Genomic DNA, 72,089 nt, shown 5'->3' with positions numbered 1-72,089 from the left:
CCGGTCTTTCTTTCTGTGAATTGACACAGAGTGTGATTTGCTAATTTATTGGCGACTTTTCACTATTATGGAAATCAACGGATTGGGATTCTTCCCCATCTTCTTGGCCTTTTGGTGTGTGGCCTGGCTCTCTGGTGGCTACACCCTGACTGTGATCAAGGACCATGCCCCCCCACTGATGTACATCAGGTAAGATGGAGAATTACACGACTCTTATTTTATAGTTTGGGAATGTATAAGGTAATTACTTAAATATGGAGGAAATATCTAAATAAGAAAATGGCTTCCATTACGCAGAGGGGCTGCAAGAGGACAGAGAAACGCATTCCCTCATCCCTATAGATTATTATCAGACTGCTGATTATTAAGATTAAACAATTATGAAAAAATGTCGATATTATTTAACATTGACTTTTTTTTTTTCGTTTCACAGTGAAACGGGAAATTTCTTTCCCGAAAATATCCTGTTTAGAATAGGATTCGTAGGAATGGCCATTGCCTGTAAGTAAATATCACAGAAGTGATTATAATATGTTCTTACTTCTGGGGGATGGCGGGTTATTATAAAATGTCTTATATCTGATTATATTACTCTGGGGTCAAACCTACATTTATTTTTATAAAAATGTGATTACTACGTCAGTGAGAGACGCAGGCCGGTTGCTAGGGACACATTGCTGGACAAGACTGTGGTTGTTAGGTAGTGTATCCCTAGCAACCAGACTGTCAGACATGACTCAGACTTGGCATCAGTCCCGCCCTGCCCCCATCTCAGCCTGCAGCAGTAATCAGATTATTCTAAATAATAAATAAAGTTTTGTTAATCTCAATTGATAATAATAGTCCGGATCAGACGATGCAGATAAATGTTCCCGTCCATTATTGTAGGTTTCTTGTTGGGTTTAGCGCTTGGTCCGCGCTTCATAGATGTTATTAGGTTGTTTTACACATGGTACAGGATTTATTTGGCTCATTTTCTCTTTTTCAGCTCTGGGTCTGACGTTTCTACATTACAAGTTCATCATGCTCCATGCTGAAGCCTTTGGGCCTCGTCAGACCTTGGTTCAAAAGATCCTCCTGGCAATTGGATGGTCATCATGCGTTGGGACGGCCATGATGGCTATGTTTTCGGTAAGTTAATAAATGTTTTATGTTAATAGGGTTGTCCCATCTGCCCTAAATAGGGACCCGCTGGCAATCAGCTGATCACTGTGTTTCCGGCAGCTGAACCCCTGGTGATCATGATCAGCGGTTATCACCGTGTGGCCACACATTAAAGTGGTATTACATGGCTTATACCAATGAATGGACGACCATGTAGTAGATGTGTGTCTGCTCCATCTAACAGAGAGGAGTCCCAAGCAGGAGACCAACCTCTATATCCATAATGTCTCTGTGGTTATTATATCAGAACACGTTATTTAGGATTTATTGGGAAGTTCTGAGGGTAAGTTAGTGATTAGTTCCATAAGATTTGCTGTAACCTCTGTCTTCTTGGTTTCTAGACCTACCGTTATCCAATGACTCACCGGATTTGCGCTTTCGTTGCATTCGGGTTTGGCAGCCTTTACAACCTTTGGCAGTCCATACTCCTCTACAAAGTGCCCGAAAGCCGAAGAGTCATCAGCCATTTCAGACTGGCGTCCTGTATAATGGCCGTGACCTTAGTGGTTTTCTGTATCCTTTCTTAAATAATATTTGAATGGAATCCAACCGTACTTGTCTTTAGGTTCACATGTAGGGAACATCAGATCCTGAGGTGATCATTTCCCTTTATTCTCTGATCTCCGCCGTCAGATGGCGACATGCTGGTGTAACACAGCGCCATCTGGTAACATTGTTCAGCTTCAGGAAGATACTGAATAGAAAGCAGCGGTACTGTCCTTGCTATACTGTATATTTATTATATTAACATTTATCTTACATAAAAGTGTAGTAAATTGTATAGGACACTTACTAAACATAATAAACGTTATTTTCCTATATAATAACCCACCAGTTATTGGAAGTAGGGTATCCGTATACACCTACCTGTGCGCTGGAGATCAATGTGTAAAGGTATGTACAGTATATCTCATACATAAGTTATTGACATGCTGAGCCGCTGGTACAAACCAGTGAACGTAAAATTCCTTTAATCCGCCACTAATGAGATTATCAATAATTCTGGATCATTGTATAGATTTTATTTGCACCCCTAGAAGCCGTTCTATAGGAAAACAATTGGACCTATAATCTTTGTGCTTATTCTCAGCATCATGGTAGTCGTGACGTCCGCAATGTAATGGATGTGGTGTCACATGACAATGGGTCAGGTCCGTTTTGGCATCGCCGTCAGTCACATGACTCCATGCAATAAACATGAATGCAGCAAAACCTCGGCCCGGGTGGAAAGTTCTTGTTTTGTGCAACTTTTAATGTATTCATTTTGATATTTTTTCACAGATCATTGAAATGACAGCAAAGATCATAGAGTGGTCGACGTTGGTCCTCATGCTGGTGAATGTATTGAGCTACTATCAGAATATGCAGGTCAGTAGACATCACCTCATTATCACTTCGTATACCAGACCTCGTAATAACATTATTATTCATCTCTACAATCATGGGGTTTATAATGTGGATATGTGTTTCTTTTCTTAGAGTTTATCTATAACAATTACCCAAAAAAGCTTCACCATCTCCAAGAGGGAGAAGAACCAGGACTCTGGAGTATAAAGAGGATCATCGTGGACGGTGACGTGAGACTGTTTCATCAGACCACACAGATGCCTGTCTGTTTTAAAGAAACACTATGGGCCGGTCACTAACGGGTTAAAAGGGGATCCCGCCCCATAAATGTGAGGAAATAACCAGTCCACTACCCACCCTCTGCCCCCTTGGACCTTGCCCAGACAATGATGACTACTACCACTGGGTTCAGCTGTTATGGTCACTACTGTCTCCATTATCATCTAATAATGTTTTAGAAATATTAGAAGATTTGTCCATATAGTTACAGGTTTACTTTCTCTTATTTCCAGTTTTATACAATGATGTGGAATGGCGCGCCACAGCCAAGCAGTTATCACATCCCAAACTGCAGAAGATCTGGAGATGGCGACCAAGTGCCAAGATATCCACCATCTCCGACCTATCTCCCAAATATCATCTTACATCAGGGAGGACGAACTACAAGAACCGTTTATAAACAGTGGACACTAGAGGTGGAATGGCACGTCACAGCCGAGCAGTAACTTCTCTGGGAACATCCTAAACTGATGTACTCCAGAGATGGCAACCAAGTGCCAAGACGTCCATCAGCTCCAACCTTTCTCAAAAAAAAAATCTTACAAATGGGGAGAAAGAACTACAAGAACCGTTTATGACCAGCGGACTCTACAGCAAGGTGGAATGGCACGTCACAGCCGAGCAGGAACATCTCAAACTGCAGAGGCTCCAGAAATACAACCAAGTGCCGAGACATCCACCACCTCCAACCTTCCTCCCAAATATCATCTTACCACAAGGAGAAAGAAGCAGCGGACTGTTTACTATCCTCATGGTCCTTGTTTGTTGGCTTATAAAACGGTTTAGTAAAGTCATTTTCTACCACCTGAAACCTGTTTTTGTCTTCATTACTGTCAATAATAATAATCCTGAGTCTTCCAGAGATCTGTCCTCATGAACCTGGAGGAATAAGAACGTCTCAATGTTATTGTAGCAAAATTCTGATTTATGAAAAAAATAAATATATATTTTTTACACTATAAGGCTATGTTCACACGGAGTATTTTGCAGGAGGAATATCTGCCTCAAAATTCAGTTTGGAAGTTTGAGGCAGATTTTCCTCTCCCTGCACGCCGATTTCCGCTGAGTTTCTCGCTGCGTTTTTCACCCGCGGCCATTGAGCGCCGCGGGCATAAAACACAGCGGAATACGCTTTCTCTGCCTCCCATTGAAGTCAATGGGAGGTCAGAGGCGGAAGCGCCCGAAGATAGGGCATGCCGCTTCTTTTTCCCGCGAGGCAGTTTTACTGCTCGCGGGAAAAAGAAGCCGACGCCTCCCACTGTCGGGCATAAACGTGCGCAGGGGTCTGGAGGAGTAGGGGGGTCCAAGCTGAATTCTTGTACCAGGGAACATGAGCCTTAGCTACGCCCCTGGGTGAGGTTATTAATGGGTGAGGGTCCTGAAGGGCATCCAGTGCACACTGACTGTTAGGGGAGAAAGGTTTAAATGCGGTTTTAATTTATGGGCAGGTTGTGAAGGGGTTAATAAAGTTTTCTCCTCTTCCATTATCTCTAATTAGCATATGGGTGCAACATATAAAGAGGCTTACCCTTCTATGCTGTCTGAGGGTACTGGACACACTCATGGGCCAATAGAGAGAGGTTTTGTACTGGACTTTGCCCACAAGCAAAGGGCTTAAATTGTCTTCTTTATAGTGCGCCTTCCTCTTTCCACTGGGATCCTGGAGGCGAGTTTTGAGGTACCGCTGCCCTGTCCAGAACAGAGTGCCATGGCTGCTGCTGATGGTGATTTAATGACAGCCTTTAGGGCTCGTATCCTAACAGAAGGGGAAGGTTGGCTCAGCCACTTCCTTGATCAGACGGCTTCCCCACCCACTTCTATTGATTTTCCACACACTTTCTATTACCGCTGCGGTGATGCAGCAGAATGCTCAGGCACCGATCATACCGATGACGACTCCGGTGGTCCCCTTACCATCCCCATCCACTTCAACTGGTACTGGTGAGTTCCCATACACTGGGGCCTGGGGTGCGTGGGGTTAATGACTCTGAGGTATTATCCACCTTAAAAGCTGTCGTTCACATATGTCCGGTGTCAGCTTCAGTTTACCACCCGGTGTGTTGAAGAAAAGCAGGAGGCAAACGGATGCCATAGCTTTCTATGGGATCTGTTCTGGCACAGGGCATATCAGTTTTGGCGCCGTACGGTGCCGGACCTCCCTGGGAGCTGGATCCCATGGAGGTCCGGCGCCGTATCCTATCTATTTTAATTGTGGTCGGATGAACGCCAGGTGCTGCCGCATCCACCTTTCGGCAGCACCCGGCGGGAAGGTGGTCGTGAGCTAGGAGCGGAATCCTCTGTCATAGTATTGCTGGGGATTCCGCTCCAGGTGGAACCCCTGACGACTACCCTCCCCCCGTCCCGGATTCAACGGGACAGTTCCGGATTCCGGGCGGTGTGCCCGCTGCTCTGTGCGCCTGGGGGTATGTCTAGCTGTCAACTGTGATCAGGTCCCTGCTTGAGAATTAGTTCAGAGTGGAGGAGCAGAGGGAGCTCCTCCGCTCGCCGAGAATTCCCCTGGGCACAGCGCTACTTTAACTCTTTCATGCCAACAATCTGTATAGCCACGTCCTTTTCGTACATACCCTGTGCAGCCAGGGCGTGAATATACAGATCACTGTTCCAGCCGGCATAGCGCTGTGAAAAGCGCTGGGACGCCGGCTGTGTCAGTGTCTGCGGCTCCGTGCAGCGCCGACGTGAATTTACAGTGGGTGTTAAAAGCGCGATCCGTGTGTCTCAGAGTAGTGCTGACACCCGGATTGCGCTGTTATCCCCTGCCTCTGGTCCCGGAGACATGACCGGAACCTGATTGGTTCAGGTCCCGATCATGTGATCGCAGGGAAAGTTTGTTGTAGCAACAAACTGGAAAGTTTGTTGCTACAACAAACTTTCCCGAGGACCGATTGCGGGTGCTGCCGTCAGTTGCATGGCAAAACCGGAGGCCATACAACAGTCTGCCATTCTACGGACCAGCTGATCCTCATAGGCTTCCTGTCAGTGTGACTGTCAGCGTCACACTGACAGTTTATAATACGTTACACTACCTATGTAGTGTAATGTATTATAGCAGCCATCAGTGCTGCAGGTCTTCAAGTAAAAAAAAAAAAAGTAATAAAAATGTTTTATACAAGTGTAAAAACAAGTTATAAGCTACAAAAAAAGCTTTTTTTCCTATAATAAGTCTCTTATTATAGGAAAAAAAATAAACCGTTAAAACAGTACACATATTTGGTATCACCGCATTCGTAACGCCCCCAACTATAAAACAATGATATTATTTTTCCCGCACGGTGAACACCGCAAAAAATAATTAAAAAACAATACTAGCATCACTTTTTTTTTGTCAATCACCCCTCCCAAAATATAGAATAAAAAGTGATCAAAAATTCGCATGCACCCCAAAATAATACCAATAAAAACTACAACCCGTCCCGCAAAAAACAAGCCCTTACACAGCTTTTTTGGACTGAAAAATAAAAAAATTACGGCTCTCAGAATATGGTGCCACAAAAAATATATAATTTTATAGAAAAGTGATTTTATTGCGCAAACGCCACAAAACGTAAAAAAACTATATCGCCGTAATTGTACCGACATGCAGAATAAAGTAAAATGTCATTTATAGCGCACAGTGATTACTGTAAAAAAAAAGGACAAAAACATTGTCAAAATGTATGTTTTTTTTTGTCACTGCTTGCCAAAAAAATCAAATAAAAAGTGATCAAAAAATCACATGTACCCTAAAATGGTACCAATGAAAACTACAGATTGTAACGTAACAAATAAGCCCTCACACGGCTCCGGTGGAAAAAAAAAACAAACAAGTTCTGGCGCTCAGAATATAGCGACAGAAATTGTGCAGAGTGTCCAAAAGCGGATAAGATCGGGCACCATTTATCAGTGCGACACCGGCCACAAATCTATGAGTTTTTTATTTACCCCCTTATTATGCCCTGATGTACTCTGCCCAGCTTACATATACCCCCACATTATAAACTGAAATACCAGCAAAACCCCAAACAGAACTATTACCAAGCAAAATCTGCGCTCCAAAAGCCAAATCCCTTTCTGAGCTCTGCCATGGGTCCAAACTGCAGTGTATTACCACATATGGGGTATTGCCGTAATCGGGAGAAATAGCTTGACAAGTTTTGGGGTGCTTTTTATTCTTTATTCCTTGTAAAAATTACATTATATTTTTTCAGAAAAAAAGTAGATTTTAATTTTCACAGACATATTCCAATAAATATAGCAAAAGACCTGTCTGGTCAAGATGCTAACTATACCCCTAGATAAATTCCTTGAGGTGTGTAGTTTCCCAAACCACTTTTGGGGAGATTCCACTGTTTTGGCACCACAAGACCTCTTCAAACCTGACATGGTGCCTAAAATATATTCTAAAAAAAGGAGGCCCCAAAATCCACTGGGTGCTCCTTTGATTCTGAGGCCGGTGCTTCAGTCCATTATCATACTAGAGCCACATGTGGGATATTTCTAAAAACTGCAGAATCTGGGCAATAAATATTGAGTTGCATTTCTCGGGTAAAACCTTCTGTGTTACAGAAAAAAAGGTATTACACATTAATTTCGCCCAAAAAAATTAAATTTGTAAATTTCACCTCTACTTTGCTTTAATTCCTGTGAAACGCCTAAAGGGTTAATAAACTTTCTGAATGCTGTTTTGAATACTTTGAGGGGTGCAGTTTTTAAAATGTGGTGATTTATGGGGTCTATCTAGTACATAAGGCCCCAAAGCCACTTCAGAACTGAACTGGTCCTTGACAAAATATTCTTTTGAAATTTTCTTGAAAATGTAAGAAATTGCTGCTAAAGTTCTAAGCCTTGTAACGTCCTAGAAAAATAAAATAATGTTCAAAAAACAATGCAAATATAAAGTAGACATATGGGGGATGTCAATTAACAACCATTTTATGTGATATTACTATCTATTTTACAATGGAGATTACATTTAAAATTAGAAAAATTATAATTTTTGCAAATTTTCTTTACATTTTGGCGTTTTTCACAAATAAGCTACGAATTTATTGACCAAATTTTTCCACTAACATAAAGTACAATATATCACGAGAAAACAATCTCTGAATCGCTTGGATAGGCAAAAGCATTCCAGAGTTATTACCACATAAAATGACACATGTCAGATTTGAAAAAATGGGGCTGGTCATTGAGGCATCGAGGACCCTTGGTCCTGAAAGGGTTAAGTGCTGTGCTCGGGGGAGCCCTTGACATCATTGTCCATATATGGACAGTGATGTCAGTGGCTACTGATTGAGCGGAATCCCCGTTGCCAATGATCTGGTCGGGGATTCCGCTCCTAGGGGAAACCCCTGAGGTTACTGTCTATATATGGACATTGATGTAAGGGGCTCCTCCTGGAGTAGCCGTCAGCGATGCTTTGGCCGGGGATTCCATTTAGGGAGTAACTCCTGACATCACTGTCCATATATGGACAGTGGCGTCAGGGGGTCCTCTGAGAGGGAATCCCCGGCCACAGCGTTGGCGATGCTCTGGCCGGGGATTCCTCTGCTGGAGGGAGCTTCAGTGGTGCTATCTACAGGGGAAGGGGGATAGCACTATATACAGTGGGGGTGGCGCTATCTACAGGGGGACGCTATGTTGCACAATCTACATGGGGCGCTATGTGGCACAATCTACATGGGGCGCTGTGTGGCGCCATCTACAGGGGGCTGTGTGACATCATATACAGGGGGTACTGTGGCATTGTATATAATGACACAGTACCCCCTGTATATATTGGCGCAGTACCCCCTGTATATAGAGGGCATTGCGGCATTATCTACAGGTGCATGTGTGGCACTATATACAGGGGCATGTGGGGCACTATATAAAGGGGGGTGTGGCACTATATTAAGAAGTCACTGTGGCATTATCTACAGGGGTGTGTGGCACTATATACAGAGGGCACTGTGGGTATCTGTAAAGGTGCCAAAAACAATCTACTCCTTGAAGATATAGTGAGTGTTTGGCGTCTTTTCAGGCTCCCATGGCTGCTTCGTAGACCTGATCTGAGGTCAGTGGACGGCAGTTGCCTTCTGGGCTCTCTTTTGGCGCCGGCCTTAGCGCTGCACTGAATATGACACACGTGATATTACAATGTGTGTGTCAGACTTCAGTGTAGCGCCAAGGCCGGAGCAGAGAAGGAGAGCCCTGACATGGAACACAAGAAGTATCTAATCTATCATGTATCTAATCTATCACAAACTATGGCACATTTTCAGACCCTGGACCACCTTTTTGGTGAACCATTGTGGTAAAAACGGATGTTAAATACTGATGGTAAGAAACTGATGACAACTGACGCTTTTGTAGTAAAAATTGTGAAAAAGCCTGATGGCGACTCATACGTTTTTGCATCAGTTGTAATCACTTGAGAGACAAAAAAAACTGATGCTGATGCAACTGATACATATGAACGCAGCCTTAGAGAAGCTCTCCACCCCTAACGCAGTCTCTGCTAGTAAAGCGGCTCCGCCGGTAATGGCAGGGTACATATGCTGGAATATTACAACATCTGCAGCTGAATGCTGGAGGAACTATCTCTCACTGACAGTAGATGGCGCTGTGGTAACTATTAGTTGTTATCCCTGTGCAGCTCCTCTGGTGATGATGTGTTATCTCTGGTATTCTCCATCTTGATGTTGTTACTGATGTCGGTTGCTGTCTGTCCCAGTCTTATTCTCCCACAATGTCTGACTGCTGCTGAAAGCTGCAAATACTGCAACAGGTTCTGGGCCCAGACGAGGAGCAGAACAGCTCAGTGACCCGACTGATAGCAGGAATCACCCCGAGGTCTCACCTCCTGAATACAGGAGACATATAAAGGAAGATGGCGGCAGCTCAGAGCTGACACTGACAGCGGCCCAACTGAGCCCTGACAATCACCAGCAATGGAAGGTTAAAGTGGAAATGTCACTATCCAGAGAGGACGTGTGGGGGCCATTACTGCAGGGACCAGAGAGCAATTATCAGGACTGGGACCAGATAAATAGACAGGGACCACCATAAAGTTATTATACTGTATACCCCTAGATTGCCCACTGCCCGAGATCCTGGTTAGGTAGCAATGACACCTCTCATTTAGAATTTGGTAGGTAGGTAGGGTATCCCCACTTTTAAATACAGCAGGGTCACTGGTGGACGCTCCGCTCCTATTGTTCAGTTGAAATATAAAAAAAAACAACTACGGTCATCAGACCTGTCATCGCCTGTCATCAGACCTGTCATCGCCTGTCATTGCCTGTCATCAGATCTCTCATCGGCTGTCATCATCTGTCATCAGACCTGTCATCGCCTGTCATCAGACCTGTCATCAGACCTGTCATCGCCTGTCATCAGACCTGTCCATCGCCTGTCATCTGACCTGTCATCAGACCTGTCATCGCCTGTCATCAGACCTGTCATCGCCTGTCATCAGACCTGTCATCAGACCTGTCATCGCCTGCCATCAGACCTGTCATCATCTGTCATCAAACCTGTCATCGCCTGTCATCAAACCCGTCATCAGACCTATCATCAGACCTGTCATCGCCTGTTATCTGACCTGTCATCAGACTTGTCATCGCCTGTCATCTGACCTGTCATCAGACCTGTCATCGCCTGTCATCTGACCTGTCATCGCCTGTCATCAGACCTGTCATCAGACCTGTCATCGCCTGTCATCAGACCTGTCATCAGACCTGTCATCAGACTGTCATCAGACCTGTCATCGCCTGTCATCAGACCTGTCATCGCCTGTCAGAAACTGACTCTGAACCCCCCGTCAGCGCGGATGAGTCGCAGGTCCTGCTATGCCCGGATTATCACGGGTAGCTGCAGATAATTATAGCCCCAAGTGCCTGATTTTACAGCCTCCTCAGGTATCAATTTGATGCTACAGGTTCGAGGCCATTGATTCGAGCAACGTATCCACATCAGACATGACAGCGCTGCAAAAGCTGCACGACAGCTCCAGTCTGAACAGCAGCTTATTTCTGCTGAGGAAACGGTATAAAATGAGACCCAACATAGAGAAAGATATAAATGCAGCGCTGTAGGCGGCAGAACATGAATAGAACGTTACATTATAGGTATCGCCGCGTTCACAACGGCCTGAACTATGAAAATATTGCATTATTTACCGCACGGTGAACACCGTAAAAAAATAAATAAAACACAATGACAGCATTTTATTTTTTTGTCGTCTTGTCTCAAAAAAAATTTAATAAAAAGTGATGAATAAGTCGCGAGTAACGCAGAATTGCACCAATAGAAACGACAGTTCATCACGCATAAAACAAGTCCTCCCGCAGCGATATCAACCGGAAAATAAAAAAGTTACGGCTGTCAGAAAATGGCGACACCAGAACAGGATTTTTATTGTGGGAAAATAGTGAAACGTAAAAAAACGATATAAATTTGGTGTCGCTGTAATCGTATCGCCCCGCAGAATAAAGGTCACATGTTGTTTATACCGCACGGTGAACGCTGTAAAAAAGAAGAAACAAAACCGCGCTAGAATTGCTGTTTTTTGGTTTCCTCATCTCCCAAAAAATATAATAAATAGCGATAAAAAAAGCGCATTTACCCCAAAATGGAACCAATAAAAATGACAGCTCGTTCCCCAACAACCGATCCCTCGCACAGCGCCGTCACCGGAAAATAGCACGTTATGTCTCTAAGAACGCAATCACGCTGAATGACGGCCCAGACTCATATTTTAGGTCCAGTCGTTTTTCACTAAATACCCCACATCATCATTTACTGGACCCCACAGGTGACCCCGTAGATGCAGCGGAGATGAGGAAACTTTAGGGCCTTGTGCGGCTTATAGGACTAATGAAGAAGTCACATATAAGGCGATACTGGAGCGCAGATATTCTGTATAATCCCCAATAATCCCGGCCTGTGCATGAAGTGACCCCACCAATCCATGGATATTCACCCCATTATTACATCATCCTATTATACCCTGATGTACTCCGCCCAGCTTACATATACCCTGATGTACTCCACCCAGCTTACATATACCCTGATGTACTCCTCCCAGCTTACATATACCCTGATGTACTCCGCCCAGCTTACATATACCCTGATGTACTCCACTCAGCTTACATATACCCTGATGTACTCCACCCAGCTTACATATACCCTGATGTACTGCCCAGCTTACATATACCCTGATGTACTCCGCCCAGCTTACATATACCCTGATGTACTCCGCCCAGAATACATATACCCTGATATACTCCACCCAGCTTACATATACCCTGATGTACTCCGCCCAGATTACATATACCCTGATGTACTCCACCCAGATTACATATACCCTGATGTACTCCTCCCAGCTTACATATACCCTGATGTACTCCACCCAGCTTACATATACCCTGATGTACTCCTCACAGTTTACATATACCCTGATGTACTCCGCCCAGTTTACATATACCCTGATGTACTCCACCCTGCTTACATATACCCTGATGTACTCCACCCAGCTTACATATACCCTGATGTACTGCCCAGCTTACATATACCCTGATGTACTGCCCAGCTTACATATACCCTGATGTACTGCCCAGCTTACATATACCCTGATGTACTCCGCCCAGATTACATATACCCTGATGTACTCCGCCCAGCTTACATATACCCTGATGTACTCCGCACAGCTTACATATACCCTGATGTACCCCGCACAGCTTACATATACCCTGATGTACTCCTCACAGCTTACATATACCCTGATGTACTGCTCACAGTTTACATATATCCTGATGTACTCCGCCCAGATTACATATACCCTGATGTACTCCGCACAGCTTACATATACCCTGATGTACTCCGCCCAGCTTACATATACCCTGATGTACTCCGCACAGCTTACATATACCCTGATGTACCCCGCACAGCTTACATATACCCTGATGTACTCCTCACAGCTTACATATACCCTGATGTACTGCTCACAGTTTACATATATCCTGATGTACTCCGCCCAGATTACATATACCCTGATGTACTCCGCACAGCTTACATATACCCTGATGTACTCCTCACAGCTTACATATACCCTGATGTACTCCGCACAGCTTACATATACCCTGATGTACTCCGCCCAGCTTACATATACCCTGATGTACTCCACACTGTTTACATATACCCTGATGTACTCCTCACAGCTTACATATACCCTGATGTACTCCGCACAGCTTACATATACCCTGATGTACTCCGCCCAGCTTACATATACCCTGATGTACTCCACACAGTTTACATATACCCTGATGTACTCCGCACAGCTTACATATACCCTGATGTACTCCGCACAGCTTACATATACCCTGATGTACTCCACCCAGTTTACATATACCCTGATGTACTCCTCACAGCTTACATATACCCTGATGTACTCCTCACAGCTTACATATACCCTGAGGTACTCCGCCCAGCTTACATATACCCTGATGTACTCCGCACAGCTTACATATACCCTGATGTACTCCGCCCAGATTACATATACCCTGATGTACTCCGCCCAGCTTACATATACCTTGATGTACTCCGCCCAGCTTACATATACCCTGATGTACTCCTCACAGCTTATTTATACCCTGATGTACTCCGCCCAGGTTACATATACCCTGATGTACTCCTCACAGCTTACATATACCCTGATGTACTCCGCCCAGCTTACATATACCCTGATGTACTCCACCCAGTTTACATATACCCTGATGTACTCCGCACAGTTTACATATACCCTGATGTACTCCGCACAGCTTACATATACCCTGATGTACTCCGCACAGTTTACATATACCCTGATGTACTCCGCACAGTTTACATGTACCCTGATGTACTCCGCACAGTTTACATATACCCTGATGTACTCCGCCCAGTTTACATATACCCTGATGTACTCCGCCCAGTTTACATATACCCTGATGTACTCCGCCCAGCTTACATATACCCTGATGTACTCCGCACTGTTTACATATACCCTGATGTACTCCGCACAGTTTTACATATACCCTGATGTACTCCGCACAGTTTACATATACCCTGATGTACTCCGCACAGTTTACATATACCCTGATGTACTCCGCACAGTTTACATATACCCTGATGTACTCCGCCCAGCTTACATATACCCTGATGTACTCCGCACAGCTTACATATACCCTGATGTACTCCGCACAGCTTACATATACCCTGATGTACTCCGCACAGCTTACATATACCCTGATGTACTCCGCACAGTTTACATATACCCTGATGTACTCCGCCCAGTTTACATATACCCTGATGTACTCCGCACAGCTTACATATACCCTGATGTACTTTGCCCAGCTTACATATACCCTGATGTACTCCGCACAGTTTACATATACCCTGATGTACTCCACCCAGCTTACATATACCCTGATGTACTCCACCCAGATTACATATACCCTGATGTACTCCGCACAGTTTACATATACCCTGATGTACTCCACCCAGATTACATATACCCTGATGTACTCCACCCAGATTACATATACCCTGATGTACTCCTCCCAGCTTACATATACCCTGATGTACTCCGCCCAGCTTACATATACCCTGATGTATTCCGCACAGTTTACATGTACCCTGATGTACTCCGCACAGTTTACATATACCCTGATGTACTCCGCCCAGTTTACATATACCCTGATGTACTCCGCCCAGTTTACATATACCCTGATGTACTCCGCCCAGCTTACATATACCCTGATGTACTCCGCACTGTTTACATATACCCTGATGTACTCCGCACAGTTTTACATATACCCTGATGTACTCCGCACAGTTTACATATACCCTGATGTACTCCGCACAGTTTACATATACCCTGATGTACTCCGCACAGTTTACATATACCCTGATGTACTCCGCCCAGCTTACATATACCCTGATGTACTCCGCACAGCTTACATATACCCTGAGGATATCACCTTACTCCTTACCAAACCCAGGACTTTCCACAACTGGACTTCCTTTTAGCATCTTGCCAATAAACTTGGAAAAGAAAATCCATTTTAAATATTGATTCAGCGCTGGATCCTACTCCTTCCCCTTTGTCTATCTGCCGTGTGCCGACACGAGGATCCGTGTGCCGTCCACAACACACCGGAGTGTGTTAGGTGAGCTGGAGGTCTCCTCCCCTCTTTACATTTTACATATACCCTGATGTACTCCGCACAGCTTACATATACCCTGATGTACTTTGCCCAGCTTATATATACCCTGATGTACTCCACCCAGCTTACATATACCCTGATGTACTCCGCACAGTTTACATATACCCTGATGTACTCCACCCAGCTTACATATACCCTGATGTATTCCGCACAGTTTACATATACCCTGATGTACTCCGCCCAGCTTACATATACCCTGATGTATTCCGCACAGCTTACATTTACCCTGATTTACTCCGCACAGCTTACATATACCCTGATGTTCTCCGCCCAGCTTACATATGTCAATGCCTATACCAGACTGTGAAGACTACTAGTAAATCCAAAAAATGAGCGACACATAGCACAAATTATGTACCATGACAGTATAAAACAAACTTTATTGAAATGCAAATAACACATTGGCCATGAAGAGATAAAAACAGTATTGCACACAATTTAAAAAGGAGAGTGTGGAGGAACTGCGTAAATAATCCAAGTTATAAGCTAACACAATATAAACATCCTGTGATGTGGTAAAGTGCAGAGGTCTACATCCAAAGAGGATGTGTAATGAGTCAATTTGTTAAACTGCTGAAGAGGCTATAGATATACTATGCACCTAACCAAAGAGCACAACATTGTGCATACGTGTGAAAATACACGGCTACGACTGCACAATTGCACCCAAAAATTGCCCTACTTCATAAGTTAAGAAGACTGCACAAACCCGTGGATTGCATGATGGATCTCACACAAGATAACTCCACACTGACCGCCCCCGACGCGCGTTTCGCCGTCAGCTTTCTCAAGGGGTATTGACTGATGGGATAATGGTCACTTTAAGTATGAGATACAAAGGGAGGGGATTATGTCAATGTCCAATAGACACAAAGTGTGCACAGCATATGGGCATTATAATCACAGGCAAGGTTACACCTACCATGCTGCAGAGATCAGAGATGTGGACAGATGAAAGGAGCTGCACTCGTGTTTGCGGACGCCATTATGCCTCCGTTGCGCATGCGCACCGGCGTTCATCCGAGCGCCGGAAGTCATGACCATAGACATCAGCCTCATAAGAGTACGCACTGCGCGTGCGCGCCGCAAAAGAACTAAAGGAAGGGACTGGCGTGGCCATACTTGTTATGTAGGGAGAGGTCAGTGGCCATCTTAGAGCCTGGCAAATATGCCAGAAGCCCAAACAAGGGACAATAGACGTATGCAAGCTAGGGATGCCGTATACATCGCTGAGACAGTTCACCCCGAAGGAGTAGAGACCATGTCTCAGCGATGAAACACAGCTGGCAAAGTTTAAAATAATCCCGAATACCAGGGTATATCCCAAGGCAGTTCATACATACTTTCTAGACGCCTATAGCACGTACATAAACATCACATATGAATATACATAAATACATATATGTGCATACACCAACACAAATATAAGAATCTATACTTTACAGGCATATATATATATATCAATATAAAGAGTACCATACACTTTAAAAATTCACTTTCATTTACAATAAAAAACCATAATGGTAAAGATATATATTCGTGTATGCATAAGTATTGAAAATAAAAGAATAAATAAATAAAGTGAGGATAATAGACAGAGAGCGAATACAGGTGAGTGAACACGCGTGCTCGTGACAGTGATAAAAAGAGAAAAATACAAAAGAAATAAAATATGTGAGAAGAGATGAGGACGGCACCTGAAAAACATAAAACCGCTGTTACTCATACACAAGTCTTACACACATTTTTTATGTGGATCATTGTATAATGTGCTGTATAAATCGACAAAAATAGGGACCTATATGAAAGTGTCAAAATACAGATCGTTGTAAAATGTGTTATATAAAAGGAGAAAAAATATACTTATCTGTGTACAGATATAAAAACAATATATGAAATAATAAATATGTAGTAACCTGAAATCCATCAATGTAGATGGTCTAATACATAATAATATATCCAACAATAAACATGGATTGACCTAAAATCCATATGTGTAAAAAAATATACTACATCATTACATATCCAATAATAAATATTTTGTGGAATAAAGTGCATATGTGTAAATATGATGTCATAATGAATTTGTTTCATAAAACATAAAACAAGTGAATTTGTGCATATTCAATATATATATAATATGCTATAGGGCATAAACATGAGCATGTAAATATATGAATTAGTGCACCCATAGTTACATGTAATACTAAAAATATAAATAAGGTCGGTACACAAAGAAATATAGTATATACATGAAATAGATATGATATCGTGCAGAAATACAGACATACCAATATATAAATGAATATACCAATAGGCATATATAAGAATAAAAATAGAGCCGGTACGCATAAAAGTACCAATACCTACCCCTTGAGAAAGCTGAAGACATACCGAGACGCCAAATCCATATATAGAAAAGAAAAACAAGTATATAAATGCGTATACATAAGGTAACACTCCCATGCATACAGAGGGCCCGCATGTGGTAATAACCAACAGGAGAAAGGGGGAACAAGCCCACAATTTCCAAAGTTGAACATCATAGACAACCTCCACTATAGAACTGGACGAATGGACCATAGGTATCCATAACACCTGTAGAAAGATTAAGAATTTATTGGAAGATGGTATCAGATAATCAAAATATTCCAACCTGAGTGTACATGTTACACCAACAAAAAATTGCCTTACATATACCCTGATGTACTCCACCCAGCTTACATATACCCTGATGTACTCCACACAGCTTACATATACCCTGATGTACTCCGCACATATTACATATACCCTGATGTACTCCACCCAGCTTACATATATCCTGATGTACTCCACCCAGCTTACATATACCCTGATGTACTCCGCACAGTTTACATATACCCTGATGTACTCCGCACATATTACATATACCCTGATGTACTCCACCCAGCTTACATATACCCTGATGTACTCCGCACAGATTACATATACCCTGATGTACTCCACCCAGCTTACATATACCCTGATGTACTCCACCCAGTTTACATATACTCTGATGTACTCCTCACAGCTTACATATACCCTGATGTTCTCCGCCCAGCTTACATATACTCTGATGTACTCCTCACAGCTTACATATACCCTGATGTTCTCCGCCCAGCTTACATATACTCTGATGTACTCCTCACAGCTTACATATATCCTGATGTACTCCGCACAGCTTACATATACCCTGATGTACTATGCCCAGCTTACATGTACCCTGATGTACTCCGCACAGTTTACATATACCCTGATGTACTCCGCCCAGCTTACATATACCCTGATGTACTCCGCACAGCTTACATATACCCTGATGTACTCCGCACAGTTTACATATACCCTGATGTACTCCGCACAGCTTACATATACCCTGATGTACTATGCCCAGCTTACATGTACCCTGATGTACTCCGCACAGTTTACATATACCCTGATGTACTCCGCCCAGAATACATATACCCTGATGTACTCCGCACAGTTTACATATACCCTGATGTACTCCGCACAGCTTACATATACCCTGATGTACTCCGCCCAGCTTACATATGTCCCCACATTATAAATTGAAATAACAGTAAAACCAAGCAAAATCTGCGCTTCAAAAGCCAAATGGTGGTCCAACTGAACCTGGCAGCGTGCCCAAACGGCAATTTATGACCACATATGGGGTATTACTGTATTCTGGAGAACCTGCTTAAATATTTATGGGGTGTTCGTCTACGATGGTACAAGCTGGGCACAACACATTGGGCACTGAAGTGGCATATCTGTGGAAAAGGGCAATATTCAATCTGCAACATCTATTGTGTACTAATTTTTGCAAAACACTTGTGGGGTCAAAATGCTCACTACCTTCTAGATGAATTCCTTGAGGGATGTAGTTTCCAAAATGGGGTAAGTTTTTTGGGGTTCCACTGTACTGATACTATAGCTCAATGCAACATGGTGTCAAAAAACGAATCTTGTAAAATCTCCACTCCAATTACTAAATGGCGCTCCCTCCCTTTAGAGCCATTGCCTTACCCTGGAGAGAATGCTTTACAAACGTTGAGGTGCTTTTCTCCTCTAGTCCTTGTGAAAATGCAAAATTTTGGGCTAGAACTACAACTTTTCTAAAAAAAAAATGACAATTTTTTTATTTTCACATCCCAATTCTAATAAATTCAGCAAAAACCTGTGTGGTCAAAATGCTCACTGCACCCCTAGATGAATTCCTCAATGGGTGTAGTTTCCAAAATGGGGTCTTTTTTGGGGTGTTTCCTTTGTTTTGGCACCACAAGACCTCTTCTAACCTGACATGGTGCCTGAAATATAATTTAAGAAAAGGAAGGCCCTAAAATCCACTGGGTGCTCCTTTTCTGCTGAGGCCGGTGTTTCAGTCCAGTACCCCACTAGGGCCACATGTGGGATGTTTCTAAAAACTGCAGAATCAGGGCAATAAATATTCCGTTGTGTTTCTCTGGTAAAAACCTTCAGTCTTACAGGAAAAATGGATTAAAATGGCATTTCTGCCCAAAGAAAATGGAATTTGCAAATTTCCCTTCCACATTGCTTTAATTCCTGTGAAACGCATAAAGGGTTAAGAAACTTTCTAAATACTGTTTTGAATACTTTAAGGGGTGCAGTTTTTAAAATGGGGTGATTTGTAGGGGTTCATAATATATAAGGCCCTCAAAGCCACTTCAGATCCGTTCTGTTCCCTAAAAAAATAGGCTTTTGACATATTCTTGAAAATGTGAGAAATTGCTGCTAAATTTATAAGCCTTGTAATGTCCCAGAAAAATAAAGGGATGTTTAAAAAATGATGCAAACATAAAGTAGACATATGGGAAATGTTTAGCCAACTGAGCAATAAACCCAAATATATCAGTGGTCCTAGTGACTAATAACTTAGACCAAAAAAGAAAAGAACAGTCACGACCAAATAATTGAAGAAATACAAAAAATCCTTTATTAAACTCAAATAGACAAATGCAAGCAGACAATATAGAACATATTAAAATAGCGTAACCCTCGCAAAATCAAAGATGGAATCAGAACACTAGCGCAGCAGGACAACCAAATAGTAATCCGGAAAAATGATCCCCCAAAAATGCTAAAGTGTCTAAGTAGTTTTCAAGCAGGCAATAAGTATAAAACTTTTGCACAGATAGGCATATACCAAAAAATAAATGTGAATACAATCAAGATAATGACATATGAACAGCAATATACATACACCTGCAGAGTACGGGAATAGCCGGGACATCAAAGACCGGGGGTCCACTGCTGAACCCAACGCGCGTTTCGCAAATGCTTCGTCATGGGAAATATGGGAAATGTTGACTAATGACTATTTTGTGTGGTATTACTATCTGTCTTACCAGCAGATACATTTGACTTTAGAAAAATGACAATTTTTGCAATTTTTCTCTAAATTTTTGTGTTTTTCACAAAAACATTTAATTTTTTCACTAACATAAAGTACAATATGTCACGAGAAAACAATCTCAGAATCGCTTGGATAGGTAAAAGCATTCCGGAGTTATTACCACATAAAGTGACACGTCAGATTTTAAAAATGAGGCTCTGTCATTTGGTCCAAAACTGGCTGTGGCGGGAAGGGGTTAAAGCTACAGAGACAAAATATCAAAATAAGGAAAGAAGAGAATGTTTCAGGTGCAACAAACAGGGACACCTAAAGAAGGACTGTACAATATGGAAAGCAGAACAGCAGAAACCATTTCCAAAAGGGACTAAACAAAAGGTCAAAACCACAATCTCTGATCCACGTGCAGATAATTGGAACGGCAGATTTAAAGGGACAAATGGGGGCAGCAGAAAGGAAGAACAGAACTCTGATGGAAATGATCAGATGCATGCTGACAGATCCTGGATTACCTGAAAAATATTTTTCCCTAGTACATTTTATGGGTAGGCTAAAATTCCGCCAATACCTACCCAGTAAGAGGGCAAGGTATGGGATAAAAATGTACAAACTGAGCTAGAGCAGCTCAGGTTTTGGGTTTATGAAGGGAAGGACTTCAGGATTTAACCCCAGAATCCCCCCCCCCCCTCTTGGAGCTCCAACATTACGTGAATAACTTCTACATCAGCATCCCACTATTTAAATGCCTCTCCACCAGAAATACTGCAGCCTGCGGCACGGTGCGCAATAACCAGAGAGGCCTCTCTAAAACTCTGATTGGGCAACATGTCAAAAGGGGTGCATTATGCAGCGAGAAAGTGTTGTTCGTCAAGTATAAGGACAAGCGGGATGTCCTTCTCTTGACCACAATACATGGAAACGGCAGAACCCCTGTCCCTGTACGAGGTGCCACCACGGTGACCCACAAGCCAGATTGCATCGTGGGCTATATATAATAAATACTTGGGAGGGGTTGATCTCTCAGATCAAGTGCTGAAGCCGTATAGTGCAATGCGGAAGACAAGGGTGTGGTACAAAAAGGTGGCCGTGCCATTAGTACAGATGGCATTGTATCACACTTACGTGCTATGCAAATGTAAAGGCCGGACAGAGTCATTCCTTAATTTTCAGGAGGAGATTATCAAGGTGCTTGTGTTTGAAAACCAGGTTGGGGAGGGCCCAAACACATCTGCTGAAAGTGAGGGCGCCCGTATTGTACCAGGGCAACACTTTACCGGCATCGTTCCCCAAACTGCAAAGAAGGGGAGATACCAAAAGAGGTGCAGAGTGTGTAGCAAAAGTGGCATAAGAAGGGTCACCACTTATCAGTGCAAAACCTCCCCCCTGAAAAAACGGGTCTGTGCATAAAGGTGTTTCCACTGTTTTGGGCCCTCGGGGGCTTTCCAAATGTGACAGGGTGCCGCAAACCAATCTAGCAAAATCTGAATGCTAAATAGAGCTCCTTCCCTTCTAATCCCTGCCGTGTGTCCAAATAGTAGTTTATAACCACATATGGGGTATTGCTGTGCTCAAGAGGATTTTCTTTATAAATGTTGGGGTGCCTTTTCTCCTTTAGTCCTTGTGGAAATGAAAATTTTTTAGGCTTAGCTAAATTTAATCGTAAAAAAATGTAGATTTTCATTTTCACAGCCTACTTCCAAAAAATTCTGCAAAAAAACTGTGGGGTCAAAATGCTAACTATACCCTTAGTTAAGTTCCTTGAGGGGTGTAGTTTCCTAAATGAAGTCACTTTTGGGGGTTTCCACTGTTTTCTCCCCTCAGGGGCTTTGCAAATGCGACATGGCCTCTGCAAACCATTCAAGCTAAATTTGAACTCCAAAACTCAAATGGCGCTCTTTCCCTTCGGTAGTTTCCAAAATGGGGTCACTTTTGGGGGGTTTCTACTGTTTTGGCACCACAAGACCTCTTCAAACCTGACATGGTGCCTAAAATATATTCTAAGAAAAAGAAGGCCCCAAAATCGACTAAGTCCTCCTTTGCTTCTGAGGCCTGTGCTTCAGTCCAACAACTTCAGAATCTGGGCAATAAATATTCAGTTGCGTTTCTCTGGTAAAAATTTCTGTGTTACAGAAAAAAATGGATTAAAACTGATTTTCTGCAAAAAAAATTACATTTGTAAATTTCACCTCCACTTTGCTGTAATTCCTGTGAAGCACCTACAGGGTTTAGAAACCTTCCTATAATCTATTTTTAATACTTTGAGGGTTTAGGTTTTGATAATGGGGAGTTTTATGGGGTTTTCTGATATATGGGCCCCTCAAAGTCACTTTAGAACTGAACTGGTCCCTAAAAAATAGCCTTTTGACATTTTCTTGAAATTGTGAGGAATTGCTGCTAAAGTTCTAAGCCTTGTAACGTCCTAGAAAAAGAAAAGGATGTTCAAAATACGATGCCAATCTAATGTAGACGTATGGGGGAAGTTAACTAGTAACTATTTTGTGTGGTGTTGCTATCTGTCTTATAAGCAGATACATTTAAATTTTTACACATTTTCTCAAAATTTTGGTGTTTTTTACAAATAAACACGGAATGTATCGACCAAATTTTACCATAGGATCGAAAACCCAGGGTAGCCAAAACCATGAATAATTGCATACCGGCCTTTTCCGTTATGGGTTGTGTCATGGGTCAGCACCACCCTGAACGCTGTTCGGAACTTTTCATTTACATGGATAGCATTTATAGTGCTTATAAGTCACATGGCGGTTCCACATGGTGGCTCATCAGCTCCTTTTCCTCAAGGGTCAGTGGCCGTCCGCAGGCCTGGTGCATGCTGGTTATTCAATGAAGGCCATTGTAAATTTGCAGGATTATGCAAATATAAGCATTGGTGCTCCGCATGTGGAGGTCCACACACAGCATCTCGTGGTTCCCGCCCAACACATGAGACACCTTCAAAGCAAAATGCTCAATGTGACGGAAAGGACCCCAGTGAGCGAAACCACGATGGGGCCTTGGCTAGATAAGTATCCTGACAGAGCAGCGGCAGCACAGTTACGTTTTGGTTTCACGTTTGGTTTCTTTATCCCATTTAACCTAAGCAGCCATTCTTTATTTGTGGACAACTTGAAATCGGTTAGGGAGCAGCCGGAGGTCTTAAGGGAGAAGTTGGCAAAATAAGTATCTTTAGATAGAATCGAGGGTCCTTTCTTCCCTAACCTCCGGGTTTCTCCGTTGGGAGTGGTCCCAAAGAAGGAAGTCGGTAAGTTCCGCCTTATACACCATCTTTCATTTCCTAAAGGTCTTTCGGTAAACTATGGGATTTCGTTGGAGGATTCCTCGGTCTCTTACGTTTCCTTTGATCGTGCAGTTGCGCTGGTCAGGGAGCGCTGAAATCAGATATAGAATCAGCTTGTAGCTTGCTGACAGTACACCCAGATTGATATCACCTATTAGGCTGTTTCTTTGAGGATCACTATTATTTTGATACTTTGTTGCCCATGGTCTGTTCCATATTGTCGCTGCAGAATTTAGTATGTCCATTAACGTTGGACATTATCTGCATTTGTCTATGAGCTCCAAATTAATTAATGAATGCTCTCTCAATGGTGGATCTGAGAGAGGCCGGCCGGAGAGACCATGACACGCAGCTTCAGTGTTCAAACGATCTCTGCCCTAGGGGGCGGATCCATCTTTATTTATAGGAAAATGAGAGTAGGTGGTGACCTCATACTTGCAAACATAAACATTCTATATATGGTAATATCCCAAAACTCCACATATGGTATAATGACAGGAAAGGTGTAGGCTTTGGTTTCAGCCAATCATCTACAATATGATAATGACTCTGATTCAGCCAATAAGAATTATTTCAATGCATTATAATAATACTTCACCCTCCAAGCCCCAGGTGGCCTGAACCTTGTCCCATGGGAAGGACACACATTTCAGATACACAAGTTAATTTGTCTCTACTTCCTATCTCACTAGAGAATGGAGACTGCAGATAAGTTTAAATTAATTAAACAGAGGGCTTCTTCCAAGGCTGAGAGATGGTAAACAGTCATTGTCCATTCGGCCAAGGCTATTTGATCTGCTCCTTAAAAGAGTAATAAAACATTCAATTCAAGAACACAACATAGAATTGCTTCAGGACATCTGCTGATATTTACTTTTTACTTATTAACCTCAAGATGGCTCCTTCAGGCCAAAAGATAGATTCCAATGATCCAAAATGGATGCCTACCATACAAGATGGAGTCCATGTAAAATGTTATCTTTTTAAACATTCTAATCACCTTCACAAAAGCAATATATGTTCACACATATAAAGATAATTAAAATATTTTTGACAATATCATGTCACTATTTCGAGATGTTTAGCTCATTTCTGTAATGGGTGGTAAGATATGAGACTGGTTCACGGTCAGCAGTTCATTATTCAGACGATTTCTTATTTGTCGCCCCAGCAGATGAGGATACCGGCCATCACATGCTAAAAACATTTCAATTCTTCATATCTCGTTTTGGCGTCCCTCTTTCTGCAGAAGAAACCGAAGGTCCAATAACAAGGTTGTCCTTCCTCGGCATTGAAATTGACACCATAGAAATGGTTTTCAGGTTACCTGAAGAAAGATTAAGAAACTTTTTAGCTTGATTGAAGGATTTTGTGGAGTAGTAAAAGTCACTACTGGGTCTTTTGGTCTTTGCTTGCCGTGTCATTCCAATGGGAAGGATTTTGTCCGCTTATCATTGGCTACTCGAGGAGTTAAATTAGCTGGGCATCGGATTCGCCTCACCAAACCCTTAAAAGCGGACCTTACCATATGGGGTAGTTTTCTTTCCAACTATATCTTTATATCCAAGTATATATACTATATACTTTCCAAGTATATCTTTCCAAACATACATGTTTCAGGTCAGGAGAAGGCAACAATGCAGAATTATCATTATACACAGATACATCGGGCTCCTGCGGTTTTGGAGCAGTTGTTTGCCCGGCTTGGTGTATCATCCTGGCCTGCAGCGTGGCATGCCGCTGGCCTTTGCCGGAATCTTACTTTGCTGGAACTTTTTCCAATCATTGTGGCAGTCGAAATCTGGGGACCAATGTTCAAAAATCGACATATTTGTTTCTAGTCCGACAACGCCAGTGTGGTTGCCGGTATTAACAGTCTGTCTTGTTCTTCAATATGTGTTATATCTTTATTACGTGACTTAGTTTTGCGCTGTCTACAACATAACATTTATTTTAGATCAAAACATGTTCCTGGTCTTAATAATGTTGTTGCTTTTTCTCTCTCACGTTTTCGCTGGCACGAATTCCAGCCTTTGCTGCCCAATACGGAGAGGGTCCGCATCTCATGCCCAAATCATTTATGGGAGTTGGTGGACCTCAACTGATGTCTCTCGTCAGTTCATCAGTAGCGCCAACTACGTGGCAGAGAAACGCTAAGGCGTGGTTGGAGTGATTACAGGTCGTGAAAGGTCGCAATATTTCTTCTTCGGATAAGTTATGATTAGAGGTAACAATTGAATATGTTCTATCCTTCAGGGCTTTAAACATATCTGGCACAGCCGCACAGAAACGTTTATCTGGTATTGCTTTTTATTTTAAGTCACTGGGTTGGGGGGGGGGGGGGATGTCACCAAATGCTTTTTAATTACCCAGACTGGAAAAAGTGTCATATTCGTCAGGAATCACGACGGCCAATTTCCTATCCCTTGCTTTGCCGTTTAGTAATGGCATGTCCAAAAATGTGCTCATCTCCCTACGAGACTTTACTGGCCCTCAGTTTCAGCCTTGCCTTCTTTAAGCCTTTAGAATCAGTGAATTATTACCTCCTTCAAAAAAAAAGCAGGGTGGCTTACAGCACACGGATGTTATCATAACCGCTGAGGCTGCTCGATTACGGGTACGGGATCTTACGGGTACGAAGATCTAAGACTGACGTATTTGGCCACGGTGTTTGGATTCACCTGCGTGCCACCCAGGGCGCGGTCTGCGCCATGCGTTTACTTTCTGAGTATTTACTCATTCGTTTCCATTACTCCCAGTTCCTAGTACATATGGATCGCACTCCCCTCACTATTTATCAGTTTAGAACAGTTCTCCACCACTGCCTTATCATCGCGGGTGTTTCCTCTTGCTTTGCCAGATACATACGTCCGGATTTGTTATTGTAGAACACTGTCATAATGTGTTTTTCTTTTTTTTCATGTTAGGCCCACAGTTTGGATGCTAGAGCACTCTTATATATTCTGGGCCGCCCAGCGTGCTGATTGTAGGCCTGGTGGCCGTGCGTTGGGCTTTCGAGACATCAATATTTCTTGGAGAGGAATACGTGGTTTAAAATGGTGTCAAGTCCTACCAGAAGTGGTAAACCTCAGGTGTTAATGGCCCAGTGATACTGGTCATTCACGCGGGGGGCAATGATCTCTGTCTCCTAAGAATGGTCGAATTGATGACGATAATGCGCTCTGATATGGAGCGCTTCTCCTCCTTTTTCTCCGAAATGATACTCGTCTGGTCAGAGATTGTCCCCCATATGGTATGGCAGGGTGCACGGGATGCGGAGTTGAACAGGCACTCTTTCTGCTGGGTGGGGGTCGGAACCCTGTGTAGGCATACAAGGGCTCCTTCATGGCGGTCTTTGAGACTTTGCTGGTATGAGTAGGGGCTAAGAGGGTGGATTTGCCCGTCGGCAGTCTGGCAGTTGGCATAACGCCTGATAGCTGTGGAAAAATATATAAGGGTTTCACCGCTAAGCGGTTCTGGTTTAAGAGGTTAAAATAAAAGCTGTGGCTGATCACCCTCCAGCAAAAGACTAAATTTGGTGTCCTGGTCTTTATTTCTATATTAGTCAATAAGAAAGCTTCCCTCGCATGTTATGTTTGGTTTACCCTGCTAACAGCCTGAATGAGGGACTCCCCTCTAATAAATCACAATGCCTTAAATGGTTATTTTTATGATTGTGTTATATAAACTGGACGTCCCCCATAACTGTATCGTACAACCAGAGCCAGTGAATCACGTACAATCCCATCTATACCTTTCCACTCCATGCTGATGTCCTTTAAACATTGCTGCCCCCAGTGGCTGGGACTGGTTTATGCAGCTTTATCTATATCTCCACATTGCAGGTATAAGGACCTTACACTTTGCACCTTTCTTCATCACCCCAGGTCATCAGCTGGTATGGAATAAATATATTGCCTGCCGGCAACAGAAGCCCTGTTTTCCAACTAACAATTAGAAAATAACAAAGTATTTATTAAATTTATGCAAAGAAAGGACAGACTACATATAATTTAAAAATTAGAGTCCGTTGCTGACTGCAATCAGCTTAGTGCAAGGTATAGAAAGCCTGGAGCTGACGGCTGCAGCACGCAGCACCAGACCAAACGTTCAATTCTAAGAGTCAGCAGGACACGTGTTTAAAATTTAGATTAGAAGCCCCCCCCGACATGTTTCTCTACGAAGTAGGGTCTTCAGGGGTATCGGGGCTAATGACAGCGCGCGGCGAGATGGCCCTGTTTAAATATGTAATGGAGTTGCTCCACATGTTCTATTGATTGGCGTAGGGCCAATCACAGAGTGAGCAGAGAACGAGCCCCCCGTTCTGTGACGGGCATGCCACACCACCAATAAGCAGCCACCCTATGTGACCAATGAGGGCATAGCAAAGCGCGCATGCGTATGAGGGCAAAAACAAGTGATAGAGTAATTTGCCGTGGAGCTATTAAGCTCGATGGACATGCGTATTGGGAAAAAATAGAGTGATAGACAAATTCCCAAATGTCAGGGGCTGACATAGTGGCAATAAGAATATTTATGTGGTGGGGAATGAGTGGAGCTAACTCGTGATGATGACACAGTGGGTCAGTACAGACTGGCCAATCACAGCGCTCGCCGGCACCGGACCAATCTGATTGATCCCATGCCAGCATCTCCTGCCCGGCAACTCTGCTTTAGAGCTGAGTTGCCGGTTCTGTCACTGTGTCGCTTTACACAGCGACAGCTTAAAGTCCTGACATGCTTGGTACATAGGACTGCAGTAAGTTACTTGCAATACCGACGTACCAGACACATCATTTTGCGGGAAGGAGTTAATGTGACAGTGCCCCCTCCCCCTTACCTACAGGGCCCCTGCTTTATAGAGAAATATTACTATAGAAAAGACATGCAGGAGTTGTCCATAGCAACCAATCAGATTCCTGGTTTTATTTTTCTAAGACAAGTTTGAAATTGAAAGAAGTGATCTGATTGGTTGCTATGGACAATGTTACCTGCTAAATTTTCGACTCCACATCTTCCCAGAAGTAACCATAGCAACCAATTCAATGGATGAGAGTTGGTAGGTAGATTGGAGGGTCTGATAAGTGACAACCACAGCCCACCATGCAGTGACAGCCAGAGCCTCTAGAGGCAACAGCTACTGCCACCATTATAGTGACAACTACTGACCCCAATAATAGTGACAGCTACTGCCACCATTATAGTGACAACTACTGACCCCAATAACAGTGACAGCTACTACCCCAATAATAGTGACAGCTACTGACCCCAATAATAGTGACAGCTACAACCCCAATAATAGTGACAGCTACTGACCCCAATAATAGTGACAGCTACTGACCCCAATAATAGTGACACCTACTGACCCCAATAATAGTGACAGCTACTGAGCCTAATAATAGTGACAGCTACTGACCCCAATAATAGTGACACCTACTGACCCCAATAATAGTGACAGCTACTGAGCCTAATAATAGTGACAGCTACTGACCCCAATAATAGTGACAGCTACTGACCCCAAGAATAGTGATAGCTACTGACCCCAATAACAGTGACAGCTACTGACCCCAATAATAGTGACAACTACTGACTCCAAAAATAGTGACAGCTACTACCCCCCAATAATAGTGACAGCTACTGACCCCAATAATAGTGACAGCTACTGACCCCAATAATTGTGACAACTACTGACTCCAAAAATAGTGACAGCTACTACCCCCCAATAATAGTGACAGCTACTGACCCCAATAATATTGACAGCTACTGACCCCAATAATAGTGACAGCTACTGACCCCAAAAATAGTGACAGCTACTGACCCCAATAATAGTGACAGCTACTGACCCCAATAATAGTGACAGCTACTGACACCAATAATAGTGACAGCTACTGACCCCAATAATAGTGACAGCTACTGACCCCAATAATAGTGACAGCTACTGACCTCAATAATAGTGACAGTTACTGACCCCAATATTAGTGACAGCTACTACCCCAATAATAGTGACAGCTACTGACCCCAATAACAGTGACAGCTACTGACCCCAATAATAGTGACAGCTACTACCCCCAATAATAGTGTCAGCTACTGACCCCAATAATAGTGACAGCTACTGACCTCAATAATAGTGACAGCTACTGCCTCCACTATAGTGACAGTTACTGACCCCAATAATAGTGACAGCTACTGACCCCAATAATAGTGACAGCTACTGACCCCAATAATAGTGACAGCTACTGACCCCAATAATAGTGACAGCTACTGACCCCAATAATAGTGACAGCTACTGACCCCAATAATAGTGACATCTACTGACCCCAATAATAGTGACATCTACTGACCCCAATAATAGTGACAGCTACTGACCCCGATAATAGTGACAGCTACTGACCCCAATAATAGTGACAGCTACTGACCCCAATAACAGTTTACAGACTCGAACAATAACACCTTATTTATGGTGAATGATGAAGGGCATAAAAAAACTTAAAAAAGCAATAAAAATAAAGATAGATTATTGGAGGACTCCACTTATTTTTTTTTATTGCACCCTCCATTTGTACATTGGTGTTTCAGTGGGGTGCTGTGTGCAAAATACTTACCGATCCCCGCATTTTGTATTTTTCGGGTCCAACGCCGCTCACCTGATCTTCCCTCTGACTTGTCTGGAGTCACGGTGCTTTTGAATAAACCGGAACTCAGGCTCTCAATGCATTCCTATGGAAGCCAGCAAGACCAGGACGAGGCCAGAACGAGGCTCCATAGGAATGCATTGACTTCAGGTTTTCTGAACAGCAGTGATTCCAGACCAGGTCAGAATGAAGATCACGTGCGCGGCCCTGGACTCGAAAAACGACAGGATCCAGGGATCGGTAAGTATTTCTACACCCAGCTCCCCACTGAAACACGAATGCACAAATGGAGGGTGCAAAAAATAAATAAATAAATAAAGTGGAGTGCTTCTTTAAATGCTCATGGTCACAATGAAGGGAGACAAAAGCGAAAAAAAATAATTGCAGCTGAAAGGACAAAATTAGTTGCAACATCAAGGTGTTAATAATTATAGTACATGCAGATCACTGTATAGAGCTTTTCAGCTCCCCAGGGGCATACGGTTGGGAGCTTTGACTGGCGGGGTCACTTTAAGAATAAATAAATGGGGGGTGGCATCACTTCATCATGATCTACAGAGATTGGCCAGTGATCACATGGTAGGGGGCTATAGAGCTCCCTATAAGATAGTAATGCCCTTCGTCCTCCTCTTTGGCCCCTGCAGCTTGGCGTCTTTCCCCCACTCCCTCTCTTGATTTGACTCCTTAATGACACGTTTTTTTTTCATTTTCGTTTATCACTCCCCTTCCTTGCTTTCGTTTTTACAGCGTCTATCGTCCGGTAATAACTACATGTTCACTTTATTCTACGGATGAATATGATAACGGCGATACCGAATTTATCATTTTTTCATGTTTTACCACTTTGTAAAACTATTTGTTAAAAAAATTAGTTTTGCGTCGCCAAAATCTGAGAGCCATAACTTTTTTATGTTTCTGTAGATTGAGCGATGTGAGGGCTTATTTTTTGCGAGGCGAGCTTTTATTGTTACCATTTTGGAGTACATGCGACTTTTTGGTCAGTTTTTATTCTATTTTTTGGGGAGCTAACGTGACCAAAAAACAGCAATTTGGGTGCTTTAAACATTTTTTTATTTTTTTTTACTGTGTTCAGTGGGTTAGATAACATCAGATTGTAATAGTTCGGACTTTTGCAAATGTGGCGATATCAGTTATGCTAATTTATATTTTGTTTAACATTACTTTAGGGAAAAAATGGGAAGAGGGAATTTAACTTTTTTTAAATTCTGTTTAGTAGTCCCCCTAGTGGACTTGAACCAGCGATCATTGGATCGCTCACACGATCTACTGCAATAGTAAAGATTGCAGTATATTGTGATTCTTACAGCCACCTATAAAGCCCTGCCGGAGAACAAAGATGGCAGACCCTTCATTAGGCCCCCAGGCTGCCATTATAACCATCGGCATCCCGCGATAGCATCGTGTGGGGACAATGGCACGTCGGAGGGGGTCGCCCCTCTCATTCTAATGTGTTAGATGCTGTGGTCGTGATTGACTGTGGCCTCTAAGTGGTTAAATTGGCATAATGAAAGTGATATTTGATTCTGTCCGTTGCAGTGCGGTGTTGGCTATATTACACAGCCATTACCCGCTAAGTATGGAGCGACCCCAGCCCGTGATCTCGCTCCATACTTCCCCTTAACGACTGCCATGTACATGTATGTGGCATGTTGTTAACCCCTTAATGACCGGGCATGTTTGTACCTTAATGACCAAGCCAGATTTGTCAAATCTGGTATGTCTGACTTTATCAGAGAATAACTCTGTGAAAGTTTTGAATATCCAAGTAATTCTGACATTGTTTTTTCGTCACATGTTGTACTTTATTTTAGTGGTAAAAGTAGACTGATACGATTTGCGGAAATTAATTACAAAATAGAAAAATGGAAGAAATTTTGTAAAAATTACCATTTTCCCCTATTTTTAACTGCAATATGTCACATATGTACACACATACTGTACAATTTTTTTAATTAAATATATATTTCTATCTCTTTACTCCATTTTGGCAGCACTTTTGAAAAAATAAAATAAATTTTCAGCAATTTAGAGGACTTACAAATTGAATAATAATTTTATAAATTTTGAAGTACATTTTGTTTTCCGGCACCAAGCCAGGTTTTCAGAGGCTCATAGGTGTCAGAATGGTGGAAACCCCCACAAATGACCCCATTTAGAAAACTAGACCCCTTAAGGTATTTACCTAAGGGTATAGTAAGTATTTTGACCCCACAGTTTTTTGCTAAATTTAATACATAGCAGGTGAAAAAAAAAAATTTCACTTTTTTTCATAAAAGTATTAGTTTGAAGACCAATTTCTTTGTAAAGCGACCATGAGAATGAAGAAACACACCACAAAATCTATCACCCTCTTTCTCCTGTTTTCAAAAATGCCCCCATTGTGACCCTAATGCGCTGCCTGGACACACGGCAGGACCCAAAATGAAGGGAGCACCCGGAGGCTTTCAGGACTCATATTTTGCTTGAAAATGTTTTAGGCCCCACTGTACATTTGGAGAGGCTTTGAGCTGCCAGAACGATAGAAACTCCCCATAAACGACCCCATTTAGAAAACTAGACCCCATAAGGTATTTATTTAGGGGTATAGTAATTATTTTGACCCCACAGTTCTTTGCTAAATTTAATGCATATCAGGTGAAAAAAATAATAATTTCACTTTTTTCATAAAAGTATTTGTTTGAAGACCGATTTCTTTGTAAAGCGACCATGAAAATGAAGAAACACACCCCAAAATCTATCACCCTCTTTCTCCTGTTTTCAAAAATACCCACATTGTGGCCCTAATGCGTTGTTTGGACACACGGCAGGGCCCCAAAGGAAGGGAACACCCGGAGGCTTTCAGGACTCATATTTTGCTTGAAAATGTTTTAGGCCCCAATGTACATTTGGAGAGGCTTTGAGCTGCCAGAATGATAGAAACTCCCCATAAACGACCCCATTTCGAAAACTAGACCCCTTAAGGTATTTATCTAGGGGTATAGTTAGCATTTTGACCACACAGGTTTTTCACTAAATATATTAAAATTAGTCTGTAAGAATTAAAATGTACTTTTTTTCTGAAACAACATAGAAATTTTTATTATTTACAAGGAATAACGAAGAAAATGCACCCCAACATTTGTAAAGCAATGTCTCCCGATTACGACAATACCCCATATGTGGTAATAAACTGCTGTTTGGACCCACAGCAGGGCTCAGAAGGGAAGGAGCGCCATTTGGATTTATGATTTTGCTGGAATGGTTTTCGGTGCCATGTCGCATTTGCAATGCACTGGAGGGACCAAAACAGTGGAAACCCACCAAAAGTGACCCCATTTTGGAAAAACCTTCAAGGAATTTTTCTAGTGGTATAGTGAGCATTTAGACCCCACGGGTCTTTTGCAGAGTTTATTAGAATTAGGGCGCGAAAATTAATATCAAAATTTTTTCCACTAAAATGTTGCATTTTCTCATTTTCACAAGGGATAAAGGAGGAAAAAAACAACCATTTTTTTATAAAGCAATTTCTCCCGAGTACGGAAATACCCCACATGTGGTCATACGTTTTTTCATTAGAAATGAATTAACCCTTTCAGGACTGATCCATTTTTTGCTTTCATATTTTAGATTTTCACTCCCCGCTTTCCAAGAGCCATAACTTTTTTATTTTTCCATCAATAGAGTGGTGTGAAGGCTTATTTGTTGCGGGACAATCTGTAGTTTTCATTGGTACCATTTTGGGGTACATGCGATTTTTTTTGATCACTTTTTATTCAATTTTTTTGCAATCCTGAGCAAAAAACAGGAATTCTGACACCAATGACATTTTTAATTTATTCTGCGGGTTGGTACGATTACGGCGATACCATATGTATATAGGTTTGGTCCTTTTTTTTAGCGTTTGCGCAATAAAATGACTTATTTATAAAAAAAAAAAATTCTGTGTCACCATATTCTGAGAGCCATAATTTTTTAATTTTTTAGTCAAAAAAGCTGTGTAAGGGCTTGTTTTTTGCGGGACGGATAGAAGTTTTTATTGGTACTATTTTCGGGTACATGCGACTTTTTGATCACTTTTTATTCTTTATTTAGGGAGCGGTGGTGACCCAAAAAATTGCGATTCTGTCGTAGTTTTTTATTGATTTTTTTTGGGGTGTTCATCGTGCGGGAAAAATAACATTATAGTTTTATAGTTGGGTTCGTTACGAACGCGGTGATACCAGATATGTGTACTTTTTTAACGTGTTCATTTTTTTTCTATAATAAAAGTCTTATTATAGGAAAAAAAGCATTTAGTGTTTATATCACTTCTAACTTTTATTTTTACACTTTTTTTAAAACATTTTTATTACTTTTTTTTACTTTTTTTACTTGTCCCACTAGGGGACACTTAGTCTTGCAGCTTTGATCGCTGCTAGAGTACATTACACTACACACGTAGTGTAATGTACTCTAACTGTCATTGTGACGTGACTGTCACACTGACAGGAAGCAGAGGAGGAATGGCCGGAGGCTGTTCCTCCGAGGCTTCCATGCATGGCAACCCGGAGGTCATTATCTGACCTCCGATTGCCGTGACAAGCATCGGTAGCCCCCACGATCACTTCGTGGGGGCTGCTGATGTGCTTCAAACCACTTAAATGCGGCGACGGCAATCCGTCGCCGCACTTAAGGGGTTAACTGCCGAAATCAGCGGCGATGGTCCGCTGTCCGGCAAGACTGATGTCTCAGCTGTCGGGGACAACTGTCAGCGCGGGTCTGTCACTCTGGGTTTACACAGAGTGACAGTTTGAAATGCGGACGAAAATGTACGTCATGGTGCGGGAACTAGCAGCCGACCATGACGTACATTTTCGTCCTTGGTCGTTAAGGGGTTAAGGAAATAAATGTTATTTTGTTGATTGTTTCAGTGAATTTTTTTGTTCATCCTGTTTTGATTATTTTGATTATTTTATTCTGTTGTAGATATCACAGCGCGAGGTTCTAGGAGGATCTTGTCTAGATGACGGTGAAACACATAGGTAGAGCGCCAGGGACTGCAGGGAAGTGCAACCCGGTCTTTCTTTCCGTGAATTGACACAGAGTGTGATTTGCTAATTTATTGGCGACTTTTCACTATTATGGAGTTCAACGGATCGGGATTCTTCTCCATCTTCTTGGCCTTTTGGTGTGCGGCCTGGCTCTCTGCTAGCTACACCCTGACTGTTATCAACAGCCATGCCCCCCCACTGATGTACATCATCCCCTCAGTTCTGTAGATTATCAGACTGCTGATTATTAAGATGAAACAATTCTGACAATTTTTCCATATTATTTAACATTGAGCGTTTTCTTTTTTGTTTTGCAGTGAAATGGGAAATTTCTTTGCAGAAAATATCCTGTTTAGAATGGGATTCATAGGAATGGCCATTGCCTGTAAGTAACAATCACGGAAGTGATTATAATAGTCTCTTCATGCAGCAGTAATCAGATTTTTCTAAAAAATAAATAACGTTTTGTTCATTTCAATTGATAATAATTGTCCGGATCAGACGATGCAGATAAATGTTCTCGTCCATTATTGTAGGTTTCTTTTTGGGTTTAGCGCTTGGTCCGCGCGTCATAGATGTTATTAGGTTGTTTTACACGTTTTGCACGGTACAGGATTTATTTGGCTTATTTTCTCTTTTTCAGCTCTGGGCCTGACGTTTCTACATTATAAGTTCATTATGTTCCATGCTGAAGCCTTTCGGGATCGTCAGACCTTGGTTTAAAAGATCCTCATGGCAATTGGATGGTCATCATGCGTCGGGACAGCCGTGATGGCTACATTTTCGGTAAGTTAAAAAATGTTTTACATTGATGGGGTTGTCCCATCTTCACTAAATAGGGACCCGCTGGCAATCAGCTGAACCCCTGGTGATCATGATCAGCGGTTATCACCGGGTGGCCACATCATAAAGTGGTATTACATGGCTTATTCCAATGAATGGACGACCATGTAATAGATGTGTCTAATAGAAAGGAGTCACAAACAAGAGACCAACCTCTATATCCATTATGTCTCTGTGGTTATTATATCAGAACACGTTATTTAGGATTTATTGGGAAGTTCTGAGGGTAAATTAGTGATTAGTTCCATAAGATCTGCTGTAACCTCTGTCTGCTTGTTTTCTAGACCTACCGTTATCCAATGACTCACCGGATTTGCGCTTTCATTGCATTCGGGTTTGCCAGCCTTTACAACCTTTGGCAGTCCATACTCGTCTACAAAGTGTCCGAAAGCCGAAGAGTCATCAGCCATTTCAGACTGGCGTCCTGTATAATGGCCGTGACCTTAGTGGTTTTCTGTATCCTTTCTTAAATAATATTTGAATGGAATCCAATTGTCCTTGTCTTTAGGTTCACATGTAGGAAACATCAGATCCTGAGGTGATCATTTCCCTTCATTTTCTGATCTTGCCCGTCAGATGGCGACATGCTGGTGTAACACAGCGCCATCTGGTAACATTGTTCAGGTTCTTGCAGGAACATACTGAATAAGAAAGCAAGCGGTACTGTTCTTGCTATATATGTATTATATTAACATTTATCTCACATAAATATGTAGTAAATTCTATAAGACACTTATTAAACGTTATTTTCCTATATAATAAATTACCAGTCATTGGAAGTAGGGTATCCGTATACACCCACCTGTGCGCTGGAGATCAATGTGTAAAGCTATGTACATATTTTATTTGCACCCCTAGAAGCCGTTCTATAGGAAAACAATTGGACCTATAATCTTTGTGCTTATTCTAGGCACCATGGTGATCGTGACGCCCGCAATGTAATGGATATGGTGTCACATGACAATGGGTCAGGTCCATTTTGGCATCGCCGTCAGTCACATGGAGTATACAATAAACATGAATGCAGCAAAACCTCGGCCCGGGTGGAAAGTTCTTGTTTTGTGCAATTTTTAATGTATTAATTTTGATATTTTTTCACAGATCAGTAAAATGACAACAAAGATCATGGAGTGGTCGATGTTGGTCCTCATTCTGGTGAATGTATTGAGCTACTATCAGAATATGCAGGTAAGTAGACATCACTTTCTTTGTCCCCTTAAACATCTTATATGTATATAACAGATATTTATCTCATCAATGTTTAACCTTTTGGGATTTGGGTTTGGCTGGCGCTGCCCTTTTGGTGCTCTCCACATAGGTATAGTACTTTAAGCTCTGTTTTCTTTGCAGATTCTGGGAGGTCCACCAGCATGGACTTCAAGGCCAGGGAAAGATCCTGGTTGACCAAACTAGACTTGGTCTTTAAAGATGATCCCACAGTGGGAGATCCCGACACCCGGGGTAATATAGCTGCTATCAAAAATAATCTCAGGTCACTGGTTCACAAGCGGACTAAAACATGGTGGAATAAGGCCTTTTTGGAGAAGTATCTACAGAGAGGTCTTATACCCAGAGGACTCAGGATTCAGGTATTCCCGACCCTCAACAGTTTGGACGAATGCTTTGTCTCCCGGTGGGAGGACACTTGCAGGACATCATCCCAAACATTTATGGAACTGTTGATTGGTCTGGATAAGCAGACACTTGAGATGCTTAATGCTGAGATCGAAAAAACACAGACTGAACTCAAGACCAAGTTGAGTGATGAGGAGTGGATCAATACATTCCAACAACTTGACCTGGAGACGGACAAATGGGAGAAGAATATTCAAGACATCAAAAGTCGGAAATTCCAACGAGACCTAAACGACAAATTGACAAACCGTATGTACAGGTGGCAATATCCCAAACAATTCCGTATGGATGGGAGAAGATCTCCCTCCGTGTCATCAGCGAGCTCAATGTCAGAGCCTGAAGAGAATGCGCAGAGAGGCAGGACACGGAGTGGTATAGATTATAGGAGACCAAACACGTTTAGACAGAAGACTCGGCATGGAGGTTGGGGTAGCGAACAACGGATGCAGACATATAACTATGATCCATCCAATAGACAAAGAGGAGAAGGCTGGCGTATTCCAACGGCCACCCAACTGCCTGAGAATCCGAGAATGCAGGTAATTAATCTGTCTACCCATCAGTTGTCCCCTGTAGATATTGGGGTACTGTCCAAGGGGTTGACTTTTGCACCTTCTTCTCACTTTGACACCTTTACAGCTATAAAGGACTTACACCTATTTGCCAGAGGATTGATCTTCAAAAGATGGTTCCATAGGAAGGAAGATGAGATCTTTGACACACCGGAAGAAAGAGAGGCTTTACAGTCCTTACAACAGCTACTTAAAGAACAACAAAATCCTGAGACAGGTATGATCCCCCAAAATATAAGAAAACGATCTTCCAAATTTCCTCCACTCACTATATGCCCACCGATCGATTTATTTGTTAAACTGGTAGCTCGCGACTTCGAGAGAATTTCCACGGGTATTAAGCATGACAATCTAACCTGTGCTGAACGGAGGAGTCTAAAGAGACTAAAAATTCTCGAGGATACTGTAATTAAACCCGCAGATAAGGGGGGCAATATAGTGATGTGGCCAAGGGCTTTGTATGAACGGGAAGCATATCGACAACTGAGAAACACGACCTGCTACAAAAAGTTGACCTTTAACCCTCTCTCTTCTTTCAGTGGTCTGCTTGATGATATATTAGAAGAAGCTCTAAATGAGGGTACTATCTCTGCGGCCCTCACTGAATGTCTCATGGTACAGGATCCCACAGTAGCATGCTTATACTTATTACCCAAGATACATAAAGACCCCAAATCACCACCAGGGCGCCCCATTATATCTGGAAGAGGCAACTTAAGCGACAACATAAGTAAGTATATTGATGCTATACTGAAACCCATGGTCGAGACCCTACCATCATATCTCAGAGATTCCTCAGATCTCCTTAAAAGACTGGAAGGGATCCAATTAGAACCCAACATGTTGCTAGCTACGTGTGACGTAGAATCCCTATATACCAACATCCGACATCAGGATGGTCTCCAGGCAGTGTCATACTTTCTGGGGATGACTGACAGCAACCCATCCATGTCCCAGTTTATTCTCACCCTTCTAGAATTTGTGCTCACGCACAACTTCTTTACTTTTAACGGATCCTTCTACCTACAGCTCCAGGGTACGGCAATGGGGGCAGCCTGCGCACCTTCATATGCCAATTTGTTCCTGGGGCTGTGGGAGAGGGATCTGTTTCTATCCGACCGGATATCATCAATGGACAAGGTGGTCCTTTGGACCCGGTTCATTGATGATATCTTTATCATTTGGCATGGCACGAGTGATGAATTTGCTCTTTTCATGACAAATCTCAACATCAATGATCTCAATATTCACCTGACTTGGAAAACTAGTGAAGTAGCTATTGATTTTTTGGACGTACTTGTCAGACGTGATAATGACGGTTATATCAGGACAGATATACATAGAAAGGATACGTCAGTCAATTCATATTTACATGCCTCATCTTCGCACCCGAGTCATTTGATCCGTGCCATCCCCATCGGTCAGTTTTTGAGGATTAAAAGGCTATGTTCATCTAACGATGACTTTGAGATACAGGCAAAGAACCTTAAACAACGCTTTCTTGACAGGGGATACAACAGAAGATGTATTAACAGGGCATATGAGAGGGCAAGGCGTTCAACACGGATCCAACTCCTTCTCCCTACCACCAAGAGAAATGTGGATTCGACAATCAGGTATGTCACTACCTACCATGACAGGTGGGGGCAGATGAGGAAATGTCTGGCCAAACACTGGTCAATATTACAAACCGATATTACCTTATCAAAGATTCTCCCTGCAAAACCTGCAGTAGCATCGAGAAGAGCAAGGAATCTTCCCGATACCCTTGTCCACAGTTACCACCAACCCCAAAGTATAAAACCAATCTTTGGAGCGTCCAAACCAAAATGGGGCTGTCGCCCCTGCGGAAGATGTATAGCCTGCCCAAATGTGGCTAACAGCGATGAATTTGTGGATTCGACTGGCAAGATGACATACAAAATCACTTGGCCAATCAACTGTGGTACCAAGGGAGTGGTCTACTACGCATGGTGTCCATGCCCAAAGATCTATATTGGTCTCACTAGTAGAGAACTCAAGATTAGAACAAGGGAACACGTGAATAGCATAGAGGCAGCGAGGGGCACTGCCCCAGAAAACATTGAATCATTAAAAACCCTCCCGAGGCATTTCTTTAAGTACCATGGATGTGAATCCAGAGCCCTCAAAGTCAAAGGCATTGATTGTGTAAGAACTGACCTGAGAGGTGGTTCAATAATGAAAAAACTGTCAAAATTGGAATCCAGATGGATCTGGAAACTAAAGACAGTACAACCAAATGGTTTGAACGAAAATTTGGGATTTGCAGCATTTTTATAGAGGTGTCGGGATCTTCCATGGTGTCAGTTTTAATTGTCTAGCAACGATCAAGTTACTGTCGTTTCTAACTTTTATTTTTCTAACTTTTATTTTTAATGTTACAGATGATCGTTTATGAACTTGCTGTGATCTAACATTTAATGACTTCCTGAGACCATAACAACTCCCTCATTCGATCTCTAAACAGTTTATTTTAGGGGATTTACTCAACTATCTTACAACAATGGATATGCAGAAGACCTGGGGATACAATATTAATATGTATGGATATTTTGATATGCATTTTTTAGTGCAATTTTGCACAATTGGATGTAAACATTTTCCTTACCCGCAGGGATTAGTTGAGTGTGTTCCTCACACTATTTTATCATATTATTCAAATATATATAAAAAATTTCTCACTCTATCATTACTTCTATATCACACACATACACATACACATTCTTCACTCACTTTATTTTATTTTTTCCATTCTTGCACGCACACACACATATATCTTATATATACATATATTTTTTTTTTTGACACACCTATCCACATATTCTGATTTGGTAGTTTAATCATATATTTACTTATTATATCTAGTCACTGTCACTTATCCAGTAGCACATGCACTTTCATGTCACTTTTATCATTGGTGCATTTAATAGTGCCATCACCATTACGTATTATACACCTCTTCACCATTCTTTGAGCGTATTTGTATGATCATCAGATCCGAATTAATGTCTGTTCTATAAATATATATACACAATATACATTTGATGATTTCTTATATTGGAGCTTGTTATACACACCTGTCCCTCATCATCACAACATCACCACACCACTACACTCCAACCACTATCAAAGCTCTTTTTATTGTGGGCATGTCTTTTTATTTAAATCTGTATTAAAATTATTATATCTACATATGTCGTTAATTTTTAAATTTCTAATGTATTGAGTGTACATATTATATTGTATTTGAACTTTGGCACTTTTGTATATGTGAATGTGTGGATGTATGTGTGTGTGTGTGTATGTATATATATATATATATATATATATATATATATATATATGTATATGTGTATGTATATGTTTTTATGTATATGTTTGGTTATGTGCTCACATGCCTCGTATAACAATTTATACTTGTATATTCTTATTCAAACCGTACTACAACACTGTAATTATCTGAATTCACTTGATTGCATCTGTCTATGTCTGTTTTGAGAAAACACACGGAAATCTCTTTGGATATGGCACACACGCACACATGCAACATAATTCATATCATCCAATTTATATCATTTTATTTATACTATGAAATTGCGGTAGGGAAAGTAATAGGGACAGTCAAACAAAGAATTAATTGTGACCAATTTAATATTAATATTCATATTTATTTCATTATGACCTTTATTCTTTTATTTTAATTTATTTTATTATATTTTTTCCATCTCCATCTTTATCATATATGTTTTGTTATATTTATATATATATTTCTATATATAATATATTTGATTTCATTTATTCATCTATTTATTTATTATTTTTTTATTTATTCATATTCATTTTCTCCTTTGTGCTATGTGTACCTTGGTCAAATTCATCCAAATACCCTATCATTGATTTTGGCACTTGTGCAATCTGTGCACAAGTGTAATCTAACACATTATATACATATATACAAATTTTTCTTATGATTCGTGTCGCTCCGTCTTCTGCCCAGTGCGCATGCGCGGCCTGTCAGTCTGGGTCTTCGCTGCCTCGGCCGGAGCATCTTGGAGGCGTGGCTCCCGTCTTCCGGGGTCTGAGTTCGTGCCTGGGATGTTGACACGCTGGAACTTTTGTCTGGCTGTCTTTGTCCCTGGCCGGACCAGGCTGCGGGACGCGTGACCCTCGTCTGTGTTCCGGTTCCGGCGGCTGACACACCGGACTGTCGGGCCGCGATACCTTAGTTGTTAATACTGATTTTTAGCAGCCTCAGCTGCCCCCCTTATGTTTTATTGGTCTTGGGTTGCTTAAATGATGCCTCCTTACTTTCTGACACCACCCCCAGACGAAGGCTCGAGGGCCGAAACGCGCGTCGGGGTTGATGCCAGACAGTATTGATTGTGACATGGGTAAGACGTCCTTCTTTATCTTAGAGTCTTTCATTAATTTGGTGTGTTGCTGCTTTCATGCATGCATACACCCGTTGATGCCTATATACATGTGAGTAATACTGTTGCTGCACTCAAACTCCTGCATCCGACTGTGACTAATATTCACCGCTTGGTGTGGTTTTCACCTGTTTACTGGATGCAGGACTGTGTGCACACTTTCTCTATACTCACACTCATGCATCTATTTACTCGTGTAATAGGAACTGTCAATTTTCCCATTTGTCACTTTGTTATCTAATGTATTATCACTTTAACATTGCATATTTCACTGTCCGGTATCCTTTCATACTGTGGCTATCATCTTTAACTTTTAAAAGTTTTTTGTTTATTGTTCTAATAAAACTTGTTATTTTTAATCTAACCTTGGTGTGTCGGACTCCGTTTTTAGGTTTATAATGTATTGAGCTACTATCAGAATATGCAGGTAAGTAGACGTCACCTCATTATCACCTCGTATACCGGACCTCGTAATAACATTATTATTCATCTCTACAATCATGGGGTTTATAATGTGGATATGTGTTTCTTTTCTTAGAGTTTATCTATAACAATTACCTGGAAAAGCTTCACCATCTCCAAGAGGGAGAAGAACCAGGACTCTGGAGTATAAAGAGGACCATCGTGGATGGTGACGTGAGACGGCGCAGGGGCACAGCAGTGAGGGCATTGCATGGCCCAACCCCCTATCAGAGGACAAGAGCTGGAGAAGAAGTCGTCCGGTCTCAGCCAGGGCTGCGGTCTCCTGCACAACTGTGTCATTATTGAATGTACCGTCCAGTTCTGGCCCGCAGCTGGAGGGTCCGAGCAGGGATGTGGCACATGCTGTTGGTGCCAAGGGGGATCGATTTGATGTTAATCACGCTTCTGCCTTGTCCCTTTTTTCTCTTTCAGGTTTTTGCAAAGGAATCGTCAAGGAGCGGGAGGAAACACAGATCTGGCGGTGGGCGCAGGCACGGTCGGCGGAGATCGCCCTCGTCATCTTCTGAGCGACAACCCTCCTCTTCTTCTTATCAATATCTACATCATCTTCCCCGCCGAGGACGCAGAGCCGTGCTGATGTCACAGAGAAATGACGAGGGGTTATAAATATTCCCCTGACAGCTGCCCGGTCTTTCTTTCCATGAATTGACACAGTGCGATTTGCTAATTTATTGGCGACTTCTCACTTTATGGAGACCAATGGATTGGGATTCTTCTCCAACTTCTTGGCCTTTTGGTGTGTGGCCTGGCTCTCTGCTAGCTACACCCTGACCTCACATCAACAACCATGCCCCCCCACTGATGTACATCATCCCCTCAGTCCTATAGATTATCTGACTGCTGATTATTAAGATGAAACAATTCTGACAATTTTTCCATATTATTTAACATTGAGTGTTTTCTGTTTTGTTTTGCAGTGAAATGGGAAATTTCTTTGCAGAAAATATCCTGTTTAGAATGGGATTCATAGGAATGGCCATTGCCTGTAAGTAACAATCACGGAAGTGATTATAATAGTCTCTTCATGCAGCAGTAATCAGATTTTTCTAAAAAATAAATAAAGTTTTGTTCATTTCAATTGATAATAATTGTCCGGATCAGACGATGCAGATAAATGTTCTCGTCCATTATTGTAGGTTTCTTTTTGGGTTTAGCGCTTGGTCCGCGCGTCATAGATGTTATTAGGTTGTTTTACACGTTTTGCACGGTACAGGATTTATTTGGCTTATTTTCTCTTTTTCAGCTCTGGGCCTGACGTTTCTACATTATAAGTTCATTATGTTCCATGCTGAAGCCTTTGGGGATCGTCAGACCTTGGTTTAAAAGATCCTCATGGCAATTGGATGGTTATCATGCGTCGGGACAGCCGTGATGGCTACATTTTCGGTAAGTTAATAAATGTTTTACATTGATGGGGTTGTCCCATCTTCACTAAATAGCGACCCGCTGGCAATCAGCTGAACCCCTGGTGATCATTATCAGTGGTTATCACCGGGTGGCCACATCATAAAGTGGTATTACATGGCTTATTCCAATGAATGGACGACCATGTAATAGATGTGTCTAATAGAAAGGAGTCACAAGCAAGAGACCAACCTCTATATCCATTATGTCTCTGTGGTTATTATATCAGAACACGTTATTTAGGATTTATTGGGAAGTTCTGAGGGAAAATTAGTGATTAGTTCCATAAGATTTGCTCGGACCTCTGTCTGCTTGTTTTCTAGACCTACTGTTATCCAATGACTCACCGGATTTCCGCTTTCATTGCATTCGGGTTTGGCAGCCTTTACAACCTTTGGCAGTCCATACTCCTCTACAAAGTGCCCGAAAGCCGAAGAGTCATCAGCCATTTCAGACTGGCGTCCTGCATAATGGCCATGACCTTAGTCGTTTTCTGTATCCTTTCTTAAATAATATTTGAATGGAATCCAATTGTCCTTGTCTTTAGGTTCACATGTAGGAAACATCAGATCCTGAGGTGATCATTTCCCTTCATTTTCTGATCTTGTCCGTCAGATGGCGAAATGCTGGTGTAACACAGCGCCATCTGGTAACATTGTTCAGCTTCTTGCAGGAACATACTGAATAGAAAGCAAGCGGTACTGTCCTTGCTATATATGTATTATATTAACATTTATCTCACATAAATATGTAGTAAATTCTATAAGACACTTATTAAACGTTATTTTCCTATATAATAAATTACCAGTCATTGGAAGTAGGGTATCCGTATACACCCACCTGTGCGCTGGAGATCAATGTGTAAAGCTATGTACAGATTTTATTTGCACCCCTAGAAGCCGTTCTATAGGAAAACAATTGGACCTATAATCTTTGTGCTTATTCTCAGCACCATGGTGATCGTGACGCCCGCAATGTAATGGATATGGTGTCACATGACAATGGGTCAGGTCCATTTTGGCATCGCCGTCAGTCACATGGAGTATGCAATAAACATGAATGCAGCAAAACCTCGCCCCGGGTGGAAAGTTCTTGTTTTGTGCAATTTTTAATGTATTAATTTTGATATTTTTTCACAGATCAGTGAAATGACAGCAAAGATCATGGAGTGGTCGACGTTGGTCCTCATGCTGGTGAATGTATTGAGGTACTATCAGAATATGCAGGTCAGTAGACGTCACCTCATTATCACTTCGTATACCAGACCTCGTAATAACATTATTATTCATCTCTACAATCATGGGGTTTATAATGTGGATATGTGTTTATTTTCTTAGAGTTTATCTATAACAATTACCCGGAAAAGCTTCACCATCTCCAAGAGGGAGAAGAACCAGGACTCTGGAGTATAATGAGGATCATCGTGGACGGTGACATGACACGCTTTCATCAGACCGCACACCCAGATGCCTGTCCGTTTTAAAGAAACACTATGGGCCGGTCACTAACGGGTTAAAAGGGGATCCCCCCCCCCATAAATGTAAGGAAATAACCACTCCACTACCCACCCTCTGCCCCCTTGGACCTTGCCCAGACAATGATGACTACTACCACTGGGTTTAGCTGTTATGGTCACTACTGTCTCCATGATCATCTAATAATGTTTTAGAAATATTAGAAGATTTGTCCATATAGTTACAGGTTTACTTTCTCTTATTTCCAGTTTTATACAATGATGTGGAATGGCGCGCCACAGCCAAGCAGTTATCACATCCCAAACTGCAGAAGATCTGGAGATGGCGACCAAGTGCCAAGACATCCACCATCTCCGACCTTTCTCCCAAATATCATCTTACATCAGGGAGGACGAACTACAAGAACCGTTTATAAACAGTGGACACTAGAGATGAGGTGGAATGGCACGTCACAGCCGAGCAGGAACTTCTCTAGGAACATCCTAAACTGATGAACTCCAGAGATTGCGACCAAGTGCCAAGACGGCCATCAGCTCCAACCTTTCTCAAAAAAAAATCTTACAAACGGGGAGAAAGAACTGCAAGAACTGTTTATGACCAGTGGACTCTACAGCGAGGTGGAATGGCACGTCACAGCCGAGCAGGAACATCTCAAACTGCAGAGGCTCCAGAAATACAACCAAGTGCCGAGACATCCACCACCTCCAACCTTTCTCCCCAATATCATCTTACCACAAGGAGAGAGAAGCAGCGGACTGTTTACTATCCTCATGGTCCTTGTTTGTTGGCTTATAAAACGGTTTAGTAAAGTCATTTTCTACCACCTGAAACCTGTTTTTGTCTTCATTACTGTCAATAATAATAATACTGAGTCTTCCATAGATCTGTCCTCATGAACCTGGAGGAATAAGAACGTCTCAATGTTATTGTAGCAAAATTCTGAGTTATGAAAAAAATAAATAGAGGGGATTCCTCTTCTGGAGGGAGCTTCAGAGGTGCTATCTACAGGGGAAGGGGGATAGCACTATCAGTGGCGGATTAAGAAGACCATGGGCCCTGGGCTGTTACCCAAACTTGGGCCCCCCTTCTCCACCACCACCCTGCCGCGCCGTAACTATTGCTAACACTACCTAAACACTAGTACACAAAGTAGGCACATTATGCACAAAGTATGCACATTATGCACAAAGTAGGCACATTATGCACAAAGTACGCACATTATGCACAAAGTACGCACATTATGCACAAAGTACACACAGTACACAAAGTACGCACATTATGCACAAAGTACGCACATTATGCACAAAGTACGCACATTATGCACATTATGCACAAAGTACGCACAGTACACAAAGTACCACATTATGCACAAAGTACGCACATTATGCACAAAGTACACAAAGTAGGCACATTATGCACAAAGTACGCACAGTACACAAAGTACCACATTATGCACAAAGTACGCACATTATGCACAAAGTAAGGACATTATGCACAAAGTACGCACATTATGCACAAAGTAGGCACATTATGCACAAAGTACGCACATTATGCACAAAGTACACAAAGTACGCACATTATGCACAAAGTACGCACATTATGCACAAAGTACGCACATTATGCACAAAGTACGCACATTATGCACAAAGTACACAAAGTACGCACATAATGCACAAAGTAGGCACATTATGCACAAAGTATGCACAGTACACAAAGTACCACATTATGCACAAAGTATGCACATTATGCACAAAGTACGCACATTATGCACAAAATACGCACAAAGTACGCACATTATGCACAAAGTACGCACAGTACACACATTATGCACAAAGTACGCACAGTACAAAGTACGCACATTATGCACAAAGTATGCACAGTACACAAAGTACACACATTATGCACAAAGTACACAAAGTAGGCACATTATACACAAAGTATGCATAGTACACAAAGTACACACGAGTATGCACATTATACACAAAGTAGGCACATTATACACGAGTATGCACGTTATACACAAAGTACACCTTGTAAACACATGAATATGGACATTAAACATACATGAATATGGACATTAAACATACATTAATATGGACATTAAACACACATGAATATGGATATTAAACATACATGAATATGGACATTAAACATAACATGAATATGGACATTAAACACACATGCACTTACCTTTTATGTCTTCACTGCAGCTCTTCTCCTGCTCACAGCACAGAGCCCGCCGACAGTCTCCCCTCCCCCATGTCCCGACAGCTAGCAGCAGAGGAGAGATGTTTAGAGCAGGGAAGGGTGGCTGGAGGGGGAGCTTCTAAAGCAGCACAGACCACGGCTGCTAAGTAGAAGCAAAGCTCCCCTCGCCTGACAGGTGCGGTCCTGGCACCGGGGCTCCCTCCGGTGCTAGCGACGCCACTGGGCATGAGGGGGTTCGGGCGGTCATAGGCCCCCTGGGAGCCTTTGGCCCCCTGGCAGCCTTGGGCCCCTTGCGACCGCCCGAAACGCCCTAATGATAATCCGCCACTGAGCACTATATACAGTGGGGGTGACACAATCTACATGGGTGCTGTGTGGCGCCATCTACAGGGGGTACTGTGACATTGTATATAATGAGACAGTACCCCCTGTATATAATGGTGCAGTACCCCCTGTATATATTGATGCAGTACACCCTGTATATAGAGGGCACTGCGGCATTATCTACAGGGGCATGTGTGGCACTATATACAGGGACGTGTGTGGCACTATTTACATGGGGCGCTAGGTGGCACAATCTACATGGACAAACGGTGGGGCTCAGAAGGGAAAGAGCGCCATTTGGCTTTTTGAGATCACATTTAGCAGGAATAGTTTACAGAGGCCATGTCACATTTGCAAAGCCCCTGAGGGACCAAAAACAATGAAAACGCCCAAAAATTTACTCCATTTAGGAAACTACACCCCTTGAGGAATTCATCTAGGGGTGTAGTGAATTTTTGGACCCCACAGATGTTTCATAGAATTTATTAGAATTGGGCAGTGAAAATAAAAACAATCCCTTTTCTTGAATAAAACGTAGCTTTAGCTCAAAATTTCTCATTTTCTCAACAAATAAAGGAAAAAAAGAACTCCAGCATTTGTAAAGCAATTTCTCCCGAATACGGCAATACCCCATATGTGGTCATAAACTGCTGTTTGGGCACACGGCAGGGCTTAGAACGGAAGGAGCTCCATTTGGCTGTAACGTTGGGTACGTGGACCCACTGGACGGTACCGCCTTAACGGTATGGCTGCTGGCCAAATAGACACGAAGCGGCTCAGCGCTCACACGAGTGATTCAGCTGCTTCAATATAGCGATTGTTGGGGGTCTCAGTGCTCTGACGCCCACCAATCTAAACTTCTGACATGTCTCTATGACATGTCAGTAGTTTGTCGAACGTTTAGCTACACTTTAAATGTTAATTTGAATGTACCACAAAATAGTCACAATGAAGGGAGACAAAAGCGAAAAAAAATATTTGCAGCTTAAAAGACAAAATAGGTTTCAACATCAAGGGGTTAATAATTATAGTACATGCAGATCACTGTATAGAGCTTTTCAGCTCCCCAGGGGCATACGGTTGGGAGCTTTGACTGGCGGGGTCACTTTAACCCCTTCCCGCAATTTCACGTACAGTTATGTCATGGGAGATGGCCTTTTCCCGCATCTCCACGTAACTGTACATCATGGAGATGAAGCTGGCTCAGGAGCTGAGCCAGCGACATCACCGCCGGGTGACAGCTGTATGTTACAGCTGGCACCCTGAGGTATCGGCCAGGACCAGAGCTAGCCTCCGATCCGACCGATTAACCCCTCACATGCTGCGTTCAATAGAGATCGCAGAATGTGAGGAGTTTATAGCCATCGGCACCCCAGCAACGTGATCGCTGGGTTGCCAGTGGCTGCAAAGGCGATCGGAGGGCTAATACTTACCTCCCGATCAGTCTGTAACGGAATCCTCCTATGTCCCGTCGTCGGCGGGGCCCAGGAGGCTTCCGGTACCATCGGCAAGATGGCGCCGGCTCAGCTTCCGGTTCAGAAGCTGAGCCGGCGTCATCAGCAGTGGGTGTCCACTGTATGTTACAGCGGACACCCCGATCTATCGGCAGGAACCGGAGCTAGCTCCGATTCCTGCCGTTAACCCCTTCAATGCAGCGATTCAATGCAATCGCTGCATCAAAGTGGTTTGTATGCAATCGGCAGCCTTGCCATGCGATGGCAAGGCTGGCGACTGCTACTATGGCAACTGGTTGCCCTGTCAATAGCTTCCTATCTGCCATTACGTTAGCCGATTAGGCCCCGCCCGGAGGCGGAGCCTGATCGGCTTGCTGTCAGTGAACTACTGACAGTTCTAATACATTGCACTACATAGGTAGTGCAATGTATTAGAACATCAAAAAAACAGTTGGACCTTCAAGTCCCCTAGTGGGACTAAAGAAAAGTGTAAAAAAAAGTGTAAAAAAAAGTAAAAATAAAAGTTGTAAAAAATACAATAAAAGTTTCAAATAATAACACAAAACACAATCGCCCTTTTTCCCTTATCAAGTCATTTATTATTGATAAAAATAATAAAGCCATACATATTTGGTATCGTTGCGACCGTAACGACCTGAACTATAAAAATATGATGTTATTTATTCCGCACAGTGAACGGCGTAAAAAAAAAAACTAAAAAATACTGACATAATTGCTATTTTTTGGTCACTTTGTCTTCCAAAAATTGAAATAAAAAGTGATCAAAAAGTCGCATGTACCCAAAAATGGTGTCTATAAAAACTATAACTCGTCTCGCTAAAAACAAGCCCTCATACAGCTCCGTCAACGAAAAATTTAAAACCGTTATGGCTCTCACAACTTGGCGACAGTAAAAATCCATTCTCTTTACAAAAGTTATTTTATTGTGCAAAAAGTTGTAAAACATAAAAAGTGCTATAAATTAGGTATCACCGGAATCGGACTGACCCGCAGAATAAAGCTAACATGTAATTTATAACACAAGGTGAACGCTGTATAAAAAGAACTAAAAAAATATGCCAGAATTGCTGTTTTTTGGTCACCTTGCCTCCCAAAAAAAAAGGATAACAAGTGATCAAAAAGTCGCATGCACCACAAAATGGTACCAATAAAAACTACAGCTCATCTCACAAAAAAAAACAGCCGTCATACCACTACGTCTATGAAAAAATAAAATTAGTCAAGGCACCAATAAGTTAGGAAATTAAAAATATGCAGTTGTGCCGGCCTGAGGGGAACATTTCTTCTGTTGCAAGTGGCGAATTATCAAGGCCCCTAAAATTAGGGAACCAGGAAGGGGAGGGCCCAAACATATCTGCTGGAAGTGGGGCGCCCATATTATACCAGGACAACACTACCCAGCAAGATTCCCCAAACTTCAAAGGTGCGGAGTGCGGACCAAAAGGGGAATAAGTAAGGACCATTTATTAGTCCAACACCGGCCTGTGCAGAAAGGATTGTGTCACAGCGTAACACACATCTATGGATTATTTTATTGTTTTTTTTTTACCCCACTATACCACCTGACTATGCCCCTTATATACTCCAGCCCGCCTTACATGTACCCCCACATTATAAACGGAAACACCAGTAAGACTCCAAACAAAACTACTACAAGCAAAATCCATGCTCCAAAAGCCAAATGGCGCTACCTCCCTTCTGAACCCTACAGTGTGCCCAAACAGCAGTTTACTTCCACATATATGGCATCGCCATACCCGGGATAACCCTTTTAACAATTTTTGGGGTGTGTGTCTCCAGTGGCACAAGCTGGGCGCCACTTATTGGCATATCTATTGAAAAACCATTTTCACTCTGCAACATCGCGTGCACACCAATTTCTGCCAATCACCTGTGGGGTTAATATGCTCACTACACCCCTAGGTGAATACCTTGAGGGGTGTAGTTTCCAAAATGGGGTCACTTCTGGGGGGGGATCCACTGTTTTGGTCCCACAGGGACTTTGCAAATGCGACATAGCGACCAGAAACCAATCCAGCAAAATCTGTACTCCAAAAGCCAAATGGCGCTCCTTCCCTTCTGAGCCCTACTCTGTGCCTAAACATCAGTTTATGGCCACATATGTGGTATTGCCGTACACAGGAGAAGTTGCTTTACAAGTGTTGGGGTGCTTTTTTGCATTTATTTGTTGAGAATATGAAACATTTTCAGCTAAAACTACGTCTTATTGAAGAAAAAGGATTTTTTTTATTTTCACTGCCCAATTCTAATAAAATCTATGAAACACCTGTGGGGTCAAAATGCTCACTTCACCCCTAGATTAATTCCTCAAGGGGTGTAGTTTCGCGAATCGATTCACTTTTGGGGAGTTTCCACTGTACTGACACCTTAGGAGCTTTGCAAAAGTGACATGGTGTCAAGAAACCAATCCAGCAAAATCTGTGCTCCAAAAGCCAAATGGCACTCCTTCTCTTCTGATCCTTGCCGTATGCCCAAACAGCAGTTTATGACCACAAATGGGGTATTGCCGTACTCCAGAGAAGTTGCTTTACAAATGTTGGGGTTCTTTTATTCCTTTATTTGTTGAGAAAATGAAAAATGTTGAGCTAAAGCTACGTCTTATTGGAAAAAAATGATTTTTATCTTCACTGCCCAATTCTAATAAAATCTATGAAACCCCTGTGGGTTCAAAACACTCACTATACCCCTAGATGTATTCTTCAAGGGGTGTAGTTTCCTAAATGGAGTCACTTTTTTGGTGTTTTCACTGTTTTGGTCCCTTAGGGGCCTTGCAAATGTGACGTGGTCTCCGCAAACCATTCCTGCTAAATTTGAGCTCCAAAAGCCAAATGGCGCTCTTTCCCTTCTAAGCTCCGCCGTGTGTCCAAACAGCCGTTTATGACCACATGCGGGGTATTGTTTTACTCGGGAGAAATTGCTTTAAAAAAGTAGTGGTGCATTTTCTCCTTTTAGTCCTTGTGGAAATTAGAAAAAAATTAGCTAAACCTACATTTTCTTTGAAAGAATGTAGATTTTCATTTTCACAGCCTACTTCCAATAATTTCTGCAAAATGGGGTCACTTTTGGGGGATTTCCACTGTTTTGGTGCCGCAAGAGCCTTTCATATACAAAAAAATGGGACATAGAATATAATTAAAACCACAGAAAAAGGCCATACTCACAGATTAGGTGGTGGGTAAAATACCCGTTCCAAACAGGACGCAACCAGGGGTGTGTTGGGCATGGAAGTAAATGTGTAGTAATAATAAATAAATACTAAAGTACTGTGTATAGTGCACATGTGAGGTATAGGGGACATGACTAAGTGTAGTGTGTAGCCCTGATCTCTACACACTACACTTAGTCATGTCCCCTATACCTCACATGTGCACTATACACAGTACTTTAGTATTTATTTATTATTACTTCCATGCCCAACACACCCCTCCCCTCAAGGTTAGTGGGAGTGGCTATCATTATTTAAACACACCTGGGCACTTCCCATCAACAGCATTCTCTGACCTGGTTGCGTCCTGTTTGGAACGGGTATTTTACCCACCACCTAATCTGTGAGTATGGCCTTTTTCTGTGGTTTTAGCAAGAGCCTTTCAAACCCGACATGGAGCCTAAAATATTTTCTAATAAAAAGGAGGCCCCAAAATCCCCTAGGTGTTCCTTTGTTTCTGAGGCCTGTACTTCAGTCAATAAGTGCACTAGGGCCACATGTGGGGTATTTCTAAAAACTGCATAATCTGGGCAATAGATATTGAGTTGCGTTTCTTGGGTAAAACTTTCTGTGTTACAAAAAAAATAGTTAAAAAATGAATTTCTGCAACAAAAAAAAAGAAATTTGAACATTTCACATCTACTTTGCCTTAATTCCTGTGAAACATCTAAAGGGTTAAGAAACGTTCTAAATGCTGTTTTGAATACTTTGAGGGGTGAAGTTTTTAAAATGGGGTGACTTATCGAGGGTTTCTAATATATAAGGCCAGTGGCGGACACAGACTGCAAAAGGCCCCTGTGCAGATAATGTGCCAGGGCCCCCCCGCCCCCCCCCCAATACCGACAAAGTTACCTAAACATATATATGCATATAAAAATAAACCTTACTAATAAAAATTATGAAGGAAGATTTATATTGTACATTTTATTACCAGTTTAGAACACAAGTAACACATTTTTTTCCGGGTTAAATTCTTATCTAAACTAAGTCCCTAAATGTGGGCAAAGAAAATGAAAAACCTATACTCACCTCCTCCGGCGCCTCCGTTCCCCCTCCGCAGCCCCTATCCCTTTCTGTGTTTACAAAGCTGCTGTGGTGACGCGCGGTCGATGGCACATGACCGCTGCAGCCAATCAATGCCCTCAACAGCGATTTGCTGTGGAACTACTGTCCTCAGCAGCACACCAATGAGGAGTTATTGGCAGCAGCGGTCACGTGCCATCGGCAGCGCGTCACCAGTGCAGCCTTGTACACTTGTAACACAGACCGAGACAGGAGGATGGGGGCTGCGGCGAGAGGGGGCTGTATGGCGTTATCTACAGGGGGGACTGTATGGCGCTATCAACAGAGGGGGCTGTATGGCGTTATCTACAGGGGGGACTGTATGGCGCTATCTACAGAGGGGTCTGTATGGCGCTATCTACAGGGGGGTCTGTATGGCGCTATCTACAGGGGGGACTGTATGGCGCTATCTACAGGGGGGACTGTATGGTGCTATCTACAGGGGGGACTGTATGGCGCTATCTACAGGGGGGACTGTATGGCGCTATCTACAGGGGGGACTGTATGGCGCTATCTACAGGGGGGACTGTATGGCGCTATCTACAGGGGGGACTGTATGGCGCTATCTACAGAGGGGGCTGTATGGCGTTATCTACAGGGGGGCTGTATGGTGTTATCTACAGGGGGCTGTATGGTGTTATCTACAGGGGGGACTTTATGGCGTTATCTACAGTGGGGTCTGTATGGCGTTATCTACAGGGGTTCTGTATGGCGTTCCCTACAGGGGGGGTCTGTAGGGAAAGTCATACAGCCCCCCCCCTGTAGGGAACGCCATACAGACCCCCCTTTAGGGAACGCCATACAGACCCCCCTGTAGGGAACGCTATACAGCCCCCCCTGTAGGGAACGCTATACAGCCCCCCCTGTAGGGAACGCCTTACAGCCCCCCCCTGTAGGGAACGCTATACAGCCCCCCCCCTGTAGGGAACGCCATACACCCCCAATCACTCAAAAAAATGCGACCTACAGTGTGAAAAGACAAAAGACATGTATCCCCTATCCACAGGATAGGGGATACATGTGTGATCGCTGGCATTGATAGGGAGAGCGGGGGACCGAAAGTCCCCCGAAGTTCTCCATCACTCACCTCTGACTTCCGGTGTCTGCGCAGCTCAAGTGTGACCGGCGCTCCATTCATTTCTACGGAGCTGCCGACACAGACCCCGGAAGTCCGAGGTTTGTGATGGAGAACTTCAGGGGACTTTCGGTCCCCCGTTCTCCCTATCAATGCCAGCGATCACACACGTATCCCCTATCCTGTGGATAGGGGATACATGTCTTATGTTTAATGGCAGAGCGGGGAGATACTCCCTGCTCTGCCGTAGTGTTCCGTGGCATCGCGCTGTAGCAGCCATAGCGGCAGCTAGCGGAGATTCCGGCCAAGGTGGGGGCCCGTGCCGGCAGGTGACGCGGGCCCCCTCATGCCGCGGCCCCGTAGCAGCCGCTACGGCTGCTATAGCAGTAGTTACGCCCCTGTGTTAGGGGGAGTTCACACTGAGGTTTTTTTCGCGAAAAACGTCAGAAAGTGCCTCCCATTGAAATCCATGAAATTTTTCCTGCGAGCAGTAAAAACCGCATGCGGGAAAAAGAAGCGCAATGCCCTTTCTTCGGGCGTTTCTGTCTCTGACTTCCCATTGACAACAATGGCAGGCAGAAAATGCGTTTTTTGCTGCGTTTCCCTGCCCACGGCCCGATGGCCGAAAAACGCCACAAAAAAACGCAATGAAAAACGCGGGAAGTGTTCTACCGGCAGGTCAAAATATGCCTCAAAATTCCGGAAGGAATTATGAGGCAGATTTTTCTACATAAAAACTTCTCCCTTCTGACATGAACTTTTTAACTTCATCTACCTGTCCTCTGCAGTCTGCACGTCCTCCACTCGTCCTGTGTCTGTCCTCCGCTCATCCTATGAGTTCTCCGGCAGTCCTGACTGTACTGTCCAGCCGCCCGAAGTCTTACGTCGCACCGCCCCCTGTCCTCTCCCCTGCCTGAGCGCTCCTCCTACCACCAGCATCGCCGTCCTGTCCTATTCATCTGTGCCAGATTGGCAGTGCAGTGTAGCGGCTATCACCGGGCCCGGGCACCCGCCCCCTCCCTCCCGATTGGTAGTGCAGTGTGGCGGCTATCACCGGGCCCCCGCCCCCTCCCTCCCCTCATGCCTAGTGTTGTGATGCTACTAGGCATGAGGGGGCCCGTGCCGCCAGGCCTGGTACATAAAATGTAATGTGCCTGTCAGGGCGACACGGGCCCCCCCATGCCGCGGGCCCCGTAGCAGCTGCTACGGCTGCTACTGTGGTAGTTACGCCACTGAACGGGCCCCCTTCCCACGCGGGGCCCTTGTGCAGCTGCACCGGCTGCACATGCGGTATGTCCGCCCCTGTATAAGGCCCTAAAATCCACTTCACAACTGAAATGGCCCCTGTAAAAATAGCCTTTTGACATTTTCTTGAGATGTGAGAAATCGCTGCTAAAGTTCTAAGCCTTGTGATGTCATAGAAAAATAAAAGGATGTTCAAAAAACGATGCCAATCTAAAGTAGACATATGGGTGATGTTAATTAGCAACAATTTTGTGGGGTATAACTATCTGTCTTACAAGCAGATACATATAAATTTAGAAAAATTCTATTTTTTGCAATTTTTCGCTACATTTTGGGGTTTTTCACAATTAAATACTTAATGTATCGAGCAAATTTTGCCAGTAACATAAAGTCCAATGAGTCACGAGAAAACAATCTCAGAATCGCTTGGATAGGTAAAAGCATTCCAACGTTATTACCACATAAAGTGAAACATGTCAGATTTGAAAAAATTGGCTGTGTCCTGAAGGCCAAAACAGGCTGTGTCTTGAAGGGGTTAAGAATAAATAAATGGGGGGTGGCATCACTTCATCATGATCTACAGGGATTGGCCAGTGATCACATAGTAGGGGGCTATAGAGCTCCCTATAAAATAGTAATGCCCTTCGTCCTCTTCCTCTTTGGACCCTGCAGCTTGGCGTCTTTCCCCCACTCCCTCTCTTGATTTGACTCCTTAATGACACGACCAATTTTTGTTTTTTCATATTCGTTTATTACTCCCCGCCTTCCAAAAGCCATCACTTTTTTTATTTTTTCGTCGGCATAACCGTATGAGAGCTTGTTTTTTATGGGACAAGTTGTCATTTTTTATGGTACCATTTAATGTATCAGATAATGTACTGGGAAACTGAAAAATAAATTATTTGTGGGGTGGAATGAGCAAAAAAAAAGCTAATGTTCCATTTTCAGGGGGATTTCGTTTTTACGGCGTCTATCGTGCGGTAATAACTACATGTTCACTTTATTCTACGGATAAATACGATTACGGCGATACTGAATGTATATTTTGTAATGTTTTACCACTTTGTAAAACTATTTGTTAAAAAAATTTGTTTTGCGTCTCCAAAATCTGAGAGACTTAATTTTTTTTATGGTTCCGTAGATTGAGCGATGTGAGGGCTTCGATTTTGCGAGGCGAGCTTTTGTTACCATTTTGGGGTACATGCGACTTTTTGATCAGTTTTTATTCCATTTTTTGGGGGAGCTAACGTGACCAAAAAACAGCAATTTGGATGTTTTACATATTTTTTTTGCTTACAGTGTTCAGCGAGTGGGTTAGATAACATCAGATTGTAATAGTTCGGACTTGCAAACGCGGCGATATCAGTTATGCTAACTTATTTTGTTTAACATTACTTTAGGGAAAAAATGGGAAGAGGGAATTTTTTAGAAATAGAAAAATATATATTTTTTTGGGATATTTATTTTACTTTTTTTAAATTCTGTTTAGTAGTCCCCCTAGTGGACTTGAACCAGTGATCATTGGATCGCTCACACGATCTACTGCAATAGTAACGTATTGCAGTTTATCGTGATTCTTACAGCCACCTATGAAGCCCTGCCGGAGAACAAAGATGGCAGACCCTTCATTAGGCCCCCAGGCTGCCATTATAACCAGCCGCATCCCGCTATAGCATCGTGGGGGGACAATGGCACGTCGGAGGGGGTCGTCCCTCTCATTCTAACGCGTTAGATGCTGTTGTCGTGATTGACTTTGGCATCTAATGGGTTAAACAGGCAGACTCAAAGTGATATTTGATTCTGTCCATTGCAGTGCGGTGTTGGCTATATTACACAACCATTACCCGCTAAGTATGGAGTGACCCCAGCCCGTGATCTCGCTCCATACTTCCCTTCAACGACTGCCATGTACATGTATGTGACATCTTGTTAAGGAGTTAAATGTCATTTTGTTGATAATTGATTCAGAGTTTTTATGTTCATCCTGTTTTGATCATTTTCTTCTGTTCCAGACGTCACAGCGGCGGTTCTAGGAGGATCTTGTCTCTACCGTTCGTGAAATCACCCGGAAACAACTGGAGCATGCCCATCGCGCCTGTAATGTTCTGGCACCCAGGGTGACCTGTTTATCTTGCAATGTGTTTATCCAACCAGCGGACATAATAATAATAAAAGCTGTGGCCGACCCCCACTTTACCCCACATCTTGGTCTGAGTCCCAGTTATTTCATATAAATGTTAGAGGTTGTGTTATATGGGGGTGATGCCTTCATTGGTCCTGTCAGTCTTCTTTTACCAAATGTAATCCCCTGTGATACAATGCCGTCACCCGAAACAACATGGAAAAATCAATGGAGGGGGGTAAATAGTTTTTATTAGCACAGTATAACAGATGACCTTACATTGACCTCTGTGAAAAAAAACGCTAAAATGTCACTACATCAATGACTTATGTTCTGGGGTCTGCGAAGCGCATAGCAGAAATAAGTTCATAGCAGATACTAAACCATGGCAGCTCCAGAGCAGAACTGACCTTACTGTGACATCACGATGACATCACTGAGCTATGATGTCACAGAGAGCTGAGAATTTGGGAATTCCCCTGACAGCAGCAGAACTGACCTTACTGTGACATCATGATGACATCACTTAACTATGATTTCACAGAGAGATGATGGGAGGTTATAAATATTCCCCTGACAGCAGCCCGGTCTTTCTTTCTGTGAATTGACACAGAGTGTGCTTTGCTAATTTATTGGCGACTTTTCACTATTATGGAAATCAACGGATTGGGATTCTTCCCCATCTTCTTGGCCTTTTGGTGTGTGGCCTGGCTCTCTGGTGGCTACACCCTGACTGTGATCAAGGACCATGCCCCCCCACTGATGTACATCAGGTAAGATGGAGAATTACACGACTCTTATTTTATAGTTTGGGAATGTATAAGGTAATTACTTAATTATGGAGGAAATATCTAATAACAAAATGGCTTCCATTACCCAGAGGGGCTGCAAGAGGACAGAGAAACGCATTCCCTCATCCCTATAGATTATTATCAGACTGCTGATTATTAAGATTAAACAATTATGAAAATTTTTCGATATTATTTAACATTAACTTTTTCTTTTTCGTTTCACAGTGAAACGGGAAATTTCTTTCCCGAAAATATCCTGTTTAGAATAGGATTCGTAGGAATGGCCATTGCCTGTAAGTAAATATCACAGAAGTGATTATAATATGTTCTTACTTCTGGGGGATGGCGGGTTATTATAAAATGTCTTATATCTGATTATATTACTCTGGGGTCAAACCTACATTTATTTTTATAAAAATTTGATTACTACGTCAGTGAGAGACGCAGGCCGGTTGCTAGGGACACATTGCTGGACAAGACTGTGGTTGTTAGGTAGTGTTTCCCTAGCAACCAGACTGTCAGACATGACTCAGACTTGGCATCAGTCCCGCCCTGTCCCTATCTCAGCCTGCAGCAGTAATCAGATTATTCTAAATAATAAATAAAGTTTTGTTAATCTCAATTGATAATAATAGTCCGGATCAGACGATGCAGATAAATGTTCCCGTCCATTATTGTAGGTTTCTTGTTGGGTTTAGCGCTTGGTCCGCGCTTCATAGATGTTATTAGGTTGTTTTACACGTGGTACAGGATTTATTTGGCTCATTTTCTCTTTTTCAGCTCTGGGTCTGACGTTTCTACATTACAAGTTCATCATGCTCCATGCTGAAGCCTTTGGGCCTCGTCAGACCTTGGTTCAAAAGATCCTCCTGGCAATTGGATGGTCATCATGCGTTGGGACGGCCATGATGGCTATGTTTTCGGTAAGTTAATAAATGTTTTATGTTAATAGGGTTGTCCCATCTGCCCTAAATAGGGACCCGCTGGCAATCAGCTGATCACTGTGTTTCCGGCAGCTGAACCCCTGGTGATCATGATCAGCGGTTATCACCGTGTGGCCACACATTAAATTGGTAATACATGGCTTATTCGAATGAATGGACGACCATGTAGTAGATGTGTGTCTGCTCCATCTAACAGAGAGGAGTCCCAAGCAGGAGACCAGCCTCTATATCCATTATGTCTCTGTGGTTATTATATCAGAACACGTTATTTAGGATTTATTGGGAAGTTCTGAGGGTAAGTTAGTGATTAGTTCCATAAGATTTGCTGTAACCTCTGTCTTCTTGTTTTCTAGACCTACCGTTATCCAATGACTCACCGGATTTGCGCTTTCATTGCATTCGGGTTTGGCAGCCTTTACAACCTTTGGCAGTCCATACTCCTCTACAAAGTGCCCGAAAGCCGAAGAGTCATCAGCCATTTCAGACTGGCGTCCTGTATAATGGCCGTGACCTTAGTGGTTTTCTGTATCCTTTCTTACATAATATTTGAATGGAATCCAACCGTACTTGTCTTTAGGTTCACATGTAGGAAACATCAGATCCTGAGGTGATCATTTCCCTTTATTTTCTGATCTCCGCCGTCAGATGGCGACATGCTGGTGTAACACAGCGCCATCTGGTAACATTGTTCAGCTTCTTGCAGGAAGATACTGAATAGAAAGCAGCGGTACTGTCCTTGCTATACTGTATATGTATTATATTAACATTTATCTTACATAAAAGTGTAGTAAATTATATAGGACACTTACTAAACATAATAAACGTTATTTTCCTATATAATAACCCACCAGTCATTGGAAGTAGGGTATCCGTATACACCTACCTGTGCGCTGGAGATCAATGTGTAAAGGTATGTACAGTATATCTCATACATAAGTTATTGACATGCTGAGCCGCTGGTACAAACCAGTGAACGTAAAATTCCTTTAATCCGGCACTAATGAGATTATCAATAATTCTGGAATATTGTATAGATTTTATTTGCACCCCTAGAAGCCGTTCTATAGGAAAACAATTGGACCTATAATCTTTGTGCTTATTCTCAGCATCATGGTGGTCGTGACGTCCGCAATGTAATGGATGTGGTGTCACATGACAATGGGTCAGGTCCGTTTTGCATCGCCGTCAGTCGCATGACTCCATGCAATAAACATGAATGCAGCAAAACCTCGCCCCGGTTGGAAAGTTCTTGTTTTGTGCAACTTTTAATGTATACATTTTGATATTTTTTTCACAGATCAGTGAAATGACAGCAAAGATCATGGAGTGGTCGATGTTGGTCCTCATGCTGGTGAATGTATTGAGCTACTATCAGAATATGCAGGTCAGTAGACGTCACCTCATTATCACCTCGTATACCGGACCTCGTAATAACATTATTATTCATCTCTACAATCATGGGGTTTATAATGTGGATATGTGTTTCTTTTCTTAGAGTTTATCTATAACAATAACCTGGAAAAGCTTCACCATCTCCAAGAGGGAGAAGAACCAGGACTCTGGAGTATAAAGAGGACCATCGTGGACGGTGACGTGAGACGGTTTCATCAGACCACACAGATGCCTGTCTGTTTTAAAGAAACACTATGGGCCGGTCACTAACGGCTTAAAAGGGGATCCCGCCCCATAAATGTGAGGAAATAACCAGTCCACTACCCACCCTCTGCCCCCTTGGACCTTGCCCAGACAATGATGACTACTACCACTGGGTTCAGCTGTTATGGTCACTACTGTCTCCATTATCATCTAATAATGTTTTAGAAATATTAGAAGATTTGTCCATATAGTTACAGGTTTACTTTCTCTTATTTCCAGTTTTATACAATGATGTGGAATGGCGCGCCACAGCCAAGCAGTTATCACATCCCAAACTGCAGAAGATCTGGAGATGGCGACCAAGTGCCAAGACATCCACCATCTCCGACCTTTCTCCCAAATATCATCTTACATCAGGGAGGACGAACTACAAGAACCGTTTATAAACAGTGGACACTAGAGGTGGAATGGCACGTCACAGCCGAGCAGGAACTTCTCTGGGAACATCCTAAACTGATGAACTCCAGAGATGGCGACCAAGTGCCAAGACGTCCATCAGCTCCAACCTTTCTCAAAAAAAAAATCTTACAAACGGGCGGACTCTACAGCGAGGTGGAATGGCACGTCACAGCCGAGCAGGAACATCTCAAACTGCAGAGGCTCCAGAAATACAACCAAGTGCCAAGACATCCACCACCTCCAACCTTCCTCCCAAATATCATCTTACCACAAGGAGAGAGAAGCAGCGGACTGTTTACTATCCTCATGGTCCTTGTTTGTTGGCTTATAAAACGGTTTAGTAAAGTCATTTGACTTATTTCTACCACCTGAAACCTGTTTTTGTCTTCATTACTGTCAATAATAATCCTGAGTCTTCCATAGATCTGTCCTCATGAACCTGGAGGAATAAGAACGTCTCAATGTTTTTGTAGCAAAATTATGATTTATGAAAAAAATAAATATATATTTTTTACACTATAAGGCTATGTTCACACGGTGTATTTTGCAGGAGGAATATCTGCCTCAAAATTCAGTTTGGAAGTTTGAGACAGATTTTCCTCCCCCTGCACGCCGATTTCCGCGGAGTTTCTCGCGGCGTTATTCGCCCGCGGCCATTGAGCGCTGTGGGCATAAAAAACAGCGGAATACGCTTTCTCTGCCTCCCATTGAAGTCAATGGGAGGTCAGAGGCGGAAGCGCCCGAAGATAGGGCATGTCGCTTCTTTTTCCCTCGAGGCAGTTTTACTGCTCACGGGAAAAAGACGCCGACGCCTCCCATTGAAATCAATGGGAGGCATTTTCGGGCCATTTTTGCCGAGTTTTGCGACACGGTTTCCGCGTCAAAAAACTAGGCAAAATACTCCGTGTGAACATAGCCTTAGACGTACATTTTATCAATAAAAAAATCTTGCTACAAAATGTGTACACGTGATAGTCTGGCCCCTTATTAACCCCTCTGATCTGTATGATTGATGCAGGGTGGGGAGGGAGTTCGATCACGATGTGAATATTGCATTCAGCTTCCCGTCAGCGGCAGGAAACACCACTAGAGCGTGTGGAGGAGGGTAAACCATTAGACTACCAAGGAGGAGGCAATTTACCTTTTCCTTACCCAAGACCACCAGGGAATCAAATACTGACCCCTCTATGTAATGTACGGATGTGCAAGTTCCACCAGAGAGATGCTCTTTATAGGTGAGGGTAGTGGCATAGTTATAGGGGTCACAACGGTCGCCCCTGTTCTTACACAGCGCTGACCGTGCTGGTCTCGCCTCCAACGGAATTTGCATCCGCAGGACACACATTCAGTGGGGTTCAATGCTGGAGCCTTTCTCCAGCATTCACTGTGCCGCGATGTAGTGACATTATCGCGCCTGTCTGCGCCGAGTCACTCACAGCACAGACCGGAGGGGAAGGATCCTCCACCCATCGTGGGAACGGGAATAGGTAATTAATTGTTATTATTTTTCTATTAGGTACATACTTATGGGGGCATTATAGAGGGTATGGGAGGGGGGCTCATATGGTAGCTGCTGAGGGGGCATTATACTGAATGAGACAGCTATAGGGGGCATTATACTGTAGGGGGGCATTATACTGTATGGGGCAGCTATGGGGGCATTATACTTTATGTGGCAGCTATGGAGGGCGTTATACTGTATGGAGGTATCATACTGTATGGGGCAGCTATGGAGGGCTTAATACTGTATGGGGGCATTATACTGTATGGGGCAGCTATGGGTTGCATTATACTGTATAGGGGCATTATACTTTATGGGGCAACTATGGGGGCATTATACTTTATGGGGCAAATATGGGGGCAATATACTGTATGGGGGCATTATGTTGTATGTGGAAGATATGAGCGGCAATATACTGTGGGGGCAGCTATAGGGGCATTATACTGTATGGGGCAGCTATGGGCGGCATTATACTGTATGGGGGCATTATACTGTGGGGGCAGCTATAGGGACATTACATATTGGGGGCAGCTATGGGGCATTAAACTGGTGGTCAGCTATGGGCATTATATTGTTTGGGGGCATTATACGGTTAGGGCAGCTATAGGGGGCATTATAGTGTGGGGGCATTCATGAGGTCTGTCGGGCATAAGCGTGCGCAGGGGTCTGGTGGTGTTGGGGAGGAGTAGGGGGGTCCAAGCTGAATTCTTGCACCAGGGACCATGAGCCTTAGCTACGCCCCTGGGTGAGGTTATTAATGGGTGAGGGTCCTGAAGGGCATCCAGTGCACAGTGACTGTTAGGGGAGAAAGGTTTAAATGTGGTTTTAATTTATGTGCAGATTGTGAAGGGGTTAATAAAGTTTTCTCCTCTTCCATTATCTCTAATTAGCATATGGGTGCAACATATAAAGAAGCTTACCCTTCTATGCTGTCTGAGGGTACTGGCCACACTCATGGGCCAATAGAGAGAGGTTTTGTACTGGACTTTGCCCACAAGCAAAGGGCTTAAATTGTCTGCTTTATAGTGCGGCTTCCTCTTTTCACTGGGATCCTGGAGGCGAGTTTTGAGGTACCGCTGCCCTGTCCAGAACAGAGTGCCATGGCTGCTGCTGATGGTGATTTAATGACAGCCTTTAGGGCTCGTATCCTAACAGAAGGGAAAGGTTGGCTCAGCCACTTCCTTGATGAGACGGCTTCCCCACCCACTTCTATTGATTTTCCACACACTTTCTATTACCGCTGCGGTGATGCAGCAGAATGCTCAGGCACCGATCATACCGATGACGACTCCGGTGGTCCCCTTACCATCCCCATCCACTTCAACTGGTACTTGTGAGTTCCCATACACTGGGGCCTGGGGTGCGTGGGGTTAATGACTCTGAGGAATTATCCACCTTAAAAACTGTCTTAGGGGCCGTTCACATATGTCTGGTGTCAGCTTCAGTTTACCACCCGGTGTGTTGAAGAAAAGCAGGAGGCAAACTGATGCTAGAACGGATGCCATAGCTTTCTATGGGATCTGTTCTGGCACAGGGCATATCAGTTTTGGCGCCGTACGGTGCCGGACCTCCCTGGGAGCTGGATCCCATGGAGGTCCGGCGCCGTATCCTATCTATTTTAATTGTGGTCGGATGAACGCCAGGTGCTGCCGCATCCACCTTTCGGCAGCACCCGGCGGGAAGGTGGTCGTGAGCTAGGAGCGGAATCCTCTGTCATAGTATTGCTGGGGATTCCGCTCCAGGTGGAACCCCTGACGACTACCCTCCCCCCGTCCCGGATTCAACGGGACAGTACCGGATTCCAGGCGGTGTGCCCGCTGCTCTGTGCGCCTGGGGGTATGTCTAGCTGTCAACTGTGATCAGGTCCCTGCTTGAGAATTAGTTCAGAGTGGAGGAGCAGAGGGAGCTCCTCCGCTCACCGAGAATTCCCCTGGGCACAGCGCTACTTTAACCCTTTCATGCCAACAATCTGTATAGCCACGTCCTTTTCGTACATAGCAGAAAAAGAAAGTTGGAGCCAGCGCTGGAAGTGGTTAATCTGTTAAAAACGGGAAACTTCTTCCAAGTTTTAATGTTACTTTGGTAAAAACAAATGGACAACAAAATAATGATGACGGGCGGGTAATGTCCAAAGTACAGAGGGTGATGAGGAGATAGTTTACTTTGAAACACAATTAACCAACCAATTATGAGATCGACTGGCTACAAAAGCTCTAGACTGCATAGTCAGACAAACTACAAGCCATGACTAAGGACCCAGCAGGGGTCTGAAACGCGTAGGCTACCGCCTATCTCCTCATCACCCTCTGTACTTTGGACATTACCCGCCCGTCATCATTATTTTGTTGTCCATTTGTTTTTACCAAAGTAACATTAAAACTTGGAAGAAGTTTCCCGTTTTTAACAGATTAACCACTTCCAGCGCTGGCTCCAACTTTCTTTTTCTGCCATTTCCAATGCGTGTGCCGACACGAGGATCCGTGCGCTGACTACCATACCTGTGACAAGGTGAGCTGAAGGAAATTACCCCCCCCCCTTTTTTCCTTTTCGTACATACCCTGTGCAGCCAGGGCGTGAATATACAGATCACTGTTCCAGCTGGCATAGCGCTGTGAAAAGCGCTCGGACGCCGGCTGTGTCAGTGTCTGCGGGTTTGTGCAGCACCGACGTGAATTTACAGTGGGTGTTAAAAGCGCGATCCGGGTGTCTCAGAGTAGTGCTGACACCCGGATCGCGCTGTTATCCCCTGCCTCTGGTCCCGGAGACATGACCGGGACCTGATTGGTTCAGGTCTTGATCATGTGATCGCAGGGAAAGTTTGTTGTAGCAACAAATTGGAAAGTTTGTTGCTACAACAAACTTTCCCGAGGACCGATTGCGGGTGCTGCCGTCAGTTGCATGGCAAAACCGGAGGCCATACAACAGCCTCTGGTCTGCCATTCTACGGACCAGCTGATCCTCATAGGCTTCCTGTCAGTGTGACTGTCAGGGCATAACCACACGTGGCGGATTTCCTCCGCAACTGTCCGCATCAATGCCGCACAGAATCTGCGTTGCAGATTCTGCTGCGGATCTGCACAAAATGTGCAGTACATTGATGCGGACTAGCTGCTGCGGACTGCGGGAAAAGTGCTTCCCTTCTCCCTATCAGTGCAGGATAGAGAGAAGGGACAGCACTTTCCCTAGTGAAAGTAAACGATTTTCATACTTACCGGCCGTTGTCTTGGTGACGCGTCCCTCTTTCGGCATCCAGCCCGACCTCCCTGGATGACGCGCCAGTCCATGTGACCGCTGCAGCCTGTGCTTGGCCTGTGATTGGCTGCAGCCGTCACTTAGACTGAAACGTCATCCTGGGAGGCCGGACTGGAGACAGACGCAGGGAGTTCTCGGTAAGTATGAACTTATATGTTTTTTTACAGATACATGTATATTGAGATCGGTAGTCACTGTCCCGGGTGCAGAAACAGTTACTGCCGATCGCTTAACTCTTTCAGCACCCTGGACAGTGACTATTTACAGACGTCTCCTAGCAACGCTCCCGTCATTACGGGAGCCCCATTGACTTCTTCAGTCTGGCTGTAGACCTAGAAATACATAGGTCCAGCCAGAATGAAGAAATGTCATGGTAGTAAAACCAATACGCTCTGCAGCACACATAAGATCTGCGGACTTCATTGCGGAATTTTGACTCTCCATTGAAGTCAATGGAGAAATTCCGCCATGAGTCCGCCACTGCTCCGCAACAGACAGAGCATGCTGCGGACACCAAATTCCGCTCCGCAGCCTATGCTCCGCAGCGGAATTTTACGCCTCGTCTAAACGAACACTGCTAAATTAAAGTGTAAGTCAATGGACAAACGGCACCGCTGCGGATTAACGCTGCGGAGTGTCCGCAGCGGAATTTTAGTGAAATTCCGCCACGTGTGAACCCAGCCTCAGCGTCACACTGACAGTTTATAATACGTTACACTACCTATGTAGTGTAATGTATTATAGCAGCCATCAGTGCTGCAGGTCTTCAAGTAAAAAAAAAAAAAAGTTATAAAAATGTTTTATACAAGTGTAAAAACAAGTTATAAGCTACAAAAAATGCTTTTTTTCCTATAATAAGTCTCTTATTATAGGAAAAAGAATAAACCGTTAAAACAGTACACATATTTGGTATCACCGCATTCGTAACGCCCCCAACTATAAAACAATGATATTATTTTTCCCGCACGGTGAACACCGCAAAAAATAATTAAAAAACAATACTAGCATCACTTTTTTTTTGTCAATCACCCCTCCCAAAATATAGAATAAAAAGTGATCAAAAATTTGCATGCACCCCAAAATAATACCAATAAAAACTACAACCCGTCCCGCAAAAAACAAGCCCTTACACAGCTTTTTTGGACTGAAAAATAAAAAAATTATGGCTCTCAGAATATGGTGCCACAAAAAAGATATAATTTTATAGAAAAGTGATTTTATTGCGCAAACGCCACAAAACGTAAAAAAACTATATCGCCGTAATCGTACCGACATGCAGAATAAAGTAAAATGTCATTTATAGCGCACAGTGATTACTGTAAAAAAAAGGACAAAAACATTGTCAAAATGTATGTTTTTTTTTGTCACTTTGCTTGCCAAAAAAATCAAATAAAAAGTGATCAAAAAATCACATGTACCCTAAAATGGTACCAATGAAAACTACAGATTGTAACGTAACAAATAAGCCCTCACACGGCTCCGGTGGAAAAAACAAACAAACAAGTTCTGGCGCTCAGAATATAGCGACAGAAATTGTGCAGAGTGTCCAAAAGCGGATAAGATTGGGCACCATTTATCAGTGCGACACCGGCCACAAATCTATGAGTTTTTTATTTACCCCCTTATTATGCCCTGATGTACTCTGCCCAGCTTACATATACCCCCACATTATAAACTGAAATACCAGCAAAACCCCAAACAGAACTATTACCAAGCAAAATCTGCGCTCCAAAAGCCAAATCCCTTTCTGAGCTCTGCCATGGGTCCAAACAGCAGTGTATTACCACATATGGGGTATTGCCGTAATCGGGAGAAATAGCTTGACAAGTTTTGGGGTGCTTTTTATTCTTTATTCCTTGTAAAAATTACATTATATTTTTTCAGAAAAAAAGTAGATTTTAATTTTCACAGACATATTCCAATAAATATAGAAAAAGACCTGTCTGGTCAAGATGCTAACTATACCCCTAGATAAATTCCTTGAGGTGTGTAGTTTCCCAAACCACTTTTGTGGAGATTCCACTGTTTTGGCACCACAAGACCTCTTCAAACCTGACATGGTGCCTAAAATATATTCTAAAAAAAGGAGGCCCCAAAATCCACTGGGTGCTCCTTTGCTTCTGAGGCCGGTGCTTCAGTCCATTATCATACTAGAGCCACATGTGGGATATTTCTAAAAACTGCAGAATCTGGGCAATAAATATTGAGTTGCATTTCTCGGGTAAAACCTTCTGTGTTACAGAAAAAAAGGTATTACACATTAATTTCGCCCAAAAAAATTAAATTTGTAAATTTCACCTCTACTTTGCTTTAATTCCTGTGAAACGCCTAAAGGGTTAATAAACTTTCTGAATGCTGTTTTGAATACTTTGAGGGGTGCAGTTTTTAAAATGTGGTGATTTATGGGGTCTATCTAGTACATAAGGCCCTCAAAGCCACTTCAGAACTGAACTGGTCCTTGACAAAATATTCTTTTGAAATTTTCTTGAAAATGTAAGAAATTGCTGCTAAAGTTCTAAGCCTTGTAACGTCCTAGAAAAATAAAATAATGTTCAAAAAACAATGCAAATATAAAGTAGACATATGGGGGATGTCAATTAACAACCATTTTATGTGATATTACTATCTATTTTACAATGGAGATTACATTTAAAATTAGAAAAATTATAATTTTTGCAAATTTTCTTTAAATTTTGGCGTTTTTCACAAATAAGTTACGAATTTATTGACCAAATTTTTCCACTAACATAAAGTACAATATATCACGAGAAAACGATCTCTGAATCGCTTGGCTAGGCAAAAGCATTCCAGAGTTATTACCACATAAAATGACACATGTCAGATTTGAAAAAATGGGGCTGGTCATTGAGGCATCGAGGACCCTTGGTCCTGAAAGGGTTAAGTGCTGTGCTCGGGGGAGCCCTTGACATCATTGTCCATATATGGACAGTGATGTCAGTGGCTACTGATTGAGCGGAATCCCCGTTGCCGATGATCTGGTCGGGGATTCCGCTCCTAGGGGAAACCCCTGAGGTTACTGTCTATATATGGACATTGATGTAAGGGGCTCCCCCTGGAGTAGCCTTCAGCGATGCTTTGGCCGGGGATTCCATTTAGGGAGTAACTCCTGACATCACTGTCCATATATGGACAGTGGCGTCAGGGGGTCCTCCGAGAGGGAATCCCCGGCCACAGCGTTGGCGATGCTCTGGCCGGGGATTCCTCTGCTGGAGGGAGCTTCAGTGGTGCTATCTACAGGGGAAGGGGGATAGCACTATATACAGTGGGGGTGGCGCTATCTACAGGGGGACGCTATGTTGTACAATCTACATGGGGCGCTATGTGGCACAATCTACATGGGGCGCTGTGTGGCGCCATCTACAGGGGGCTGTGTGACATCATATACAGGGGGTACTGTGGCATTGTATATAATGACACAGTACCCCCTGTATATATTGGCGCAGTACCCCCTGTATATAGAGGGCATTGCGGCATTATCTACAGGTGCATGTGTGGCACTATATAAAGGGGGGTGTGGCACTATATTAAGAAGTCACTGTGGCATTATCTACAGGGGTGTGTGGCACTATATACAGAGGGCACTGTGGGTATCTGTAAAGGTGCCAAAAACAATCTACTCCTTGAAGATATAGTGAGTGTTTGGCGTCTTTTCAGGCTCCCATGGCTGCTTCGTAGACCTGATCTGAGGTCAGTGGACGGCAGCTGCCTTCTGGGCTCTCTTTTGGCGCCGGCCTTAGCGCTGCACTGAATATGACACACGTGATATTACAATGTGTGTGTCAGACTTCAGTGTAGCGCCAAGGCCGGAGCAGAGAAGGAGAGCCCTGACATGGAACACAAGAAGTATCTAATCTATCATGTATCTAATCTATCACAAACTATGGCACATTTTCAGACCCTGGACCACCTTTTTGGTGAACCATTGTGGTAAAAACGGATGTTAAATACTGATGGTAAGAAACTGATGACAACTGACGCTTTTGTAGTAAAAATTGTGAAAAAGCCTGATGGCGACTCATACGTTTTTGCATCAGTTGTAATCACTTGAGAGACAAAAAAAAACTGATGCTGATGCAACTGATACATATGTACGCAGCCTTAGAGAAGCTCTCCACCCCTAACGCAGTCTCTGCTAGTAAAGCGGCTCCGCCGGTAATGGCAGGGTACATATGCTGGAATATTACAACATCTGCAGCTGAATGCTGGAGGAACTATCTCTCACAGACAGTAGATGGCGCTGTGGTAACTATTAGTTGTTATCCCTGTGCAGCTCCTCTGGTGATGATGTGTTATCTCTGGTATTCTCCATCTTGATGTTGTTACTGATGTCGGTTGCTGTCTGTCCCAGTCTTATTCTCCCACAATGTCTGACTGCTGCTGAAAGCTGCAAATACTGCAACAGGTTCTGGGCCCAGACGAGGAGCAGAACAGCTCAGTGACCCGACTGATAGCAGGAATCACCCCGAGGTCTCACCTCCTGAATACAGGAGACATATAAGGAAGATGGCGGCAGCTCAGAGCTGACACTGACAGCCGCCAAACTG

This window comes from Rhinoderma darwinii (genome assembly GCF_050947455.1).
Source record: "Rhinoderma darwinii isolate aRhiDar2 chromosome 10 unlocalized genomic scaffold, aRhiDar2.hap1 SUPER_10_unloc_11, whole genome shotgun sequence".
NCBI lineage: Eukaryota > Metazoa > Chordata > Amphibia > Anura > Rhinodermatidae > Rhinoderma > Rhinoderma darwinii.
This window is presented reverse-complemented; position numbering follows the sequence as displayed.